The sequence below is a fragment of the Nuphar pumila genome, chromosome 15 (genome assembly GCF_984573655.1).
Source record: "Nuphar pumila chromosome 15, dmNupPumi1.hap1.1, whole genome shotgun sequence".
NCBI classification, from domain to species: Eukaryota; Viridiplantae; Streptophyta; class Magnoliopsida; order Nymphaeales; family Nymphaeaceae; genus Nuphar; species Nuphar pumila.
Genome location: NC_143263.1, coordinates 7,556,014 through 7,628,102, shown reverse-complemented (window position 1 = coordinate 7,628,102; position 72,089 = coordinate 7,556,014). Strand labels below are relative to the sequence as shown.

Sequence of the window (72,089 nt, the reverse complement as noted above, 5' to 3'; positions counted from 1 at the left end):
ATTTGAGATAGTTCGGATCTTGGCATGGGACCCATTTTAAATCTAAAACCCAAGGATCTCTGATCTTTGATCTTAGAACAGTCGACCCCGCCTCCCCCATCCTTGCCTCTCGCTTTTTGTCTTTTAAAATTGGGGATTGCAGATTCTAAAAAATGAAGATCCGAAATCCACCATTTGGATCTTGGTGTAGGCCCGGAATTATATCAGCACCATCTCACTCCACCTCAGACAAGACGGTAGGATCGGATTTTATTCGATATCCAACTGAATCTGACTCCATTAATTTAGTCAAATTTGATAAGCCAAAACAATGCCCATATGGTTTTGATTTTTTGCTACCGAATCCAACAAATATCTAGATTCGATGGATATCGGAATATGTTTACATGTAAAATACCGGATATGGTATGAACTTTTCACCGTCCAAAACCAAATCTCAATTCAATTCCGTCTAGCCAACATCTGATTAGTCGAATCAGGTATTGGCTACATCCGATTCGAATCAGAACCATTTATATCCCTATCAAACGGTCTAAGACCCGAGCTCTAAAACTCCCCATAGGAGTTATTTGTGTTTGGATATTTTGATTCATTAATCTAATAGGGAGCAGGAGGATTGTCTCTAAAGATGTGCTTGCATGGGAGCAGGAGAATTACATTAAAGCATGACTACTTCATGGACTTTGATTCTAGCAACAGTTGAGCTCAACAACTTCAAAAGTGTTTGGACTGCAACTCAATTCTAGGGAGTGTCTACATGCTGGCTAAGGATTCTATGGTCCATATTACTGTCAAAGTATTAAGGCCAGATTAGGTGCAATTCAATTGCACAAAATGAATGTGCTGCTGCACCTGAACGCCACCCATCTTTTCAAATACAGCTTGTGAGCTGTTGGGGGGAAACACCTGACGGGTCATTTTGTGCAATGTGATTGCACCTATGAACGGATCTATAAATTTTGATCCAGATCTAACTTGTGACCCAAATGGTAGTAAGGATAACAAGAAGTTGTTATTGTCATGTCAGCTAACTCTCGCCCCAAGAGGGGTTGGCATAGTGGGGTGGGGCCTTAGCTGCTAGACGGACAGTCAAGGTTCGATTCTCATGGGTGTCGCCCCTCTACACAAGCCAATGTGTAGCATAAGCCTACAGGACAAGGGTCTTAGCCTCGGACTTTTATGCTGTCAACCCGACAACCAACCTTTAGGTATAACAGGCTGAACCAGTGCAACCAGGTCTTTGTGCGTTCTTTGGATTATAAATCCAAAAAAAAAGTCATCTAACCGAGTCTTCTCTTCTTTTTCTTTTTCTTTTTTTAAAGTTAAGCTGGGGTTAGGCTGACCCCACCAGTTACACAACATGCCATTAGGTTTTGAACTTGCAACGTCCCAACACAACACATAGAAAAGTACACTAACAGCTACTACCAAACAAGGGGAACCCCCCGTTGGTACCTGGATCCCCTTTCTTACTCCTTTGACCAGGATGGACTTGGGTTTTACACTCATGGACTCAATGCGCGAGATGGTTTTTATGATTAAATTAAAAAAAAAAAAAGTAGGTGGGGGGGGGGGGGGGGGGGCGGGGGTTGGTCTTTAACATGGATACCAAAACACTTGAAAAAATAAAAAGTATGATGACACAATGTTATCAGTATCAGTGCCTATTGTACTCATACTGATAACATTGTGTCATCATACTTTTTATTTTTTCAAGTGTTTGGTATCTATGTTAAAGATACTGTATCGGTGCGTATAGGCCTGTATCGTATAGGCAGAAAATTGATACGCTGCACGCCTAAATCGGCTATTTTTTAATAAATATAAAAATTACCCCAAATATTTTTTTAATATTATTTAAAAAATATTTTAATGGTTTTAACACATGTTAAGTTATGATTGATACATAATAATTTATTATTATTTTTGGACTGATACAGAACACAGAACTATTCATTTGAGTATCGGCTTCCGAGCCATACAGCTGAATCGGTGACAACACTGTGATGACATACATATCTACAAGATCCCTCAAACCCTAAAATGGCAACCAAAGGCGGGTAGAAATTGATGGTCAAAGTACAGGATATTGATGGCCCACTTGCCAAAAATGAAATTTCCGGAGTGGCCCATGGTTCAAAGAAGTGGGCTTTGACCTAGCCTAACTGGTCCATGATCCTGGTCCATAGTCAACCAGAGACAGTGGACTTGCTAAATTATAAAGGGTGTTAAATTAGCTCATCTAAGTCCCAACCAAGTGAACAACACTCTCTTGCGTCACATATGGGCTTGAACGCTTAATCGGATAGTCAACAGTTACTCAAGAACCGAGCCATCTATTTATCGAGGGAGCTCTGTGATAATACAATACGTAAGTGGGTTTCCAATTTGGACTGACTTTGACCAATTCTCTCTTGACTCAGTCCTCAGCACTAAACTCATTCAAGGTCCCCAACCAAGTGATTAAAGCAGAGCATCGCCAAACACTCAAAGATAGTTTTTGTTGACTCCATCGACTGACCAAGCCTTGCACCAATTTGGCAACTCGGGCAAGTCATGAGGGTTTGATAAGGTCGACAGATCAGAGTCTTCTCTAATTGCAGGCCCTACGTTCAGAATTACTAAAGAGCTCACCACACCTACACACTTGAACCAAGTCAATGTTGACCGGGTGAAGGACCAAAGCTCAAACTGGTTCAACCATGGTTCGTTTCAATAATCTTCAATTGTACCTAACAGTGAGGGTATTTATGTCATTTCAACATAGATAAGTTAACCAACCTATGGAATCTTCGTGGGGAACTGCACCAATCCACTCACACTTGCCTTCGCCTGTCCGCTTTCGCATGACAAATGATCTCTGCCGTCCATTGGAAGCCCTCCTTCCCTGTCTCGATCCTCACCGTCCGTCTGTTTATGTGCCTCCAGCTGTCCTTCGCTTACTTGTCGCTCTTTCGCCGTAGAATCACCGCCCTAGGAAGGAAAAAACCTAACATCCGACGTGGCAGCAGCCTTGCTGGCGTGTCAATAGTGGCGTCCGAGTCAGCTCACCTGTTCGATAGCTACCTGTGCGAAGCAAAGGGCGGAAAAAAGAAAAGAGTAAAAACGCCTAAGAGAGGCATCGTGACCAATGGTTGAGTGACACGTTTACTTTGAAGATCTTTCTTCTACCAAAAGCAAAAAGCAAAAACTTGAGGGGAAAAAGCTGAAGCCGACCATGAATCGGCTTTTTGACTAACGATGAGCCGCCGCTAATAATTGGCGCCAAATTTTGCACCCTAAGCTCCGCCACTCCACCACGTGGCAGCAGTCCAAGGGGGACTTGATCACTAAGCTCGACGCACTTTAAAAGCTGTTTAGTGCTTTTATCTTGAAGTTCAAACTAGAAAAATAAGGCTGGGAAACAAGTCAATCAGCTTGTAGCTCGGTTCATATTCAGCCGGTAAAATAGGCTCGAGAATCAGAACCTAAACAATAGGAATCTTGCTTGACTTGACTCATATGAGTGTGTTTAGTTAATATATATTTGAATTTATTTTATATGTAGAATATATGATTGAACTATTTTGTTGTCCAAAATTTGCTTTAGTAGTGGAGTCATATCTAGCCTTGAAACAATGCACTTTATTGTAATCTTATTTTTTAAAATTTGAAAAATGTGCTTTTTTTAAACAAGTCAGTTAGAACTCAGCTTGTTATGTGCTCAATTTCAGTTTGGCTCGTCACAAGAATGAGCTAAACTTAAACACTTCAAGCTTGGTTCGTTTACGCCCGCTTCAAAAGGCTTAAGGTAAGTTTGTGCTTTTTGAAAAATAAAAATATTATTCAAAAGATATTCATTTTATAAATCAAATAAGTTTCTATGAGAATTGCTTTTGAGATTCTGAAATAAAAAAAATTATGTTTGATTGTTTTTGGGCACTGATTAAATAGGATTCAATTTATAAATCTCATGTCATTTCAAATAACATGATATGCAAACCCCTCAGGGTGGGTGTCTAAGCATCCAAATATGAGGTAAGGCGAGTGGTGAGCTGAGCCGCCACAGCTCGGCTCAAGCCGAGTGAGAGAAGGGGACAAATAAAGGCCCTCGAAAAATGGGGAAGGGTCTGAAAAGGCGGGAAAAGGACAAGCAAGAAAAGAAGGCTGACCCCACGGCGACGTGTAATTAACAACTACCGTCCAGATGGCGCCGGATTCCGGCAGCACACCGGAAGTCCCACTTTTCCGTCGGAGGGCGCCTATAAATAGTGGCCTCAGTCAGGTGGGGTGTACGAACGAGGTTGGTGGAAGCGTGTTGTCCGGGGATTCGAGAGGGCCTGAATTTCTGAGGATATTTTCTCCTTCCCACGATTCCCTTCATCGTCCCCGTATTTCTAGGAGTTACTCTCTCTCTCTCTCTCTCTCTCTCTCTCTCTCCTCTGCTGGAACCGGAGATTCCAGGATTTTCAGTTTGGTTGGAGCGGGAAAATTCTGGATATCGTCGGATTTTGGTGGAAACTCGCCGGAGAGGTGAATTTGAAGGCCGGACCGGTGCGTTTCTGTCCGTTTTCTTTTGAGTGCGGTGACGGCGAGTGTCGTTTTCCGGTTCGGGGTTTTGATCACGATTCGACCGAGACGAGCAAAACATAAGGGATTCTCTGGCTGAGATCGAGTTCCTGTGATTCATCTCGTCTCTTCCGCCTTGAATCTCTCGGTTCCGGCGCCTCTTCAGGGTTGTTTTCCGGTAAAAATGAAGTTTTTCTAGGTTTGCGCCTGAGAAAGAGGGTAAGATTTCGGGATAAAGACTGATTTCCCGCACCGATCTGGGTTTTTTCCTTCCCGGTTCGCCGATTGTGGGCCAGCGGGAAGGATCGGTTGGGTTTCGTTGTATGTTAGAATTAGGGCGAGCGAAGGTCAAGTTCCGAAGGCCGCAGGCTTGGGATTCCGACAGGGATGGAGCAGAAGAGCATTCTCGTGTCCGCATTGAGCGTCGGGCTCGGCGTCGGCGTCGGGCTGGGTCTGGCTTCCAGCCAGACGGTGGGCAAGTGGGCGGCGTCGTCTTCTTTGGCGATCAATTCTGAGCGGATAGAACAAGAGTTGCATCGGCAGATCGTGGACGGGAAGGATAGCAGCGTCACGTTCGATGAGTTCCCCTATTACCTCAAGTGAGCAGAGTTTCTTAGTTGCATTGCTTACTCGACTCTTTCCTTTATTACTGAAACAATATACTGGGTTTCTATATGCTTCCTTTCATTAATGTTTTCTTGGAAGTTATTCTTATGGTCATTGCCATTTCAATAATCTAGATAAAAAGATCAACCGTGGCACTCTAGGATTCCTCTTTTTTCATTAGTTATTGATATTGAAGTTATCTTATCCGTTTTGTTTTCTTTTATCTACCAAGAATCTGCCATGGCACTCTAGGAAATATTTTATGGTTGACTCTGTACTATTTATACTTTCTTTTTTCTTACTATTATATTATTGGTGTGCTCTCTTGGTTCTGTTGATTGGGGGGAATCTGGAACGCATCTGAATGATCTTAGATCAAAGAGACTTCCATTTTTGTCTAGCTTCCTAAATATGGGAATGCTCATGGCAGTTGGGTAATGTGTATGTGCCTTTGGTTTGCTCAGATGTAGAATGCATATTATGTAGAAAAACGAAACCGATCTTTTCCTTTTAGTTGTGAGATCACAGATATGTATATATCCTCTCCTCCCTGCGAAGAGCCTGTTTGGGTATGTTCTGTATCCCGTCATCATGTAATGGGAGGTGCCTTTGTACTCCTGGTGGTCGATTTGAAAAAAAGAAAGTAGCGGGTCTGTATTAGTGCATCCTTGCCAATATGGCCCGGGTAGGCCATAACTTGATGTCCTGATTTGCAACCCACGTTGGGGTGCTGCACAGGTATTCCTGAACCAAGTGGTACTTATAGATGTATAGGTGCTTAAGTGATAAATAGCGTGGTTTTCTGGGAAAAAAGTCACAACAGCAAGAATCAAACGATATATTGAATACACTTTTTAAACAGCAATTTCTCGTGATATTTTCAAACTACCGCAACATTGTTGTGAAAATGTAAAAGTCGCATTTTAACCATGATGTTTACATTTTTAACGACTATTTTTTTGTGAAAAAACATGGAACTTTATTTTTTTATATAGTTTTATTTTATTTCATCATAAAAATTTATTTTTTATTTTTTATTTTATGTATTGTTGCTGATAAGAGCATGAAAAATATAAAAGTTCTCAATTTCACACCAGAATTTGGCTGCTGATATTTGCTGTTTTAAACGTTTTTGTCACTATGATAGGTACATCACCTTTGTGTTGGTTTGGAAGCTAGGCTATAGTGGTGCACGGTAACTCTGCACCAACAGTGTCTGTAGATGTATAGATTACCCCTCTTGCTATCAGTCCAGAGTGCGGATCAGGTCAGGGGTAATCCTGATGGTAAACTTTCAAGCAATGTTGTTAAAATTGGTCTGAATCATTCATGACCATTCAAAACTGGCCAATTCAAATTCATTTTTTTAATAATTTTTAAAGGGGTTAAATTTTTTTATTTTGGAATGATACATGTCATCTGATGTTTAAAAGGGGCCGATTCATGATCGATTCGATTTGATTTTTTCATTTTTTAAGAAACTGATGCACCTAGCGAACCAATTTTAACAACATTGCTTTCAGGGGTCCCTTGGATTCTGTTCATCCATGGCAAAAGCTAGAACATCTCTAGTGAACATTTAAACGGCAGTGGATGGCTGAGAGCAAAAGCTCTAGTCATGGTGGTTGGGTGCCATTCCTCTAGTGGATGCTAGCCATCCAAGGGACCTTGATGCTGATACCATCAGGTGTTCCACTGACCTTATGTTTGCTTGTTAATCAGGGTTTGTCATCCATAACCATATTGATATGTGTGTCAACATCACATAGAGGGCCAAGCATATGACACTGTGATTGTTGGTCACATACTGATAGCATCAGCATATCTTCAGTTGCTTTCTATCTTTAGCACTTTCAAGGCATGACGTTACCGTACTTATCATGATATGTTGTCCACACTCCTTGACTCAATTTACGTGGGCTGTCCTTTTAGTCTTTGAGTGTGCTCAATGTGTAATAATAATTCTATGCTTAACGTATGCCTTTCTTCATAATTACCAAGAGGAGTATATTATGGGAGGTGGACTTCTGTTCAGGGACTGGGCTCCAATACAGAACCATGCTTTGAAATGAGAGTGGTGCAGTCTAGTATAGGTCGTACATGGGGGCACAGTGTTAATTTTATTCCTTTGCACTAAGTGTTGTCTTGTAGGTGGCCTAGTCTATGGGAAAAAATAAATTTCAGCCAGTACAATGTGTGCATGATTTGTTGTTTACTTGTTCACTATGTTAAACATACACTTGCATTAGTTGCAGTGTATCTTGTGGATGGCCTTTGGGTCATAAGGTCAATTAATGGTTCAACATGGACATTCCATTAATATGCATGTCGGATTTGTTGTTGGCTAGTTATCGTTTTTGGTTAGGGCTATTTAAATTATCATTTTAGGCTTGTGTAAATTCTGGTATCTTTCTAAAAAGTATCCTGTAATGTGCCATGAAATTATTCTGACATTTTATTGAAATGATTTTGCATCTTTATATTTTTAAAAGTGTGTTTTATCGCATAAATAAGTGTATCAATTTTGTGTTTTGGTTGAAGAAAAATTGTGACGTGTTCACTTACAATGTAAACAGTGGGCAGACGAGGTTGTTATTGACAAGTGCTGCATATGTACATCTAAAGCAGGCTGATTTTTCAAAATATACAAGAAATCTTTCCCCAGCAAGTCAGGCCATTTTGCTGTCTGGTCCTGCTGGTATGTTATGTGCAATTCCATTACATTCTTTCTGAACTTTTAGTTTCTTTTGGTACTACTCTTCAAGTTCGTTAAATATTTTCCCTGCCCACAGAGCTTTATCAACAAATGCTTGCAAAGGCTTTGGCTCACTATTTTGAGGCCAAGCTCTTACTACTTGATGTAACCGACTTCTCCTTAAAGGTCAGAACCAAGAGCCATGTTTAATCACCTTCATATTTATGACTTGTTTGCAGCTGATAACAGACTGGCTTTTTTCAATTACAGATACAGAGCAAATATGGCAGCAGCAGCAGCAGCAGTAGTGGCATTGATGTAAGTTCTTTTTTGTTTTTTCCTTGATAAATTGCATGGTTTTTTGTCCGTTCATGCAGTTACTTGAGCACGTGATGCAGTTTTTATGGTTTCTCTTAATTTTCACGTCTCATGCTTGCTTGTGTTCTGGCGCATGCACTATGCATGACCACATGATTTCCTCCTGCTTCTTCATTCCTACCTCCTGCATGCATTATGCATTATTGGTAGAAAAGAGAAGTGGGCTTTTAAAGAGTGAACAAGGTTGGATTCCATTTTAATCAAATGTTATTTCGTACTTTTTCATGTAACATTAATCCTCTGCTTGCAGACTTTGAAGCGATCCATCTCTGAGATAACATTGGAGAGAATGTCAAGTTTCTTGAGTTCCTTTTCCATTCTGTCACCACGTGAGGAGCCTAAAGGTATTGAGTTAGATGGTTATATTCTTGCCATAGAAATTATCCTTCATGCTAGTTATTCTTATCTTTTCCACATGAAAGGCATGACAATGCCACTACAAATGGCACAATATCTCTCACTCTTTGGCAGCTGCTCAGCATAATCTTCATAAAAGCAACAGTCACAGACATAGGCTATATTTTGAAAATATAACGATAGTATCTCTATAAATTCATAAAAGGATACTTAAGGCAAAATATCACAAAATTTTGATAATATCATAAATTTATATATTGTGATAATATCACGATATTATCATGCTAAGATCACATTATTGTCAATTACTTTTTTCTATATCTCAGCTACGTTCTTCTTTCTTATGCATTTTATTATCTAAACATGCTATTTTCTTACTTATTTCTGATATTTTTATATTTAAAAAAAATTAGGCCCCATGTTTTTCATGTGATTTATCATCTAAACCTATATTATTTGCAAGAAATTGCCTTTGCTGAGATATAGCTAAGGCTGATATTTGTGACTGGATGCTCTTCTGCTTGGGATTCTGACAGGCATGGAGCAAAAACTGGATGACTGGTTTTAACAAAAGCTGGATGACTGGTTTTAATAACCTCATTTCGCAGCTAACTACTGCAGTCTGTTTTGTAACCCTTCCCCCTCCCACTCCCCCCCCCCTCCACCCACACACACACACACACCCTCCAAAATGAAAAGGAACCAAGAGAAAATGGAACAGGAACATGTTTGAAATTACATGTTGGATCCTTCTGTTCAATGGCTGAATTACTATCTCAGATACTGTGACTGAATAAGCGCATGGTTGTCAATTTTTAAATATGAGAAGTCAAGATGATTTTATAGACCTTTTAAAGATAGTGTTGAATGAGAAAGTATCAATAATTTCCTATCATATATTTATTTTTCTGGCTTCAAACTTATTCATAGGGTCCATTGCAGGGACCTTACGGAGACAAAGTAATGGTTTGGATATGCAGTCAAGGTATATATTTTTTGTGATAATTAAGTTATAATTGTCTTCAGTGCGGCTATATGTATTTTCTCTAAATGTCCTATCAATTTATCTGCAGAGGGTCTGAAGGCACGCAAAATGGTCCAAAGCTTAGAAGAAATGCCTCAGCTGCTTCGGATATCAGTAGCCTTGCATCTCAGGGTGCTCCTGTAAATCCAGGTAACGTTAACCAATGCCAATGCTGGTTTATGCAATTTATGTTGTATATTTATTCTTGTATATCATTTTTTACAGTATATCTTGTCATCCATTTTTGTATGTTGCCTTGCCTGTTCTGAATTGCAGCTCCTTTCAAACGCACTATCAGCTGGTCCTTTGATGAGAAAGTTTTTATACAGTCTCTTTACAAGGTGAAGTCCTACACTTTATACTTTTAGGACCTGGAAACAAAATTGCATTCAGGCTTCTTTTTTTCTCAATCTTTTATTGAGAGTCCTGTACTTTGTTGTTCTGGGGAAGAATTCTTCTTGCCACGAGCTAGCCCTATGCTCAGTTTTGTAAACTATTGGCGTATGACTGATCAAATTTAGTTTTGGTTTTACTGGATAGGTTCTGGTCACAGTCTCAAAAACAAAACCTGTCGTTCTTTACATCAGAGATATTGAGAATGTTCTCTTTAGATCCCAGAGGATTTACTCCTTATTTGAGAAAATGTTGAAGAAACTTTCAGGATCTGTTCTCATCCTTGGCTCAAGAATGTTAGATCCTGAGAACGATTTTAGAGAAGTGGATGAGAAGTTATCTCTGCTGTTCCCTTACAACATTGAGATTAAGCCACCTGAAGATGAGAACCACTTAGTTTGTTGGAAGACGCAATTGGAAGAGGACATGAAAATGATCCAGTTTCAAGATAACAGGAACCACATTACCGAGGTTCTAGCGGCAAATGATCTCGACTGTGATGATCTTGGTTCTATCTGCCTTGCGGACACAATGGTTCTGGGTAATTACATAGAAGAAATAGTGGTATCTGCAGTATCTTATCACCTAATGCACACCAAGGATCCTGAGTACAGGAATGGGAAGCTTGTTATCTCATCCAAGAGGTAAGAAACATTGCCTGTTTTTGTTTTGTTCTTTTAATGCCCCATACCTTTGTCTTTTCACACCATATCTTTATATAACAGTCTGTCACATGGATTGAGCATATTCCAAGAAGGGAATCTTGATGGCAAAGATACTCTGAAACTGGAAGTTAATGCAGATGCCCTCAAGGTATGGCTGTTTTTATTACAGTGTAAGGCCAATGAATTTTCAACCAAAGATTTCTGCCTCCAACAAATTCTGCATCTTCCAGGGGAATGAGGAGAAAGATTCAGCAGCTGAGAACAAGGGTGAGACAGAGAAGCCAGCTTCAGGAGTGAAAAAGGATGGGAATTTGGTGACTCCAGCCAAGGTACCTGTATTTCATGCTGTTACCCTTTTCTCATGAAAAATTGTTTCCTCGTTTTTTTCATATAGTTATCCATCAGTGTTGTAACTCTAATTGAATACCTTTGCGCTTATTTATAATACCTTTAGCCGATTGAAGTTGTGACTATTATTTCTGTCTTCTATTTTTTATAACATGTTCATGTTTCCGTCTCTAATCTTTTATTGTATTGCATTCTTTAACAGGAAGTTCCTCCTGATAATGAGTTTGAGAAGCGCATCAGGCCTGAAGTGATTCCTGCAAATGAAATTGGAGTAACATTTGCAGATATAGGTGCCCTTGATGAGATAAAGGAGTCACTGCAGGAGCTGGTCATGCTTCCACTTCGAAGACCTGACCTCTTCAAGGGAGGGCTACTAAAGCCTTGCAGAGGTATATTACTATTTGGACCACCTGGGACCGGCAAAACTATGCTTGCCAAGGCAATAGCGAATGAAGCTGGAGCCAGTTTCATCAATGTCAATATGTCTACAATCACTTCAAAATGGTTTGGTGAAGATGAGAAAAATGTCAGAGCTCTCTTCACTCTTGCTGCAAAAGTTTCCCCCACAATCATATTCGTGGATGAGGTTGACAGCATGCTTGGGCAGAGGTCTAGAGTTGGTGAGCATGAAGCCATGCGCAAGATCAAGAATGAGTTTATGACCCACTGGGATGGGCTTTTGACAAAATCAGGTGAACGCATCCTTGTCCTTGCTGCTACCAATAGGCCATTTGATCTTGATGAAGCTATCATCAGACGGTTCGAGCGCAGGTATACTGCATGGTATTTGCATGTATGGAGTGCTTACATGTGTATATCTACTTGTGCGTCCAATTTATTTTAATAACCATGAACATGGTGCGCAGAGTTATGGTTGGCTTACCGACATCTGAAAACAGAGAACAAATCTTGAGGACTCTCTTGTCTAAAGAGAATGTGGAAGGAATCGATTATAAGGAACTTGCTGCCATGACTGAAGGATATAACGGGAGTGATCTGAAGGTGAGTTAAGATGCATGCATCTGGTTTTACCTACTACGTCAATATCTCTTTTTCAGACTTTTAATGCTGTCTGTCTTTTGGTACAGAATTTATGTACGACTGCTGCATATAGGCCTGTTAGGGAGCTACTGCAGCAAGAATTGGAGAAGGTAAAGCATTTAGTGAGATCTTTTTATAATAACTTTTATCTTGTTTTCAAGATCAGTCTAAAACCACTGCAACTGATAGGAGCGGAAGAAGAAAGCTGTAGAAGAAGCAGATAAGGCAAGGGAGGAAGCTGAGTCTGCTGAAGGGGATAAGGAAGAACCAGTAATTACTCTTCGGCCTTTAACAATGGAAGACATGAGGTTTGCAAAGAATCAGGTGAGAGCCATTTCCATGTAATAACAAAAGTCAATTCATGGATTGGGCTCCTTACTGAGGTTGGGTTATGTAGCATTTCTGCAACTTAGTACTCTGTATTCAAGTAGAGCTCACGTTGTGAGGGAGGTTGCTCCATTGTTCAAAACTGGTGACTGGTGTTTAGGCTGTAGGATCTTAGACGGATCTACCTTGCTATATCAGGGAAGGCTATTTGCTTCGGGTGTGGAGTTGCACACGCTCATTGAGCTAAGCAAGATAACCTAACACTTGTTAGTATATAGGACAAGCCAACCCTGATTTTGGTCTTTGGAGATGGGAACGACTTATTCTTGCAGTATTGATATCTCCTCTTGGTTTTCTGTCAATGTTCGATATACATAATTGAAACATTTTGTTCATGTAAGTTGAATTATGAAGTTAAATCTTAGTTTTCAAACCTCCATCAGCACAGCATGTGTAGGCTTTGCTACCATTTATTATGAGACAAACTTGGTTAATTGCATCTTCTTAGTTAGATCATGAGACATGATTAACAAGTGGATGAAGCTAGGAAAAGAGAGACCACTGAATATTTTCAAGGAGCCAGTTAGAGGGGACATGAAGGTAAAGTGACTGAAGTTATAGCTCTAGATAGACAAAAACGGAGAAATAGGACTCGCAAAGTCGATCCCATATAGTTGGGATAAGGCTTAATGATGATGATCTTCTTAGTCAGTTCCTAATCTCACATCAAAATTTTGCTCTTTTTTGTCTTTCTGAATGAATTAATATTTTGATTCTGGATTTTACATCCACAGGTGGCAGCAAGCTTTGCATCTGAAGGATCTGTCATGAATGAATTGCAGCAGTGGAATGAGTTATACGGCGAGGGTGGTTCAAGGAAGAAGAAGCAGTTGACATATTTCCTGTAACATGCAAAATATTGGGTCTCATTTTCTGGCTGCTCCCCTCTTGATACAAAGTGTTAAGATGGCCGGAATCTGCTAGCCCTTACCAAACCTGGTTGTTTTGCGGGTTTGTGTCATTTATGAGGGGGTCCTGTTTATTAGTAAGGGAGAGAGCAAAATATCTAAATTCTATAATATAGTGTATTGGTTTCTCTTCTTTTCATTTTTCATCTTTTCTGGTTCCAAAATAGCTTTTGTACTTATTATGCCTCGGATGATGGTTGTGTATGTATTATGTTAGTAATAAGAATGAATATGAAAATGGCCACTGGTTTGTGCCCATGTATTAAAGTAAAACATAATGAGAAATGAAAGCTTGCATGTTTGGTTTTTTTCTCTTCTTACTCATGAGTCGGTCTACAATTTTTTTTTATGGGGGTGTTTGTTACACGACTGATGTGTTGTTCCCTTGAGCGCCCAACCATGGCTTGGAGGTAAGTCAGGGGTGCACACCAGCTGGGTTCAAGCAGAGCTTGAGTTTCAAAAGCTAGACATGAAATTGCATTGATCAAACCCAGCTTGAGCTTGAAGCCGAGGTGGCATTGCACTGTATGAACCTGGTCTTAGCTGAGCTCAAGGCAGGCTCGGCTTGTTGAACTTCAACCAAAAATATGGAGCTTGGCTCGAGTCATCTCATTGGACTTTAATGAGCCTGGCTCGTCTAAAGAGACATAAATGAGCATATTGAACAAGGAAGCTTGATCTCATTAAACAAGGCAAACAATGAAAATAAACCAACACATAAACCCTAAGAATGTTACGAAAATGTGAAAAAAAAATGGGGCTTTGTAGTGACAGCAAAGGTTTAAACACAAAAAAAAACATGTACAGAGGAGATAATCTGCCTGTGACAACAAGAAATTTAAGATATAAACAGATTTTGTAGAGATCAACATGTCTCTTGGAACTTGACTTTGTATCATGGATCTCACAACTATGCTTATGAATTTCAAGCACCATCCATCTTGTTCCAGCTTGCAAAAAGACATCTGACATCTGCCCTAAAGAAGATAAGGCACACTGTACACCTCGGAATCCATTTGAATATAATGTTGTTGGCTGTTGCTTCTGAATCGAAGATTTTGCAAATTGAATAGAATCACAGGATATCTTGTGCCAAAGGAGAGAACCGTGTGGGAGGTCTCCTTTTATGGAGCCTCTTTTTTGGTTTCCTATTTTCAATAGGAAACACCCTCCTCCCCCTTTTCCTATGCCTCATATTAGATTTAGTTTAGGTTAATTCTTTAGATTTTATTAATATAGAAATAACTTGATAGGAGAGAAAGTCAAATATACTATACTTACATGTCATACGCCTTTACCTTAATTTTTCTCAATTACACGAGAGGAAGAAGGTTTTCTAGAGCTAGTCTTTTTATTTGCTTAAACAAAGTTTGTTTATTATAACATGTCTATCTTAGATTAGGTACCATTAGTTAATAAAGATCTATTAATTATCTTAGTTAATTAAGACTCTATTTAACTTAACTAATTTAATTTGTCTTCTAAATTAAATAGTTTAATTTTCAAGTTCATAAAGGAGACTAATTACTTTATTTTATTTTCCTTGTAGGAATTTCAGCCACATAAGGAGGGCCCACTAGGGTAGAACATCCCACCTTAAGGAGTCTCTAAATGGGTTAACAAACTTTCTAACTTTGTTAGTTTAAAAAATCTTTATTTTCTTTTCTTTTTTTCTTTTTAACCTAGGTCTATTTCTGATCTCTTATTCTTCTCTCCCTTTTCTCCCTTGTTTTCTCTTCTTCTTCTTCCTCCATATATTTGGAGTTCTGAGCATTGTGGCGGTGTCGTTGGGCAAAGAGGAACAACCACTGCCAAAGCCAGAGTTTGATTCATACCTATGATTGTGTTGATTTGGTGTTGGCTGTTTCAACGATAGAAGTAGGAGTTCTAAACTGATATGGGTAGACTAGGTTTCATATGCACAAACATACTTTAATTTAAAGTAAAGTATAGTTATTGAGACCTTATATAAGTCTCAATTGGGACTGATATAGGCTTCAAATTGCCAATGATATCGAACCCGAGTACCATTTGGGGTACCATTTGAAATAACCTTATAGCACGGATCTATCATGGGATCAGTCTTGTGCCAGGCTGGGAATAACCATAATCAGTCCCTAACTGGTAACTGGTCTGAGACTGATCGGTTGGTTTAAAAAAAAAAACAAAGAATTATTTTTGATGTACGGACAATTGTTTTGTTGCATACCAAAACTGAAACTTCCAAACCTCTCATCTCATCAGTAGCAAAAAAGCATCAGCCCTTCCAATAATCTCACCATCACCACCACCATCTATCTTACACCCCCACCACTCATCTCACCATCACCACCACCACCACCACCACCACCATCTATCTTACCACCACCCTCTCAAGTTCACTGATTACCGTTGTAGCCCTCTGGCAGGTGACAGTGGAGCAATCATCGTTCGCCCGCCCCCTCCAGATTGGACCCAACCCTGCCGAAGATCACCATTCGCACCTAATCAAAAACCCTATCAATTCGTTTGTCTGAAATTTTGCCCAATCAAAGGTGAGCCCAAAATTTTGCTGAAAAAGAATGCTTTTCACTGTCTTATCATCGCCCTCACTTTAATCATCTATCTTCCCTAACCCGGACAACGGTCATCTTTGAGGCCGATTTTGGGTCAAACTAGTAGCTCGGCCGAGATGATACACCAAAAGCAAGCAGACAAAAAAATGCTTGTCACCCATCGTGTTATCATTGTCGATACACTGCCAATCTGCTCTTTTCCGCAAGATCAAGTCCCCTTCCTTCTCATCTCTCCTCCTCACTTGTCTCCCTCCTCTTCTCTTATCAGTCACTCCCCCTCCTCTTCATGCACACAAACAAGCCAAAAAAAAATTTTATTTTTTAAAAAAAAATACTATATTAAAACTTCAAATAAGCAAAATTTTATCTTTCTACATGAGTATGTTTCTCACTTTCAAACGTGCCCTAAATCTCTCATTAACCTTTTCTTCTCTCTAATCTCAATAACGATAAGAGTTTTTCTAGGCCTTTTTTGAACCATTGATCATTATAAGATCAATGGTTCAAATCCACAAACGAACTATTGTACGCATGAGCTTAAATGAGACAAGAAAGATAACCAGACTCGGCTCATTTGTACGATCGAGCCATGTTAATAAAAATATTTGAATGTTGGAAAGATGAGACTTACTCGGATACTCAAAATTTATTTATTTATTTAAAATGTGAGGATGCCATTTGAAAACTCTGATCATCCTCCGCTTGACAAGAAGGTAAAGATGAGCATGTTTCTCAATCTTCGTAGTTTGAATCGCACTGTCATAGATTTCGATAAGCAAATAAGAATTAAACGTCTATGAAAACCTAATCAAAAGATTAAATAAGATTGAAATAAATGAATTGGGGATCTAAAAAATACTTTTTTTAGACTCGAGGGTTTGTTTTATTGTTCAAGCTTGAATATTCTTCAACAGTGTCAAGACAGCATACCTGCAAGGCTTGATTAGGCTTGTTCTTGCAAGGCTAACACTTTGGTATTTTCCAGACCATCAGGTTATAAGAATGATGTCATATTTATAAAATTCAAAACGGATATTAATCTTTGAATTTTGTAGGTCCAAATCTGATCTCAAATGAATTTTGGTCTATCCTAAATGATGAGAATAAAGCTTATTCAAGAGAGTCCTCTCGAAAAGAAAACTCGTCCAAGAAGATACCTCCTATCCTAAAAAACATATGGATGAGTCATCCACGCATTCGATATAGTGGATGACGAAAGGATTGTGTCGTCCCATAGTAGACGGTGTTATGTTCTGTCGTCCCATAACAAATGACATTTTGCCCTACCATCCAGTAATAGACGATAATCCGTTCTGCTATCCCATAGCGAACAATGCTCCATTTAACCGTTCGAGTATGAAGGGTATTTAATTCTGGTTGGGTACCTGAAAACACTTGTAGTCACCATGTCATAACCTTTTTGAGCTTGCTACCTCTCAATAGCCCATAACTCCTCACACCATGGTCCTTCATTACTTGAAGGAAAGAATATAACATGGGGAAAGAATTATTTTAAAAGGCAGTCACGCATATGAAGAAATGAGTTGACCATTGGCTTTCGATGTTGGTGACCAAAGTTATGGTAAAGCTTAGCACCGATCGGATATATGCCTACGTAAACTTTGTCCGCAAAAGTATGAAGACCCCTTTACTATTACGAAGAAAGTATGCAATCTCACCTACAAACTTGATCTCCCATTGCATTCAGTTTTTCATGTGAGTCGCCTCAATCCCTGAAGATCCCAATAGAAGCCTACCCACACGTCCTTGGAGGAAGGTTGAGAATACCTTTAGAAGTCTTGTAAACTGTCAATAAGCACGGATCGGAATAGGAAGGTTGAGAATACCTTTAGAAGTCATATCATAGGTTTAACCAATTTGGAAGCTGTTCAAAACTTTAAACGATGACTTTTTCGATTAGCCCAGCAAAGTTGGGCCTCTAGTTGATGAAGGGGTCAAGGGTGTGAACGAACCGAGCCATTTCTAAGTTGTGTAGGTTTGGTTTTTCAAAAGAAATATCGAGTTCAGGCCCGAGCGCGTAACTAGGTTGAAGGGTGCTTTCGTAATTGTAGATAAAAGCAAGGGCTATTTGTAACAAGGCTCATCCCGCTTCTGTTTTGGCTTCTTGTTCTTGTTAGGGGGAAGAGGAAGGATGGGAATCTGAATTCTCTAAGAAGAGAATTCCTGTGTTTGGTACGAGTGGAGGAGGAGGATGTTGGAGAGGTATGAGAAGTTGGGGTTGAGGGAGGCGCTGTCGCGGGGTGTCGACTATGCGCGGGCATGCAAGGAGCTGGGCTTCATACTGAGGGCCGCCTTCCCCGATTCCCCCAAGAACCTCCGAGAACTCATCTTCCTGGACACCCTCGCTGCCTTCCGCTTCCTTCCCGAGTACGCTTTCTCTTCTTCTTCCTCTCTCTCTCTCTCTCTCTCTGTTTTGGAACTGCTGAATTTTATCGATTGTTTGTTAGGCGTTTTCTAATTAAAAAAGGGATTGTTTGTTAGGGTTTCCTGTTGTTTTCGATTCCAACCCCCCTTTTATATACAGTTTACTGTACCATATCAATCGCCGTTCTTTTTTCCTTTTCATGTTGGCGGATCAATCGTTACAGCATGATCAACGTCATTTCTTTTAGTGAATGCGTAATCAGGTTTTCTAAGAGCGTCATTGATCGGCATTCCACAATGCACCGAGAATCTTATGTTTGGAAAGAAAATATCGTGTTTTTAGGTTGGAGCCACTTGATCCAAGGCGTGAACGTGCCTAACACATCTCTGGGGTCAGATTGATCATACAAACCTTGCGTTGCGCCTATGGGTGGCCGCTGGAGAGTATGGTACAGTTGAGTGTGGCCCATATTTTACACACGCACACACTTTGTTTGAAAGAAATTCTACAGTTGTATGTCATTTTTATGGGAAAGGATTATGCATCCAACCACGAAAGAAATGTGTAAATTTTTGGGAAAATGAAGAATGAGTGATAAGTTCATTATCTTTGTTTCATGGCATGCATGTTTGCTCGTGCGTTTCCTTTTTCCGTTTCTTTTCCAGCTCTGGTTGGGGTTACTTGGTTAGGAAATTTTGATTGTAAAAAGAGTTTATAATTAAAATGAGTGTGTGTGTGTGTGTGTGAAATTTTGATTGTAAAAAGAGTTTATAATTAAACTGAGTGTGAACAACTGAGGAACGGATCTGTTTGAGAGTACTTTTGCTTAAGGTTGCAGAAAATTGAGGAACCTAACATGAAAAAGATGTCTCAGGTTGACAAGCATTAACTGTTAGTTCTGTTTGATGTAGAAACTTTGTTTTGGCATTTCAGTCCCTTAAAATCTGATTTGTTAGGTCAGGAAAATTGTCACCAATCTGAAGAAAAGAGTATATTCCACTCAATCACTTGTATATCCTAGAGAAAGAATTGAGGAGATAATGAACCAATTCTACTTTTCTTTATCAAAGGCATAAACCTAGATAAGATATCTGAGATCCATTGCTTGCCGTTTTCTGTTGGAAGCTGTGCACAAGTTAAAATCCTAACAGATCCGTTGTTTCCATATATTTGATATTTATCTTTCTTCAACATTCTTAAGTTTGACACACATGCAAGTTCCATATTTGAACATTTTAGCATTGAAGATGGTGCTGAAGGGGATTTCCTTGGTGAAGTAACCACAATTGCACTTTTTTTTTCGATAAAAGACTACCATTACACTTATGACAAAAGGAATTAGATTGGTTGGAAGCTTTAGATACCATCTCCACTTATTGTGGTCATAGTTTGTTGTTGTTCTCATAGCAGTTGAAGAAACACTAAAACAAGTTTTCTACTTCTTGCTACAGAGTACAAACAAGCCAGGGAATCTCTGCAGCTAACGCTCTTCTCCATGCAGCCGAAGCAGTGCTGCCAAAGCAGAAAAGAACATTAGCTGTTACGGAGTTTAAACATGCCATAGTGGCGCGTAAAAGGTGTCCTAAACCTCAGTATGATGAAGAAGGTGACGTTGAGAATCCCTGTTATTTGTCATCTATGACATGTTTGTAATGTTTCATTCAGTTCACGTCTTGTTTATTTTCTTACTGGTTTTATTTATTTTGATTCCATAATCATATTGTAGATGAGTACTTTTTTTTGGTATTTACACGGAGAAACCACCCAAGGATCAGATACCTAGCCATGGCTCTGCCTGCCGTACTTACTATCACTGTCCTGACAGCGTAAAACTCCGTGGGCATACTCCTTGGCCCCATGGAGTCACCGTGCTTTGGCTTGCGGAGGGATGATGCCCATGGGATTTTAGCCTAATCCGCCTGCTTAGCGTCCTAGGCCTCATCCCACTGTGCCAAACCCCTTTGGGGCAATGTAGATGTATACTTGAAACTTGAAAGTAAACGCACCATTTATTTTGTCTAAGGAAATAAAGATATTCTTATCTGCAGAAGTCCTCATTTGTTCAGGAAACTCAGATTGCTCGCATGTTGCTGCCATCAACTCTGAAGAGGAAATAGCATTTCAATAACATATTTAAATGAAAACTATAATTTTAGATGTTCCAGTTTCTCTCCTTTTTTTGTTGCTTCTACAAATTCCATCACAGATCTTTGGATGCATGACTTCAGGCTTTTTCTCTGGATACAAAAGTTCTCCTCCTTTGTAATAATTGGCATGCCAATAGCACAGGCACTGTATCATGTATATATTGCCAGTAAAAAAACCGGCCGATATGAGAACCATTAGCTAAAAAATATGTATCACTATATATCACATTTATTTACAATAATGACTCCCTGAACAGTTTCCATATCCTGTGAATAGTGTGCATAACTGTTGCTTCTAGGCTAGGGTTCTACTGAACTGAAGCATGTGCTTTCCTGTCCTGAATCCTGATTAAGTCTGGGAAACAAGCCGAGCCACTCGTGGTTCGGCTCGGTTCAGCTTTCCATGAATTCGTTTGTGTTCGGTTCATGTAGCTGGCGAGCTGAGCCACAATCTGCTCATTAACAAAATAATGAGCTGAGCACGAACAAAGGGTGCTCTGGTCGGTTGTAAACTCGTATGATTATAATATATAGTTTTTTAGTGCAATATTTGACACAAAGGGTAGTTTTGTGCTGCTGGTAAGGACTTATGGCTTCTAAAAGAGATGTCTGCAGTTCAAATCTCATTGTTTCATTGTAAAATACGTGATTTTTTTTTAATGAACCAGCTCGTGGTTCAGCTCAGCTTACTCAAGCTCAGCTTGTTTAGTTACGAACACGAGCCCAGCTCGAGCTGACTTAAGTGGTAAACGAGCTAAACCTGAAGAGGCTAGGCTCGGCTCCCTAGTCCGGATATGAATGATGAAAAGAGAGCAAATGGGTTATTCTATTGATAATGATGTTTAAACTTAAAGTACTTCATGTTCTTTTTCTTTTTTGTTCTTATATTCATTTTAGCTTCTTTTACCTATTTGGCTTCTACATCATCATTCAAGTGTTCTTCTTATCACGCTTTCTATTTGGATTAGTAACCATTTTGTTGTGGATACCTGTATGCTTCACTTTCTAAAGTTTATTATTTCAAGGCCATTTGTGTTCCTTCCAATGTCAAAGTAAAATATAATGTTACTGATGATGTTTATGAGGTTCATTCTGTATTCTTAGTTTGGACTGGTGCTTTCTTCAGGTTCAATACAACTGCCTCATGATGTTCTTGTCCATGTCTTCAGCTTCCTTGATATACGCTCCTTGGCTACGGTTGGTTTAGTGTGCTGGTAATGCCTTTGTCCTCTCTAATTTTCTTGATGCTGATTCACATTTTGTGGCCTGACATAACTGACCATTATGTTCTTTGAAGGTCTTGGCACTCAGCTGCAGGTGACAATAAATTGTGGAAAGCACAATACAGTCTTCTTTTTGGGAATCCTGAGGGGCTTCCTCAAAGCGTAGGACGGAATGGAAAATGGGTTCATTCATTGGACCAGAAAGATCTTTGGAATCAAGGGAAGGGATTAGTTAGCCAAAGTGTGGATTTTGATTGGAAAGATGCTTTTAAGATGGCATTTGTAGGTATGCTGCTACAGTTTTTTTTTTAATTATAGCACGTGTTTTGGTGATGCTGTACTTTATGAGCTAAATTGAAATACCAATATAGGTCTTAATCTGTCGAGTATTAATCAAATTCATTCTGGTGAAAAACTAAGCTTCATATGTTCAGTGACCGGGCTTCACTAAGATTTGTTAAGCACGTCACTTGTCTCAGCCAAATCATTGGGTCATGTATGTGTGTATTTAGAAAAAAAAGGGATAAGACGGATGCCTGCTTGACCCACCTGCTATTTTTAGATGTAATCTGGTTTAGGGATCTGTAGTTCAGGCACATATATGACCTGTGTAAAGCCCCACTTTTATGCAGCCTGCATGATACTTCATGCTTTAAGTTGTAATACCAGTAATTCGGGGAGCGTAGAGGGCCATTTCTTGGTGCAATGGTAAGTCTCATTGTCTGTCAGCATGGAGACACGGGTTCCCGTCTTTGAGGGTGTTCTCTCTGAAAATAGAAGGTTAGGGCCACCTCAGTGTGCTCATCCCTAGTGCCCTGGAGTATGGACACCAAGTATGGCCCTTTTCTCAGTTAGGGAGCATTATATATATATATATATATATATATATATATATATATATATATATATATATATATATATATATATATATATATATATATATATAGAGAGAGAGAGAGAGAGAGAGAGAGAGAGAGATTGGTTTTTATGTCGAGCTCACAAAGAGTTTGACACTAGCATCCATAAGAAATAATGGATTCCGCCCAGACATTATGCAGTGGTCAAAGACCGCCACTAAATGTATTTTTTTAATACACTTGGACGTGCTGAGGCGCGTCCGATTTCGTCCGTCGAAAGGGGGGCTCGACGATACCCCCTTTTGTATATATGTATATGACATTGCATCATGTAATGGTGTGTTCCTATAGTTTGTCCAAAGCATAGTCACCTGTATCATTAAAGGTAATCTCTCGGAGAAATTTTCAAAGGTTGATAAATCTCAGGAATATCTCGGCAATATATAAAAAAATTAAATAAAAACTCTAAAAAATAAGTTAAAATACAGAAAATAAAACAATGAAAGAAAACTAAAATGAAGACCTTAAAGTAGACAAGATAAATTGATAAATGAGCAACTAAGTTGGCTTTTAAAACCCTTAAAACATGTTTCTACCTTTATTTCCTATTTTACCCTTTAAAACCTTTTAAAATTCCATGTTTTAAGGTTTTGAATAATCCCCGAAATACCCTTTTTCAGAAACAGCCCCTCACAACACTCGATTTGGGGATTTTCTCATATCTCACCCAATACTCGAGATTTTTTTGCAAATCATTCCATTTTTTTTGTTTTTAAACTCCTCTATTTTTCATATTTTTTTAAAACAAGATCTTTTGAAAAAAAAAACACGAAATGTGTAAAACACATTGATTTGATTTGGTTTTTGAACCAAATGAAACTAAAATTTGAGGCAAAGTTCCTTTTTTTTCTTTAAATTATAGTGATTTTTTCAAAATTTTATCTATAATAAATTTGGGGCTTTTAAAAAATCAGAATCTGAAAATCACGCAGTTCCTGTAGCGATATATCTTGCGATATTATTGCGAGATATATAAATTGCTGATATATTGAATAAATCGCGATATATTCTCATTACTAACGTTTGGCTTGAAATTGCCGATATTTTGATATTTTCAATATATCGGTGACTATGGTCCAAAGTGCAAAAGGTAAGCATGGACCTTATATACTATTTGATTTATGGTGTAGAATATGGACATGTATATGAATTTGAGTTTTATTCTATTAAATTAGGACATGAGGACACACACACACATGTCGTCTTAATCTGAACTTACAGTTGCATTCTATAATACATGCTTTAGATGAGGTACTTTTCATGCCTAGATGATTTTTAGAGCGACCAAAAGTTCACGACTCATATTAAACTAAAACTTGATGGTGAAAAAGTTAAATTTTCTTGTCTTCTGGTTAAGTTGATTCGATCTAAAACACATCTTAATAAATAAATAATTGATAAACACATCTGTCAGTTTAGATTATGAAAAATATATCTGTTTTTTAAAGCATTTAGGAGATAAAAACTGTTTTAAAGCTACTAATGTTCCTATATATTATATATCTATATATAGTTCATTTTATATTTACTCAACTTATAACATATTTTAAATTAAAATTTAGTAGTATGTTAATATAATACTTGTACATTTAATGGTTTTTAGACACGAGTTTGCTATGGTGGATTTAGAAGTAGAGAAAGGGTCATTTGGGGTGTGTGTGTGTGTGTGTGTGTGTGTGAGAGAGAGAGAGAGAGAGAGAGGTCATTGATTGTGAGACAGAGGATGGGGAGAGTGGTGGCTTAAATATGTTAATAATGATTAGAATAAGAGTAATCAACACAGCCTTGACTGTTCCATGCAAGTCTAGGCATACTTCAAGTCGAGAGGGTCTTGTATCATCCTTATCCTATGAATGGTGCCTTATATGAAGAAAAAAATACTCCTTTGGTTTGAGTTGCTCTTTTTACTTTTAGCCTTTTCTTTTTTCCCCAGAACTATCAGTGATTCATTGGGTCATGATGCTGTGCTGTTATTTTTACAAATGCAGGCAAATCCTCTCGGAAGTTTGTATCAAATAGGGGATACTGTGGCCATTGCAAGTCTGTAATCTGGCTCAACAACATAACGAGCACTGGTTTACATTCAGAATCAGGCTTTGAAAACCACCAGTGGAAAATCAAACCCATGTCACCTCATCAGGTATGATATATGTCATCTTTGGAGTTCATTGAGATATACATCTCAAAATTCGTTCTCATAGCTCATAGCTTGCTTATATGTTTTTTGAGTAGATCTTTTTTGCTTCTAATTCTACCGTCTTTTCATCATAGTTGGATTTATATGATAATTGTATGTCTGTTGCTGATTGACCAATGGTTACAGAAAGTCTCTCTCTCTCTCTCTCTCTCTCTCTCTCTCTCTCTCTCTCTCTCTCTCTCTCTCTCTGATATGCGCTATGAAATTCATGTTTTTTTCCATGCAATGGTTGTAAATGAACATTGTTGTACCATCTTCCTGATCATGATGATTAGATTTTCCTTTTTTTTATTTTGCCGCATTTTACCTATTCATTTAGCTGTGCTGTTGAACATATCTGAATCGGCAAGATCATAAAGTTTTTTTCTCCTTTGTCAGGTTGTAGATTATGTCCTTGGGGAATCCATGTCTGAAAGCTCATCCTCTGAGAGCGACAGCGATTCAGACCATGTGCTGCTTATGCATGCGAAACTACCTAAATTATGGGCCTACCCAAGGCACATTGCTGAGAGCTGATAACCCTTTTCTTCGGTGCAGCTCATATGTAAAGTTGGTTATAAGATGTTCAATTTTTTTATTTTTTGGATAAATCCAAGGGGAAAACCCCCCATCACCGACTGCATATTGGCTGGCCTCCGGTTGGTAAAACCCTTAATGTCCCCCAGCTCACCACCAGGGAGTATGCTCAGCTTCGACCTTGTGGCAAGGGACAACCCCATGGGTTTCAAACTCATGATGTTCCGTCATCTTGCTGACATTCACAAGTCATCCCTACCAGATGATCTGAGCCCTTGCGGGTGGTTAATAGATGTTCTTGCTCACACTGAATGTTGTGATTATGCTACTGCATCTGTGAGTTTTACAGCTCTGTGTGCTATTTTATGTGTGCATAGTCACCAGAGTATGATGTTGAAATTAGCTATATATGTTAAATATAATAACCATGATTCCTTTCTTTCTTGACTGATCTAGGGTAGGGATGGCAGTGGACCGGGGGGGGGGAGGGGGAAGGAATGGCTCCCTCCCTGCCTCGCCCCGTATGGAGGACATGAAACAGGTAAAAGGTTAAAATCAAAATCCGTGTGGCAATGGAGGCGGGGATGGACTTACGCTTTCCTTCGCCCCATCCCGATCCCCGCCTTGCCCCAACCTGTCTTCACTGCTTCTTTAGGGATGGCAATGGACTGCGGGGAAACAGGGCCCGCCCTACCTTGCCCCCTTTGAACCGGGGATGGAGGTTAAAATCAAAACCTGTGCGGGGATGAAGGCGAGGATGGAGTGCAGGATTTTGAGACAGGGCAGGGGTGGAGATCTTGTCTCCTGCCCCGGGTCCACTGCCATCCCTAATCTAGGACATGTAACGCTAACATCATGATAAGTGATAGGTTACCGCTCATAGGATCTGAAAATGTGTTTCCGGAACTAGCAAAAGGATAAATCTGATTTTTTGAAAAAACCCTTTCCTTTACGGGTGATAGCAAAGTGATTGTGGGTGTTCGACTTCCAATTGAGTGGCGCTTTCAATAATTTTCCACTTTGCAGCTAATGACAAGATGAAGAAATGCAATTGATGTTTACACACGAGATTGCTCATTCTGGTTTGATGGAAATTTGATGCTTTTTTAAAATGCAAAATGGTTTTACGCAATGTTAGAATTGGTTTTCCAAGGAAAAGGAAAAAACAAGCTGGAATCGAGTTAATTTGATGATTCCATTTATTTTTTAAAAAAATACAAAAAACTCAGAATAAAATGTACACGTTCCGATACAGCTGTTTACGCAGCCGGCAGCCAGCCTGAATCGGCCGATTTTGTTGGTAGCCTGAATTGGCACCCAGTATCGAATCGAAAAAGGGCCGATTCTATTCAATTTTGACAACAGTGGTTTTATGGTTGCATAATTATATTTTTCCAATTCAATTATTCAAGGTTCAAAAAGGCATGATTTTTTATTCCGTTAAGGCCATGTTAAGATACCTAACATAATTTGCATTTTTCACATTATCAACACGTTAGACTCGGGTTTCTTTTTTCCTTATATTTTGCATTTCTTTCTTTCTGTTTTTCAGCTTTTTATTTTTTCCCTGATAACTTTTCTAACACCAAATTTTGATGTCATTCCTCCATCCAATTTCCCCTTAAATAATTTACAATGATATACTCTAATCAAGAATTCTGAAGTGTCAAGATTTTCCACTAGCGTTAATCCAATGTTTTTTTTATGACGAGGAATCCTCGCTGAACCGATGGAAAACCCTGGGTGGGGCTCAATGACCACCCTGTCTTACGTGGCCCACCTAAAAGCCATGAACACACCCGTGCATCAGTAGGGTTTGATCTGGTGCTTCATCTCAGCACGCTCCTAACCACCCTTCATCTCAGCACCCACGGTGGTAATCCAATGAACTGGAACTGGAGCGAATGTAGTACAGGCTGGTAAATTAGCTGGAGCGAAGGTTAGGGTGTTCATGCTTATCTTGAGCTGGCTTGTTTACTTAAAAAAGCATCATTTCAAAGTTGAAATTAATAGGATTTGAATTGTAGACCCATCAGCCGAGCTTGAACTGGCTTGTTTACAAAAGGCTACGCTATTTCAAAGCTAAGATTAATAACATTTTGTCTAAAAAACTATTGTTTGAGAGCTGCATATTTATCTTGCATTGCATTACGTGATATAAGGTATTCATAACCTCAATTAGATTATTGCTTGGGTGTGTGGGTGGGGGTTTGGTTTCATTTCTGTTGCTACATTTTTCTTTATGTAAATGCATCGTGAATTACTTAATATATATATATATATAACATAAATTGTTGGAGCAATTCATTAAAAACTCTAAATAAATACATTAAAAAAATCATTCAACAATTCTTAACAAATACACATTTTGAAACAAGAGATACTCAAACGTACTATTATTCATGTTTTTTCCTGTTGTGATTAACTTCACCAAATACACTTCATTTGAATGACACAACACTATTGTGTTATGTTCTTTGTCTCTTCACCTTAGGTCACTATGATTTACGAGTTACTTTTGGTGGATAGACAAGAATAAGAGTCAATAAAGCATTGTGTGAGATATTATCCGTCATCAAAAGAAATAAAAATGTATTATATACATCTCGATACGACTCAACTCTCAAAAACTTGTCGTTGTAATCTTTTGATAGCTTGTCCTTATACAAAATGCATGTGATCACATGTCTACATCAAATCTCACTAACTTATCACTCTTCATAAGAGCATAACTATTTCTCAATATCAACACTGTAATCATGAGATCGATCGCAGGTTTCATACAGATGTCAATGGCAATGCACTACCTGCACACTGCACACGTAGTTGTTATGTATTTCTCTTAAGTGCCTATACTTTTTCTTTTACCTCAGACACCATAATGCCTGATATTTTTTGCTCAATATTCTTTATTTTATCAAAAAGTTTTATTAGTATGAGACAAAGCCTCTTGATAAGAGGTACTAGAGGCTTGTCACGTATGAAAAAAATCTACAAATTGAAGCTTTTTTTATATTATACATTAAGCACCCATATCTTTTTGCTGAAAAGTAATTGTTAGCCTAATGTTTGAAATTCACGTCAGTGACAATATAATGATATACAACTTCATCTTGTTCTTGGACTTTTCAAAGAAAATAATTATATTATTGTCTTGTGGTTGCTTGAGTTGTGCTTCACCAAAGTGCGCTAAGTGGTGAAGCAAATTTTTTAGCAAAATTCTTCGTCAAGTACTTCATGCAATGTCCAACATGACATATAGGTCATGTGTGAGGGACAACATACTTTAACCCTAAAATAACTGTCAATACTTTTTTCTCTATAAATTTATCGAAGTGTATGAGTTCTTCCATTAGACACTTCAAAAACTACACCAATGAATTCTTTAACTCTTTATATACAACTGCAAAAGCTATAAAAAACATTTCATCACAAAGATCAATATTATGGGTCAACAATAATATACCTATATATTTTTCTTTTAAGAATGTGTCATATACCATAAGAACTAGAGGATATTATTTCAAAAACTCATTGATACATGAATGAAATAATAATAACATGTACTTAAATCAAATTTTTTTATTGGTTTGAATGTACCCTATCGCTTTGGTATTAGCTTTCATCAAATGATCCAAATAGGTGAAAAGCATCTTGAAGAATTTTTCGAATGAGCCATATAACTCCTTCATCGTTTGTTCTTGTATGTGCCATGTATGTTTATAAGTAACCTCCATACTTTCCTCGCGACTGATGTTATTCATAATTTCTCTTACAGTCATCATCGAGTTATCGTGCAGGCATTTTTAAATGACACCTAAAAATATATATTATTGCGAAGGTCGTACATTATTTGGGAAAGTAGCACCACATTTGTGATCTTCGTATAAGAGTGTGAAGGTCGGAGACATTCACAAAAATTATATGTGAATGTCATCACATATTTGCAGAGCTCCTTAAATATCCTTTACTTAAAAGAGATTTGCATGTTAACTTATGTCGTAACATATATACCAAGGTAGTAGCTTATTGCGGAGATTGATCAGAGTGCATAGATCGAGAACATTCATAACATTAACACGAGAATGTCGCCATACATTTATAGACCTTCTTGAGAATCGGTTAATGTAGTTTATATATGAAAATTTGTATGGTATTTTACAAAGCTATGTAGATTTCAGTTACAGGAGATTCACAAATTTTGTTACGTGAACTTCGTCGAGTTTGCGAATGTTCTTTTTAGTAAGAGGTTGTTAGATTGGACGACATACTTATATACCGTACAAACCTTAAGAGCTTCACCCGTGTGAAAGGTAAAAATGTCCTAAAAAGGTCTAGCATTTACAAATTTAAACATGGCACAGATTTTAGAAAATTATGAGGCATTTCAAAAAATGTGTTATTTTTGGTTGTACAATACCATTATTTTTAGTAAAACATATTTATTAATATATACTTATCGGTTTATAGCAGCAGGGCTGAGTTTGAACACAACGCAAATGAGTGCATTGCAGGTAGAGGCATTTGTCTTGGCCTTCACTGCGGATTTTTGCTTGTTCAACTTCCCAGACTTATCTTACAATTTCAAAACAAGCTTTTTACAAAAAAAGATACTTGGTTCCGATTTCCAACATTTGAGTTATTACATCCAAGTTAAGAGTTTGAAATTTTATTGTTTTTACCTTTGAAATAATGTATTTTTTGGCAATTTAAGCTCAGCTAAAATGTTTAGAGTTTAAAATCTTGTTACTAGGGATGCAAATGGTTCCAATCAGGAACTGCTTAAATACATGAGAGATCCAGATCCGGTCCAATCAAGAACAACCAAAAATTGCAAAACCTCAATCCAGCACATTTGTTTCTACTTGTTACTTTTGAGCATTTGAGTTGCCCCCCACAAAACGTGATCAACAGGGATTTTCACGTCAATAAGCACTCTAAAGTCAACTAACTGATGCCGGAGTAGCTCATTCCCGTCAACGATGTAAAGAAACAGGTGCATTTTGGTAATTCATCAAGGCCGACTTCAACGTCGGTCACCCGTCCCGAAAGGAGCATCGTTGTTAAAGTAACGGAAGCTTAACGCCGTCTAAGATTCCTCATCCTGAGTACTATCAGTCAGATTCCTTACCGACTAAGGCGACATGTCGCCGTCAACAACTAACGTCTCCGTTAAGCCTCGGGCTGAACAAAACAAAACGGATTTAATGAGAAACCCGAGCCATAGCTTCGGCCTTGAGGCCCGGAAGATCGGACGGACGAAAAGGCACGATAGAGTCTCGGGATCAATCCTTGCCGTTAGCTCCGTTCCTGAGTCTATATAACCAGCAGAGCGCGGCTCTCTTGGTGTTTTCACTTTTCATGTTCTTGTGAGGTTCGCTCAGTGGGACGTTAGGTCTTTTTCCTTGTTTCCGCCGGAGCCATGTCGGAGCACGCAGAGGGCGCCGGTTCGGTGATCGACAGCGTCATGGAGAAGATAGAGGAGAAGCTGCACCACCACGACGGTTCGTCGTCGTCGGATTCCGACGACGACAAGCCGAAGCCGTCCATCTCGTCGTCGATCAACCGGCTCTTCGGTAGGAAGCAACCCATACACAAGGTCCTCGGAGGAGGCAATCGTGAGTGTCGACGACACTTTCCTTATTTCTTGTTCGATCTGGATCTTTTTTCTTCCCTTTTTTGATTTTTCGATTCCGGAAATCGAGATGCGAAGTTGCGAATCTTTGATTTTTTTTAGGGTTTTAGCGAGCTCTGATCGGTCTGATGAAATTAGGGTTTTAGACGGAGTAGTTTTTTTTTTTTTTTTGCGTTTCTGTTATGCTATGTGTGTGTTGTGTGTTTATATATTTAGTTGCTGATCTTGCTTTTGATTTTTCGTTTTTTTTTATTTTTACGGTTGTGAAATGATCGTGGTTTGGTTTTGGAGATCTATTGCGTAAATCTGAATTTGTTTAAATGGATCTTATGGAATCAGTGCTTTAGATCGAGGCGGGATTGGGTTCGATTTTACGGTTGTCTGCGAGAGGATGATTTGTAGTTGGGAGATCGGATTTAGGGTTTTCATGGTTTACAGCGGATCGGAAAATGGTGAGGTTCAAATGTGATGGTCCGACTCGGGGTTTCAAGCGAAGTGCTTGTTTTTACTAGAGAATTTGTGGGTGGGTGACCTACTTAGCCTGCATTGATCTGGTTGTGATGGAGTTATAGATTTGGATGCGGGGTTTGGGTGTGATGACTTGTGATTTGAGGCTGGAAGGTTGTTTGAGATGTGGCTTTTGGATGGATCTTCGGCTGATATCCTCCTCCCCACCTCAATCCAGCCCCCCCTGACACTGGAGCCTCCACCACCACCAACTAGAAAGTGGTTGCTGGTTATGTTTCTTAGGCAATGAGATTAAGGAGTCCTCTGGGGTTCATATTGAATGAAGATAATGGGAATATTAAGACCGGGTTATTTAAACCATCTATTTGAGCCTGTAATGATGGGATCACGGAGGGGAGATATTAAAGATCAGCTGTGCTGATCCCCCAATTGAAAGAGATGTATTGAAAGGGTCCTTGTTGGGTTGAATGTAACTGCTGTATCGGTAGAGTCATTGTGTTACGCTTGCATTTGATCCCTGTTAGGGTCTAAATGCCCCAGCTTTCTTACCAATGTAAGAAAAAGTATTTTCTTTTTCATCACCTGATGGGACTTAGTGTTCGATTACGGCTTGCTAAGTCTGTTTCTGTATGTTTCATTGTGAAGTCTATGTAAATTCTGTCTTTTTTCATCTCATAATACACAAAAAAGTTTATAATAGATGAGAAATAAACCAAATACTTAGTGTTTTTCGCAAACCTAACCTTTGGTCCAGTACTTGCAGACGTTTAGGTTGTGGTCGCTATGAAATAGATGAAATTTTTCTCATTGTTTGCTTTTAAGATTCGGCATTCTTTTTTGTCTTGAATGTTGAGAAATGTGGGCTTCGAATGAAGTTTGCCTCCTTTACTTTGAGGTCTTTCCAATAAAAGTTTTGTTGGTTTGATGTGCAGCTGCCGATATTTTTCTATGGAGAAATAAGAAGATCTCGGCTGGTATACTGGGTGGAGTGACCATGGTCTGGCTTCTCTTTGAGTGGTTCGGATATCATCTGCTTACGCTTGTCTGCCATGGCCTCATGCTCACATTGGCAATCCTATTTCTCTGGTCCAATGCTAGTTCATTCGTCAACAAGTATGTTTGTTTCTCTTCTTGCTGGACCCTTCTATGAAAAGAGAGGAATTGAATTACAATTATCATCACAGCTACACAATGACGAGTGTCCTGTCAGCCTCTTTTATGTTTTCGTGTTTTGAAATATTTGACGAGTTTTATGGTTTTGAATGGTTCTAGGTCCCCGCCGCGCATTCCAGATGTTAAGATTCCAGAGGATGTTGTTGTGAACATTGCCCTTGGCCTGAGGTTTGAAATAAATCGGGCATTTGCTCTTCTACGTGAAGTGGCTTTAAGCCATGATCTTAAGAAATTTCTTGGTGTAAGATTATTTCCCTAACAATTCTTTATGATGCTTTGTTCTACACATGTCCTTTTTTTGACAGAGAGAACTTGTTCTCGTTGCATTCAGGTGATTGCTGGACTGTGGGTTCTGTCTATTGTTGGGAGTTGGTTCAACTTCCTTACCTTGTTCTACATAGGTGAGGTTCAGTTTTTCTCTTCTTTTTTCACCATGTACTCTCTCTCTCTCTCTCTCTCTCTCTCTCTCTCTCAAAACTGACGCCATTTTGACCTTAACAGCTTTTGTGACACTGCATACGGTGCCAGTATTGTATGAGAAATATGAGGATCAGATCGATTCTGCTGCAGAGAAGGCAATGATCGAGATCAAGAAGCAGTATGCTGTGTTTGACGCCAAGGTGCTAAGTAAGATTCCCAAGAGGCCATTGAAAGAAAAGAAATTCTAAGACTTGATTGTGGGGCGCTTAGCTTTAGGTATGGGACGTGGGTTTTTGCACTTTTCAAGAGTTCCATTAGTTGTTTATTATCCATTGTGGACAGTATAATCCTTTTGCAAAGTATGTGGGAAGCTGGGCTGGCCAGAAATGGTATATAATCGGATTGTTGTTTGTTGTTTATCAGTTGATTCACTGCCTGGCTTTATTTTCAGATTGGTGTAACCATGGTGGTATTATGGTATAAATTCCTGCATAGTGTTTTTCGTGGTGATGCTTTCAAGTTTCATGACTATTTCTGTTCATACTTTTATTCACCAGCTTATATAGAATGTATTGTCCTCTCTATCTGAATGGGGATGGCGTGACATTCATATTTGGTTTCAAATTGAGTGTGACCAGCTGAGTTATCTAAAAACAGATGATCCATTGTTGCGAGGCTGGGAAACAAGATGAGCTGCTCTTAGCTAAGCTCGTGTTTGGCTCAAAAGGAGCTCATCCGAACTTGTGAAATAAGCTCTCAAGCCGAACAAATTCCTAGTAATCTGCACGAACGAGTTTTAGATGTTGAAGTGTTTGGCTTGCAAACAATAAGTTTGAAGAGAAAACCTTGTTGCTTTTGGAGCATTGAAACCAAACGGTCTTTATTTTGTAAACGTGCCCGTTTGATCTGGCTCGGTAGGTTTAAAGGCCAAGTTTTATTATTTCAATTTAAAAAAAAATGTATATTTTCTTTCTGTAAACAAGTCAACTGGAAATCAGCTCGTTTAACTGTGCTTGCCATGAACTCCGAGCTTGGCTCGCCTCCCACAGAAATGAGCTGCGCTTGAACACCCTCTGTTCTGGGCTTGCCATGAACTCTCCGAACTTGGCTCGACTCTCACAGAAATGAGCTGTGCTTGAACACCTTCTGTTCAGTCAGTTCGTTCGGCTCGTTCACCAGCGCCACTTGTGCCATGTGTGTGGATGGCTGGTTTCTCTCTCTCCCCAAAAACGCCTTTTCATCTTTACGTTCATTCCAACTGCTCTTCCTGTTTGAAATGAGTGTATTTTATTGGCCATCACACCCGCACATCTTGCAATAAAAACGTTTGTGTAGCTCTATATGCTCTGCTGTTTTTTTGGTGGGGAAATTTGAAAAAGCTTTGGGTGTACGTTGAGCCACTTTCTGTGGGGTTTGTAGACGCCGACTTTTGCGTTGGTGTCTCAGTTTGGTTCACTGCCTTTCGGCCTTTACCTCTGCTTTTATCAACCGAGCCTGTGAGTCTGATAGAGACTTTTTTGCCTTTCGTTCTTTGTTCCATCATCCATGTGTGGGGTGGCGGAAAGTCTATGACACTTTGTTGCCTTGCTGAATTTAGGTATTGACTCTTGCCTTTTGTTCTTTGTTCCATCATCCATGTGTGGGGGGTGGCGGAAAGTCTTTGACACTTTGTTGCCTTGCTGAATTTAGGTATTGACTCTTGACTGTTTGTTCCTTAGATGATGATCATGCCCTTGGTCGGACCATTGTTATCAATATCGGTTTCGGATCTTCAGACTCGAACCTAATTGAACTGAATTGGTCTCTTTTTTTTAATTATAAAAAATTCATTAAAAATTTTTATTTTAAAAAGGGCGAACCAACCCCAATTCGGGATGATGAATGGTCTGATTCTATAAAGGGGCAGAATCAACCATTTTATATAGGCTTGGTTTTGGGCCGATTCGATACTGATAACATCGGCCGGATGCATACCAAGCTGCTACGGCTGCATCTTGTGTTGCAAGCCGGCGTAGTTTCAGATGTTGTATATTGCCATTTGCTGAGTCTGCACATGCGTGCAAATTCAAAGGCAAGTGAATTGGGGCTTTCTCGAACATGGTTTAGTATGCAGTGGATTTGAAAAGTTCGATGGGGCTGCAGGTTCCTCTCCCAATAGCTCTCTAACTTTTCTTTTATTCGGTCCCATAAGGGGTAGTACAATTCATAGGTGCACTTATTTTAGATTGTCTACCTTTTGACTTTTTAGCTTTTGGCATCCCAAGATGCAATATAGGTTGTGAGATGGTGGTGAGTCAGAATGGAGCATTAGAACCAGTGCCTCGCTCCTACTTGAATGAAAAAAGAAAAACAGGATGCTCTGGACCTGGTGGAGGAGATAAGATAAAGTTTAAAACTTTAAATCAATTCTCATGCAAAGAATTCTGCCTCATCTCTGTGGTTAGTGAGTTGCAACAGTTGGTCTTCGATATTTTTAATTGCTAAGCGGGTTCTTTACCATTTACCAATGAAATATTTGGGTTTGCCTTTTTCTTTGGGTGTGTCAAGAGAGCTGCATTGAAATAGGGTGGAGGATAGGACCATAAAAATGATTCATACGTGTGCGGCCCATACGCTATCGAGGGCAGTATTAAACTAGTCAAATTTAACATTATTCTTGTGGTACTGCATTTCTTGCAACTTTTCAGGTTACCGAAGGAGGAAAAGTGCTTGATCCAGAGATTCATTTGGTCTAGTAAGGCAAAGGGCACATCCAACTCTTTGATAAGCTGGTCACTCATCCCACGACCCCTTGATCATGGGGTCTGGGTCTTCACATCTTCAACAAGGCACTTTTAGCTAAATGATTATGGAAAATTTGTAGAAAGGATGGCCGAATTATTGTTATCTTTTGGAAAGTATGATCTAGTATATTGTCATTGCAATTTGTCCAAAAATAAAAAATGTAAGAGGGGCTCAAGGATTTGGAAAGGGTGGGCTATGGTTCCTAATGACTTGCGCCAGGCTATTCGTCTGGTGGTTGGGGATTGGGGGCACCACATATTTTTGGCAGGATTGTTTGTGGGGGTGATCAGAGGCTTAGAGATGAATTCCCTAACCTTTATGAGGCAGCAAGAGAAAAAATCTCACAAGTCCAGCAGGTCTAGTTGGAATCGAAGGGGACTTGAGATATAGTGTTGTGCAGGGATCAGACGGATCTGCTATTTCAACAGTGGTCTACCCTTACGAGGGAACTATCGGCCCTCGCATTCATGCAGCATGAAGATGATGTCAAGTGTGTGTTAACCAATGATAGATGTTTCACAACCTCCACATTATATAGGGCGTTGAGTTGTTATTTGATGCAGTGGCTCCCATTTTGGGGCGTTAAGGGGTGAGGGCTCCTATTTTGGGGCTCTCTCACGGGTTGGCAAGTTTTGCTCGGAAAGGTTAACACAAAAATCAAATTGAAACTGAGGTTACAGCTAGCTAGTAGAGTAGATGTGCTCCCTGTCGGTGCAACGAAGAATCACTCTTCCACCTTTTCTGGGATTATGACTACATGCACATCATGCTGGATCATGAGTGAGGGAACCTTGATCTTGACTGGAACAGCTTTGTCTTCTCCAGAGAGGTGCTGATCGCAGTGCATCTAAACCCCAAAGGTAAACGCTGAAAATTTATTTGGAGAGTTTGGTCTCTAACAGAGTGGAAGCTCCTTTAAAATGAGAGAAACAATTGTATATTCAGGGGTCGGAAACAGGGCTGCTATCCTTGAGATGATACGATGGAGGTGACGGAAAGAGCTCGAAAGAAGTGGTCTCGCTACTCAGTGAAGTGGATAGGAAGATGCAGAGCAGTCTGCTATTGAGTGAAAACACCACTGTCTACTGCTATTTTATTCTTGTTGCTCTACTCTGATCTGATTTTTCGGGTCACTGTTTTTCTGTACACGGGTGAAGCCTATTTGCTGAGGCTGGAGAAGGTTTTGACGGTTGGTGGACCAGTGAGGATGACAAGGCTGTTTCAACCTGCTGCTGCCAATATCTGTTTTCTGTTTTTCATCTTCGCCTCTTACATCTGTATTTTCTTTTTTCTGTTCTCTGAATTTTGGTGACGGATTGTCAATGGTTCCCACCTACTGTTACTGTTTCCTTTATTAATGTTATCACTCTCAAAAAAAGAGCTGGTATAGGCTTATAGGCACAAATCTTGTCATCAGGATTTTCTATCAGAAAAAGACTTGCGATAATTATAAAAAATCAGAAACATTTTTGAAAAAAAATTAATATTGCATTATTGATGAAATAATATCAGTATAGTAACGTGATATTTTCAAAGCAAGTTCTCATTTTTTTGGGGCTGTATCAGTCTTTGAAAATCTCGTGATAAAAATGGTGGGATTGAAGAAAAAAAGGTGATATACTATGGTATAGCCAACTGTGGGACATTGTCCAAATTGGTTAGTCCATCGGTATAATCTGCTTAGACCTCAGATTTCTGTACGATCTTGTGCTTGATTATATGGATAATAGTCTGAAGCTGGTCCTGTGGAAATGCAAGCCTCCATGTAAATGTTACAGATTACATAAGACATACGAGGGAGGGCCTTAATCTCAGGACTTGCAAACCTTATGGTTGGAATATTGGGGATGCACATGTTAAAGATCGCTATTTCTGCAAGATAAAGGAGAGGGCCTTAATCTCAGGAAGAAAAGGGCTGGATAGATTTGCTTTCAAGTCCAGAACAGGCTTGTCGTGCCAGAACTATTCATTCATACCCGAGGTTCCAATATGAAACAGGTTTCAAAATATGGTTAAATGTATATTAGTATCCAGGAATAACAAAAGCAACTGTACTCACTGTTGCTGTTTCTGTTTGCTGCATTTTAAAGTTGATCAGTGCTGGAAACCTATAGGCGAAGCGCTTAGGCCCATCTGTTCCACAAAAAAATAGCCCATTTTTGTATGAAAATGAATTTTCCCTTGTCAAATGAAACACCATCATCACCAGGCGGTTTATACAAAAAGGAGGTTTCTGCACAAAAATGCAGTTGCATCTCTCGGCTGGAAAGCATTTTAGCATAATCTTTTTGGTCTTCACACGAAATCTAGGAGTGAAATATATGGCCCTTAGTTGTGTGATCTCTGACAGGAATCTTTTTTGTCATCATATATCTTCCCATATCAATCCTTACCATGAGCACAAAACATTCATTGGGTGAACAAGGGCTGGTCATCATTTACCTTTTAGAAGTACCTAAAACAAGCAGGACAGACCCAATGGTATAGTTGTATAACTGGTAGGGGTCGGTCTAATCCCAGCTGGGCTTTGGAAAAAAAAACATTGGAATCTAACCTGCAGGATTCAAGCCCAATAACCCTTGGGTTACAATAGAGCGACCAACTATCCGGTTATCTCATTTGACACCAACCCCCGGGATATGAGCTTCTTTGTGGTCTGGACTAACATTAGGCTGATAGACTATTCTTTCTTTTATTGTCTAAACACTGGTGCCAAAATCATTGCAGTTTAAAATATGAGCATCACCGCAGATTCAAATATGGTGTCAGTGAATTTTCTTACAAATGTGAGCATCACAGAAGCTTCAAAATTGAATTTTATATCCACTGAGAATGATTAAACCAATGTTATGTGTCGTAAGATACGCTAAATCATTACTATGGGTATTTCGATACAATACATACCCGCATCGTACAATACGCCCATGTATCTTGCGATACACTATGATAAGAGGCATAAGACACACTATAAATGTAGTTTAAATGCACTTATTTTAATTTTTTTTCCGAAAACTTACAAGGCAACTTGGGGCTAGTTCATATTCACCCTAAAGAGCTTAAGAGTGATCTAGGAGATTTGTTTTCAATAAAAAAAAGATGATGATGATTAACATTATCCAATTCATTTTTGCTTGAAATTTAAAAAAAAAATAGTTATGTAAAAAAATTTAGCATTAACAAAACATATTTTTTTGTTTATGTAAACACACATTATTATGAATCTTGTGACTTATTAAATTAGATTTGTTATTTAATATGCAAATTATTTCATAGTTTGTATTTTTTTTTGTGAGATTTATTCATAGCATATTATCTTGATTATTTAATGTTCAATGTCTTATGCATGGCATTCATAGCCATAAATGTTTTGATGTAATATTCTTAGTTTTATCTTATGAAATTCATCATTATTTGATGATGTCTTATGCAGCATAAAGGCTTGACATGTGATTTTGTGGTTGTATATTGTAAAATTCATCCTTTTTTCATGCATTGTGATTTTTTTAGAATTTTTTCAAGTTTTTTTTTTTTTGCTTTTTCTTGATTTTTTAAAAAATTTGAAAAAAAAATTAATAAAATTTTACAATGTTTTAAGATACGATAAGTATCTAATTTTGAGCCCGACCAATACGGATTACCATACCATAATTACAACCTTGGATTAAACATATTAACATGGTAAAGAAATCATGTTGAGCACAATTGTCAGTTTAGGTGGTTGGATCAGTGCAAACAAGAGTGTGCACCAGCATATGTCAACATGGTTCAATATATTTTCTCATATAGGGCGTCTATTCTGGTACCAAATTACCATAACGTATGATGGTAACTCCAAAAACTAAAAAGTAATCACTGGATCGTGTTTAGCATTATTTGCTTGATGTTTTCATGTGTTACATTTTAGGAGGGTTAGGTAGAATATAAACACACAAGTACTTTGGTTTAGGTCAAGCCCAAATTTACCAGAAGCACCATAAAGAGTGGGGAAGCGTGCTTCCCTGAAATGCGTTTCTGAAGCATCGCGCTTCCCCTTTTTTTACATTTTTTTGTATTTTTTTCTAGTTTTTCACTTCCCTTTCGCTTCGGGTTCGCTTTTGAAACGATTCCGTGTTCGCTTCTAAGTTGTCCCACGCTTTCCTCTTCTTAAATTTTTGGAAGTGCCTCGTTTACCGCTTTCGCTTCCGGAATCGCTTCCCACTCCCGCTTCCTCGAGTGGCAATTCTAGTCAAGCCTATATAATCAAACCACATTCTCCTGTCGGCCATTTCATCACCTTTTGATTACAGAAAATTTATATTTATCAGGGCACTTGTAAGCTATGTAGTCAAAGGAGCCGATTAGGCGCCTAGTAGGGCTAGTCATCAGAAAAACTAAGAATCAATATAATTCCTAGTTTACCCCAATAGGGGCACCAACTTTCAAGACTAAGCACCTAGTGGGCGCTTAAACTGCCCTCGTTTAGGTGAAAGGCCAGTTACATTTATTGTTTTTTTTTCATTTTACGATAAAAGGGCAGGTTATAAACTCTCTCTCTCTCTCTCTCTCCATGTCTGGCTTTGTTTAATCAATTGTTATTATTTGGGCTGATTTAGTAATATAGCAGGATTATTATGCTTGATGATAGCGATATCTTAAGCATTTGCTGATTAATTTTATTTTAAGAATTCAGATTATGTCTAAATTGCATAGCTTTTGTTGATATTGGCAATTGTTGATTTTTTTTAAAGGCAAACTCGTATTAGACAGACCCCTACCAGTTATACAACTATACCATTGGGTTTTCGACCTGCAACATCCCAACACAAGATGACATGCACTAGCTGCACCTACAAGACAAGTGGAGCCCCCATTGGTAATTGTTGGATTATTTATTCAATTCTTCTTAATTTTTGGGCAGGTTTTGTAATATAACAGGTTTACTATGCTTCACGATAGTGGTATTTTGTATTTTGTGCATGTTAGTCTTAATAATATTTGAACAGGTTTTGTAATATAACATGTTTACTATGCTTAACTATAGCAATATCTTATGCTTCATGCATTTGTTGTTAATTAATTTGATGTTGGATACATGTTTGCTATTAGTTTTAGCATTTTATTTTAATAATTTAAATTAATTTTAAATTATTTGGCACTTGTTGATATTAGTAATTGTTTGCTTTGTTTATTCAATTATTTTTAATATTTGGGCAGGTTTTGTAAAGTTACATTGCTTATTGTTGATTGATTTTATATAGCATACATGTTTGTTACTAATTTTAGCAGTTCATTTCATATTTTTTATATTTTTATATTTTTATAATTTTTTAATTAAGGTACCGACTACTCCGCCTAGTCTTTTTAGAGGTCCACCGACTTGGCACAGCCTATCGCTTTTGACTATATAGTCTGTAAGTAAATCTGATATGCAAATGAATCAAGTTATTCAGAATATGAATTACTTTCTTATGTTTGTTCCCGTGATATGAGACAACACTATTTAATGTCATGTTTGTCTGAAATTATGGAATATTAGATTCAATTAATTCTAATCCTTCCATAAATTTGATTTACTTTTAAATCCTATCCCACATATGTTGGGACCCAGTTTCATTTTTTATAACTTAAGACTACATTACTGGTAAATAAAACCCAGTATATGCCTGGCACAAATTGGTGGCAAGGAAAACTTTCATAAGAATTGAAGTCACATGAAGGTGCGACGTGAAATCCCATGAAAATCTTTAATTGGGGATTTATCTTGACATGACAAGAAAACAGATCCTATGTTTAACGTGCAGTTTATTTATTTACTTCTAATTACTTATGATTTTCAGTAGAGATTCGATCTTATACTCAGTATATAGAACTGCATACATGATACATACTCTAATGGTTTCTCGTGATGGTGATACTAGAAACTGGCGGTCTCCAGGGCGTTGCCCTGTATACCAATACCTAGCATTGCTATAGTAAGAAACACTGACTAATGTGCTTTTATGTGAATTTCCTTCCGAACTACCAGATGAGACAATTTTAGATATATTTGAGCAAAAGAAAAATACCTTCTTTTTTAACAGCACCGTTTCAACGTTTAATTGATTGGGAACAGGTAGAGTGTATCACAGATGTGATATACTCAAAATATAGACAAACAATTTCCTTTGACTTAGTTTTTTCAAGCCTGTAGAAATGTATCTTACAAACCCAAACAGCAGATGATGTCTACCAATATACCCTGGAGTGTGAAATCAGTTTAAACCTCTTTTTGAGGGTTCTACGGTAAAGATTTCATGATGACATTGGAGTTCAAAAAGTTAGGTCCAATCTTTGATCCCAAAGTGTTTTGTCCCCTGCCCGTTTTGCTCAAGCAGCAGCAAGTAGAATGTGGACTTGATATTGGGAACTCTAATTGCTCACCTGAGGGCATCGTTTTCCCAAAAAGATCACTTTTATAAAGGTTCCATGCAGGTCAGATATGGGTCAGTAATTCTAGGCCTGCATCTGAGCACATCTATATTAGGTTGTAAGGTGTGAAACCATTCCGGATTCATGTCAGAACCAAATTGGATCCAGATATGGACGGATCTGGATTAGATCTGACTTAAAATAAGGCTCTAATGAAGTGATAAAGCTGCAAAATTTATTGACTTGATGCTAGATTTAGCAATCAAAGCAAATTAAAAACAAACAATGAGCACTAACAACTGGATAATTAAAATAAGCAATCCACACCAACGACTCCAAGCTTCATCAATCCAAGTTTGCAAAGATGGTATACCACGCCAAGATAGAGAAGACAAATAATTTCTTCAAACTTTATTATTGCTGTAATAGAGAACCCAATAAGCAATAAACTCAAAAACAAACAATTCATGACAAGTTTTAGAATGTGGGTACAGAGAATATCCAAGATCACATCATAAGGGCAACATAGCCGAGTTTCTTGGGTGGGCACAATGTTAATTTTTGCTAATAATTTCATGAATTTTGCATATGTGGGGTTGTTGGTCAATATACTTGAACACTGCTGGCAGAGGAGATGCAGGGGCTGGGGCTGGGGCAGGAGTAGGTGAAAGATTACAATACTCTACAATAATAGGGAGATGTGATGACAATGTGGAATCCAAGCATGAGGTGAAACTTTTATGTATAACCAAGGGATTGGAACTTCCTCTCACCTCAATGTCAGATGCATAGTTCTCAACAGGCATTATTCTCACAATCTGGTCCATTATAGTCGAATACGCAGGATAAGAACACAATAAGTTGACAAGCGCCACGTGAGATGAAGCCTGTTGTCATAAAGATATGATAGGAACCCATATGTATAACCGAAGACCAGCACATACTTGGAGGCAATAAAAATAAACAGAGAGTTCAAATAAAAAAACAAAAAAAAAACATGTAGGCATAACAATAACGAGTTAAACTTTAGTATTCATAAATACCATGAGTTCGAAATTCAATAGTTGACAAGATTATTAACTTTACAAAGGCAATAAAAATAAACAGAGAGTTCAAATAAAAAAACAAAAAAAACATGTAGGCATAACAATAACGAGTTAAACTTTAGTATTCATAAATACTATGAGTTTGAAATTCAATAGTTGACAAGATTATTAACTTTACAAAATAAAGTACTTGAATGGATGCACTAGACCATAAACCTCAAATTCCCTACACCCTAGCACCATACAGCCCTAAAAGGCAAAAATTCTAAAACCTGAACCCAACACAACAAACCTTAAAACCCTAAAATCGCTACCCAAAACCCAACACCGCACACACTAAACCCCTAGATACTAAATCCAAAACACTAAATCTTACATCCTAAACCATAAACACTAGACTCTAAAAGTTCAACCCTAAACTTTAAAACATAAAACCCTAAACCCCGAACCACATACCTGAAACCCTAAGACCCTAAACTTTAAAACTTTGAACCCTAAACCTCAAACCTTAATACTATAAAACCCAACTCTCAATCTCTAAAGTCAAACACCTAGAACCGAAAAACCTAAACCTCAAGCTCTAAAACCCAAACCCCAAACCCTAATACCAAACACTAAACTCCAAACCCCCTCATCAATATCTCTGAACCCGAGAACCCTAAACCATGTGCCTTAAACCATAAGGCCCAATACCAAAAGACCTTGCCCCTGGAACCCTAATTGCTGAACCCTCAATGCTAAACTAAATCGTAATCCCAAACCCTTACTCTCTAAACCCAGACAATTTGGAGGCCACTACATAAAGTTATTGTTGTAGACACTATTGGTAAGTATTGCTATATAAATAATGTCAACAAAAAGAATGTCATAGTAGATTTAAACAATAAAAATAAATAATAAGCACCGTTGTGACTCAGAGCATGCACTTTCTCTAGCACTTATATTTGAAAAATCCCATAAGCATGAACAAAGCAGAATTAACATGTATTTATATGTCATGTATACAGGAAATTGAGATCCTTAAAGGACAGACTGATTATCCACTATGTGTGTTGCAACTGAGCCCCCTTAGGCGCCTGCTGCCATGTGTAACAATATGACATTCTTTTCCAAAACCCTCACTTGTATTCTTCTTAATTGAACAGAGAAATAACTGTGTTCATTCTAGTGCCCACTAGAAGGCAGCCACCTTTTCTCCTACTACTGTATCAAGGTTGTATGCTTGCAGTTTTCAAATGCCAACCAAAAAAGATTCAAGCTCTCTACAAACCAGTCATATTTAACAAATGACACAGCAACTTCAAAGACATGCAACAAATCAACAATGCAAAAGAATTTTCATAAATAAAAAGGAACATACCTAAGCTTTGTCTTATGTCAGTCCTTCACTGCCCAATTTTTTCTGGATGTTTTTATCGTACATTGCCAGAGTTAGGGAGCTTGCTGCATGGGTAATGAAACAACATTCTTTCGCAAACTCATCATTTATATTTGTTAATACAAAGGAAAAGAACTAGTTATCATGCACATGCCCAATAAAAAACAACCGTCTGCTTTCATCAGTGTAACCAAATTTTATATTTTCACTTCCAAAATGCAGAGAGAAAATATATACACATTGCCTAGAAATTCATCAAATTTGATGATTATTCAGCAACTTGAAAAGACTAGACACAAACTCACGATGCAACAGAATTTTCATCAGCAAAAAAAAAATGATACAACATGAGATATAATCTTATATTTCTACCTGAGTGAAAACTGGATGCCTTTGTCTTATGTTGACAGAAGCAGGTCTGATTGTCTCATCCCCACTGTTAGCATCTCTGCAAGAGGCTGAACCAAATTAGGAGTGATAGAACCATAAGAGTTGGTCATCTTCCTTGGTTATCAATTCTGATATGTAGAGAATAATTGAATCAGAAATTCATAGTTACATAATAAGCTGTTGGTTTTCCCATCCCTTAACAACAACTTAATTACATCTTCAACACAATGAAAAATGTTATCTACAGGGATTCTGGTTTCATGGAAATCTCATCATCTGAAGTGAAGACTGAACTTCAGCTGTTGTTCCTCCAGAATGAAAGTCCAGGCAACTGGGAGAGAGAAGATTTTCTCAACGGAGCACTTTTTCTTGGTGATGAGGCTTCTGGGACAGCTTCAGTATCCCGCCAGAATTTCAAAACATGAAGTCTCTCTTCCTCTGTTGACCTCTGAACCACAATCCGAGAAGCATATCCTTTGTCCCTCATCATGCGGCAGATCTGTGATGGATTGTTTGCACTAAGTGTCACCATATAGAACCAACCCCTTGATGAAAGAAGCTCATCAATAACTGGAAGGAATCGGTCGATTACAGTTCGCCCATTTTCACCACCAGCCCATGCAGCTGTTAGCCCTTCACTGCCCACTTCGTCTTCTGGAGTGGGGACGTAAGGGGGATTCACCACAATCACATCGACTGATCTCGCTAGTCTCCTACTCAGCCCACAAGCTATGTCAGTTGAAACGACCTCAGCATGAACCCCATGAGCTTCTAATGTCTCCATAGTTACACGAGTGGCATCTTCATTCATGTCAGTCGCAAAATAATGGGTCCCACATGCCTCCTGCCCAAGCATCAGTGCCAAAGACGTAATCACATAACCACTCCCACAACCCAACTCCAAGCAGAGCATAGGTCTAAGTTCTAACAAATTGGATCGATCGGCAAGGAGTGCATCAACCAGTGCAAATGAATCATCACATGGTTCATAAACGTCTGGATGCCGACCGACTAAGTGGATTCGGGCAGTTCTGTGGAAACTTTTGCGTGGAGTCTGTGGAAAACAAAATCAGTATGATAAGAATCATAAGACTCTGCAACCAATCAGCCAAAAATAAGCATAAAGCCATAGATTCATGATGTTTCTCAACATGTTCTGGTTAGTAGAAGATGTGGTCTTGTACCAGCTAGTTAGAAAGATGGCATCAACAAGAATCACTGATACCCAGCAACAACAGCATAAATTGGAACCAGCCACAAGCTTTAGAAGTCCAAATGAGGTAAGATATTATGGTAAATGAAATAGCACAAATTTCCTGCCCAAGGTTTGCTGACCAAGAAGCAATAAATCAAACAATAGCCCATTACTCTTTCCCCTTAGTATTTTTTACTTTATGAAGAGCACGATACTCACTGTTTCAACTTCTACACTGTGTGCCATGCCGATTTGAATTCTCTGAAAAAAAGGGGAACAATTAGAAGTAGACCAATATGTTGCACATGGTAACAGCACAACAGGGGCAACAAATAGTGTCTGAAAACAAGCTGTGGTGCATATATCTTGCAGAATCCGCAGTGGTAAAGCCATGAAAACACACAAACACACACACACACATCATGTTCATATGATTCCATCATGTTCATACCAATTTTCAAATATGAAATTAATAATACAATAAAATCTTAAGAATGTGTTTAGATGCAAATACAGACGTTACTTTTCTGGTTTTGAATCCTTTTCTGCTTTCAGGAACCTTAGTTTCATTAATTTCAGAAAATTTGTGGTGGTTGGATGCACCTCAAAATAGGGAACTCCCTACCCCCCTTGCATTTGTGAGAAGTTTCCTTCAGCCATAAACCTTACTATTATATGATATCGAGGACCTTTTACCAGCAACATATCAAACCCAGTGCATGAATGTGGGTGCATTTGTGAGAAGTTTGCATATGGCAGTGCTCAGGCATGTGGGTGCATTTCTGAGAAGTTTGTGTACTGCTGCAGCCATAAACCTTACTATTTCCTGATATCGAGGGCCTTTTACCAACATGTCAATCCCAGTCCGTGCATCTAGGTGCATTTGTGAGAAGTTTGTGTATGGCTTCAGCCACAAACCTGCTATTTTCTGATATCGAGGACCTTTTTCCAACAACATATCAAACCTAGGGGTGTACTTGAATCGGGCATACGACCCAACTTGATGTCCTGAACAGATTATACCCAACCCAAACCGATAATGGTGGACCAGTGGGTTTGGGTCAGGTCCAACATATAGACCCGTAAAATGAGTCAGGTCTTGGGTATTGTAAATGAAGACCTGAACGTGAATGGACCCAACCCGATTATGTACCCAGACCCAAATGGTTCTCCATATTTTAAAAGCGAACCAACCCGAACCCGCTTTGTACCTGAACCAAACCATACCCGAACCCGCTTCATGCCCTACGTTTTTTTGAAAGTTTCTAATCAGTAAATATAACTTCAATTAAACATTTAAAGATGTTGACAACTTACAATTAATATGCATTGCATTTCAGTAATCTAAATCAAGATTGTAAAATGTGTATCATAACTCGTATCAGCCAGCCCAAAATAAAATATGCATCGTAAAAATCATATTTTAATTAAAATCCCAAAAATTCTGAACATATAGGAAAATATATGAAAAAGTCATAATGCTTTCTTCTTCTTCTTAATGATATGAAAAAAACTTCAACTCTACCACTTCAACAGTCTTGGTTGACTTGATCAGGTTTTTGTTGTGTCAAGACACGTCAGCTTTGGCATACGATAATGTTAAATCTGTAGAAGACAATTAAGGTTATATAACTTGTAGATTAGACACAAGATTAAATCCCAAGGATCACTACAGATGTACGCTAGAGCAACCCTGAGTCTCTAATGATTTAGAGCAAAGTTTGATCAAAAGCCACTAGTTATGTGGGTTATTATAAACCATATCATGTTTTCCAAACTGAGTCAAATGTTTTGTTTGGTTGAACAAATGAAAACAACAGTGATCATAACAATCCCTGGAGATTGAAACCTCCAGTGCCAATCAATTAGGGATGGTGTCAATAGATTATGTCTGCTCTAAAATCCAACTAAGTGATTAACTATTCATCTGGATGTGGTAAGCTCTTCCATACCAGTTAGCCAAAGAGGGTGCAGATCTTGTTTTTCCCTTTCACATACTCATCCTATAGAGAAAATCCAAGTTCAGTTACCATCCAAAAAACAACTAACTCAAAACTGCATCCTATAAACCGAAATAGCTAAAGGATTTTCCTATCATATTTGAATCCAATAACAAATCCAACTATGTCACATAAATATAAGCAGGAGTCAGTATGGCCATATCCAGCCCAAATCCTACCGCTCCCGCACTTACATCTGATGATAAATTCAAAATTGCACGTGAGACAGAGTCTCAATTTTAGCTTTAAGGGCATCCGTTAAGTCCTTCATCTATTCATACAGAAGAACAATTGCCGAAACCAAGTGGAAATGACATGTGAATAGATCAGAGTCTTAATTGGATTCACGTAGCACAAACTAATCGGTTATGAATTAACATATGCTGATTTCTACCAACACTAAAATTGGAAGTCCTTTCTTAAGTATCGTACAGCTGAATCTTCATCCTATGGAAATCTAAGGCTCCAATTCATTTTTGAGAAGCCCACCTAGATCCAACCAAGAGCACATACTAGGGCTACACACATATACATCAATCAAATTTTCAACATGAAATGATCATCAACAAGTGGTTTCAAGCATCAGACCGCAATTATTTCAGTCTGCCAATCAAATTTCAAACACGTTTTGAACAGATTGAGATCCAAAGCCAGACTGATCTACACAAACCAGGGCTAATATGAAGGTCTCATCAGAAGAAGTCCCTCAAGTTGAGACTACTTGTTTTATAATAGAAAAAAAAAGGATGAAGTAAAACAGTTTTCTTCTTAATTCCTTTGAATTCGAGATGATCACAAAACCCTAAAGATAGACGAGTTGACCCGAAGTGCCAAGGTGTTCGAATGTCAACCAACGTGATGCATCGCGATGCATCAGGAAAGCAAAATTAAATCAAACATAAGATGGCGAGGAAAATAGCAATCAAGCATAGTGATATCTGAACACAAACACGACAAAGCAAGAGATTCACAATGAGATTCAGAGTACAACAAAAAGAAGTTACGTCCAATTTCACCGGAGGCCCAACAGCAGAATGCCTTCAATAGGGCATCCATGGACACCATAACTGACGGTTGTACAGTTGATGATTTCCCATCATCCACATAAGCTGAGGAATCTAATCTACATCACTCTTGAAGTTTTTTTATAGATTTACTACAGAACTAGACAAAAAAACTTGAAGACAAAAAAAATGGCAAGATAAAGAAATGGCAACAAAGAAGACCCAGGTTACAAGAAAGAAAACATAACTAGAAATCAAATTGGCATGCACTTCCACTGGAACCATAATCAAGGAAATAGGAATTCCCCAACAGAGAAAATAAGCAACACAATCACTAACATAAAATTGTGCCATGTTTCAATCAGTAACTTCTAAACTTCATCAGAACTGCAAGTAAAAACATCCATTGGGTAGATTTTCATTTCCCTATAAAAGATGACCAATTCATTAGCTGCTGAAAAAACAGGTTTTCACTTTTTAGTTATTACATCGGTCTGCCCAATTAGCATATATTGGCAAAAACATGTTTTAGTTTTCTTTCATCACATTCAACTGCTTGTGTGTTTTCACGTTTGATCCTTAATCAAATGACGACAATGCTTTCAATACAGGAACAGAAAGGTGATATAGATGTGAATGATTTTCGTTTTGGTTGGATACCAAATCCAAGTCTCTTGTGTTAGATTCTCTAAATAAAACTGTATCCATAATCGATCTCAGATTTGGTTGTAGCACTTTTACATCTGAATCTGAATCCTAATGAGTCTGAATAGGAATCTGACAAAATCCAACCCGTATAAAGGTAAATACATATCAAAACTAGGGATGCAAATGGTTTGGATCATAAACAGCTAAATACATGTGGATTCAGATCGGAATTGGATCCGGAACAACCAAAATTTGCAAAACCTTCATCCTGGATACGACTCATTTGCATCCTTAAACAAAACAAAGCACATAGAACACAAACAATCCAAACAGCCAAAGAACAGGGAAAACCCTACACATCCACGCTAAAACACAAAAAAGAACAGCTACTTTCCTTAAAACAACACAGACGGAAAAAAACACAGAAAAAATGAGAAATCAGAAACCTTACCTGGGAAATATGATGCCCTCGAGCTCTCTTTGTACCACCCGAAGGAAGACAGGCGGGGGATCTGCAATCACCGGCGGGCAGGCTGGTGGGCCGGAGAGAGAAGGGCGCAGAGAGAGGGGATACACCAGATCGCAAACCACAGAAAATTTTGAGAAATTGGAAACCTAACGGTCTTCGGAGGGAGGCGCAGCCGTGCCGTGCCGTCGTCGGAGGGAGGCGCAGGCGTCGGAGAGAGAGAGAGAGAGAGAGAGACGCGTCGGAGGGAGGGACGGGGGGAGAGGAGCGTGAAAGAGGGATCAGATTAGGTTATTTTCAAAGTATATAAAGGGTTACTCTGACCGTCCGATCATGAAATGATCGAATGGTCCAGATTCGGTGGGAATGTTCGGTATATTTTTTGTTTGTTATCTCAGAAATAACCCAAACCTGCCCACAAGCTGGACAGTCGGTCCAAAAGGACCTTATATAAGGTCCACCCTAACCCCCTTTTCACGAAAAATTATGTGCTTTGAGGTCGAAAAATGGCAATTTTTGCAAGGATGTGACATAAAATAATTATGAAAATTAATAAATATTTGAAGAACGAAGAGGATCATAAAAATAATTTGTGAAGAATTGAAAAATAATTTATTAATTCATCGTAAACTTTCTTAATAAATAGTTGTAATTATTCTATGGAGACTTCATCATCCTTGCAAATATTGTTATTTTTCACATTTTATTTATGTAGACTTTATCATCTTCATAAATATTTGTTATTTTTCTAATATATTTTATGCATACTTTCTCGTAACAATACAATTTTATCATTTTTTATATTGTTTTATGCGAACTTTCTCATTCCGAAAGAATTTGTCATTTTTTTATTCAAATTAAACTTGCTCACATAATCATTCATACATTTATTCAAAATGAACTTGCAAATGCATACATTCATTCATTCCAAAATAACATATTCATATGTTCATTCATTCATTTTCAAGAACTGATCTAAACCTTACAAACAATTAAAGAAATGCAATTCATATGTTATTTCTCAAAGAACCTGAACTCCTTCTCATTCATGTTCATTATCAAAAACTTAGTGCACGTTGTCCCAGTTAAAAGTAATTAAGAGTTGCAACATCAATTAAGTTTAAGGTCATTGTGGATGCGTAAATTCAAGTTTTGTAAGTATGAAAAGTTTTGTTAGTGCTACCTTATCAGCTTCAAAGAAAGTATACGGATTCTAATTAAACCAAATGAAATTGAGATTAAAATTACAAGGACCCTTAGATCCAAATGGGGTCCATATAAGTCATCCCATATGAGGGTCCAATCCATTAGTATTGGATTCAATTAACATTTTAAATTAGACCCAATCCATTTTATTAAATCAAATTCATATTTGATTTGAATGATAAGATTAAGATCCAAATCCAATATCCAAATTCTAAAAGTATTCAAATCGTTTAACTTCTTGTTTAATTTACATACTTTGAATTTTATAATTATTCTTGCAATGTTGTTCGTAACTTGAGATTGAATTTCATAATTAGTCAAAATCAAGAAAGTCAAGAAATTTAAGAATTTCTGAAATCAAAAATTTGCACTCAAGTTATAGATATACATAAAAATTTATCATTTATTTAATTCAATTGTCAAAGAAAAATCTTGGGTTTTACATGTGGCGTTTGGGAGGGCATCTTTTCTTCCTTTTAAGTATCACTCACATGTGATATTAAGTGAATCTGGTCTAGGTTTTCACCTTAACTGGTAGGTGGTGAACCGTTCCATGGGGAGGAAGAACGTGCATGTCCTCATCGTGAACGTTTATATATTGACATCTTTTAATTTTATATAAATAATATTAGATTAGACTATACTGTACAAAATCAAATCATACAAGAATATTCAATATTATATAATAACAATATTAAATTTGATATATATTATGAAGAACCGCTATATATTTTTTAGTTTATTTTCAATTGGAAAAAAGAATACAAAGGCATAAGACAGAGCAATAACATATGTACTTACAATATACTTTCTTTGTGAGCCTAGATGATTTGCCAACACTTTAATAGGTAGATGTTCAACTACATTTATATCAAAAATTCAGTCTAGCCATGAGTCCACCAACCAACATTAAGACATCTTTTACGGTATTTTTCAAACACAACCTGCATAAATTTAAATTCAAATCTTCTCCAATACATGTGTCTATGTTCATGGTTCAATAAGATGTCTTAATGTTGATAATATGCAGGACATAAAAGAAAATTAATGAAACAACAAAATCAAAACATGTTACTGCCTAAACACATATACAAGTCATCAGGAAAATTCATATCCTTAATAACCTGATTTTGCAAAATCTACCAAAAGTTGTAGAGCACTTATATAACCTTCATATTTTTATTGAGGTTGCCCTCACCTGTTACAAATACAACCCAATAAACCGATCTTTAAAATCATGAGTATAAAAAATCCTCTATTGAACCCTATTTTGACAGAGTTATAAACAAGATTCTATAAACTGAAGAATTTTGTTCATATTGAAGAATTTTTTGAGATTTATAGATTTTTTATTTTACAAAACCTTTTTTATACAGTCTTGTATTATCTGTTGCACTTCGCTCAATTTTTTCATAATTTATTTGGAGTGATTCTGCTTAGACTTCTATGTTTTTCAAAAGGCAGGCCAAAACAGTCATTTAACCAAAGCTTAAAATCGGAGCTCTGTTAAGATGAACATTTCTCCATCAAAACTTATCCAAATAGGGAAAACAAGATGGTAAAATTAAGTCATAGACGTGTAGACTGCCCTTGTAGTTCTACTTAACTTTTTTGGATTGATATTCTCAGAGATACAGAATTATTTTTGAAACTAGTCAGAAAAATATAACGGACATCTTAAACAAAAGTTTCTTAGAAAATGTTTTTATTAAAAACTATCATGACCCTACAAAACCTTTAAAACCTCAATATCTTGGTTTCAACCAGATTACATAATGACCAACCTACGGACAACACTAAAAAGAAATTTGTTATGGCTAATATGATTTAATAATTAAACCTTATTTAGATGTGGGGGAGAGAGATTTAGTCATGTTGAAACACTAGTTAATGGAGGAATTTAAGAGGGAGAGAGGGCTATGAAAACCCCTTCTTTCCATAATTTTTCTTCTTCTTTCTCTTTCCTCTTCTTCTTCTTGTTTTCTCAGTTGCCCCACCTCGCTACCCTTTAATTGCGACTATTTGTTGTGAACAAACAATGTTTACTAGTTAGTTTTTATTAATTGTTAGAAAAACAATAGAAACATCATTTTCGGACTCATTGAAAAATATGAGATAGTAAATGGTTTTTTGGCTTTTTCTTTCCTTTATTCCTATCCTCGTTGTGGGTCTTTTGAGTATATTTATGAATCATGCTAGATGCTCCATAATCAAAATATATGATACATTCATGTTATATTCAAATGAGTATATATGCAAATGTAACAAAAGAATAAACAAACGAACATGCAACCTAACACTACTCTTTTATCTCGTTTGTGTTCTGTTGCATAATTTTTTTCTTCCTCATTAACCTATTCTCATCACCAATTGGAATTGTATATAAATAATACATTTACAGTAAGACAATTTGATGCAGAGCATCCTGAAGATCCGAGTTTTAAAGATGAATTGGATCCAAATCCAATTCTCAAGATCCGATCCAGGATGCAATCCATGACAGATCCAATATTTGGGTCCAATTGGATCTCTGTCAACGCAAATTCATGTTGAATATCACATTTCAAATTCTAAGATATTTTGCATTTATCTTCTGAGAGATTATAATTTTGTTTTTTGATTTCATTTTATCATATTAAGAAATCATATTAAATATTTTCTTTAGGTGTCAGATTTTATGGATCCGAATAGTTCTAGTGTCCTGTAAGATCTTTTTGTGGCACTAGAGGGTGTACAGGGTAATTGAGTAGTTTTATTTTTATTTTTTATAATTTTGATGTTGAATCCAATGTAATGTGTATATAAAGATCTGGTTTGAGTATTGGATCTTATAACAAGATCCAATACCACCACCTAGATCCATATTGGTACCCTAAATCTGAACCTTGGTTAATGATATTCAAGCTTTCTTTGACCAGCCACATCAGTCAATCCTCATTGGATGTAATTGAGGTGCCACCCAGCTGGTCCAATCAATTCAAAAGTGTGTTGTGTAATTAGGCCAACTTGAGGTGCAATGAGTGGCAAGGCTTGTTTGAAAAGAGCTCCCTCATTGGCCTCAAGGGAGGCTGCCTCTCACGTGGCCAATGAGGAGTCTTGCTCCTTAAACTCCAGCAGAAAAATGGTGAAAGGCTCTTTGGATAATTTTGGTAAAAAAAAATTGAAATGGTGATGAGAGATGGAAAGAGGTTGTTTGAAGAGTGAACACAGTTTTTGTATTTTGACTGTATCTTCCTAGATACTGATCCAAATTGCAAGATCTTTAACTTGCTGAAAAGATAAGATCATTCTCTATAAGTTTGTTTTTTATCGTTTGGCTTGATTTGGCTTGGTTAAGCTGCTAAAGTCTCGAATAAGTTGCTTGTTGACGACATCAAGGAAGAAGATGATGCAAAACCTTGTGCGGCTATGAGTGTGAGGGTGTTGCTAGTCATGTGATCAAGGTTTGGAAACCTTAGTGTTGGTGTTTGAGATGTTGTAGACGTCAGGCTGATCGTGGTCTACCATTAAAGCCAAGTCTATGTTTGTTTTGTGGCTGCAAAGGAGATAAACAAACTCTACTCTTGTTTTTCTCATGTGCAACATTCTTTTTAATTCTATTGTCTTTGTGTGGTTCTATTACTGTTCTTGATGATTGTAATCTATAAAAAACTTGTTTATGATTGATTGAATGAATGTTCTGAGATTTTTATGTTATTGGACATTCTCAAAGTTTGTTTTATAATCCTGCTCGTTGTGGGTTGCTTACACTTGATTTCTTTCAAGAAACACGTTTTCTTCCTTACTCAGATTGTCCGATACGACTCCAGTAAATCGATCATATCAGACGAGATACTGGTTAGATTCAACAGTTCTTTAGCTTGTTGGAAAGCAAAGACTGAGACCTACAATATTTCTGTTAAAGCCTTTGCATGATTCGTCCACATAAGGCCTCAAAAGTCATTGTTAAGTCTCAGATAGACAGAACCTATCTGTATCTTGTCCTGCATAGAACACTTCTGGATAGTGTTCCGTATTTATTAAATATTTTCTTACTCTACATGAAATCGTGAGTGGTTTGTTTTTTTAGAAAGTTAAGACATGGGTCTATAATTTTTATGTTTATGGGTTTTGTTGAATCATCTTGTAAGTTACTCAAAAAATATAGTTATTTATGAGTCTTCATAACATCGTTATTTAAAATTCCTGTTATAATTTTCTGAATAGGTTTATGTATTTTCTGAATACCCTGATATTTCCTGTGTCATTTATAAATCCGAAACCTGATTTGGTTAGAAAACATCCTATTAGTTCTTATTATTGTTCTGAGTTTTACATGATTCATTCATCTGAATGCCTGAAATCCATGTTAGTTTGACTGCATGATTAGAACTTTAGTTCATATTTTACAATGGATAAAACCTATTGTACCAGAAATTCAAAATTTCATAGAGACCCATAAGAATCTCCAAAAAATCCAAACTTTAGTTCTTTAGAAAGGTCTTAAGTCAAACTCTAAATCTTCTGTTTGGAGTTTTCTGAAACTTCATCGTCAGAGGGTTCAAAATTCCTCTCGAACTCACTACCTGCCGAATCCAGATAGTTTGTCAAAGGTCAGTCTAACTAGTCCAGTCCCGTGTCCGTGAATCGGACAACTCAGGTCTGATTCCTGTGGTTTTAAATTCGTTGGAAATGTGTGTGTGTCACGCAACCTTCTCCTTTGGGCTGCCTTGTTGAAACAAAGCGCTCGGGTCCAAAAAATTCCTTTTTTTAGAGTCTGGTTCAAACCCGTATTCGTGATAATAGCTTATGCGCGTATTGAGATCCATTTGGATCTTGGATCTTGGATCGTGGATTGGTTCTTGTATCGAGTTCATATCATTTAGTATCAAAACCGGTTGTCGGGTTTCTTAATCTGACATGATTGTGGGTCTGGAATTTATGGCAAGTTTGTCAGATTTCTTAATTCGACACAATTTCTAGTGTTGTGGGAGGTCATTTTTTTATGATCCATGTGCCATGTCTGGTCTAACAGGCTATACGAGTCAAAGCAAGTATAGCCCTGAAAATGAAAACCGCGACCTTAGGTCTGAAAATAGAAATTTGTGGTGCCAATTCGAAGATCTGAGTCGTAGAATAAAGGATTTTACCAATGAGTGAAAGAGGCCATCCGACCGAAGTTAGTGTGGTTCTCGAGGAATGCATAAGACATATTATTATGACTTTGATAAAGAATTTGAGTTGAAATGGGATAAGAAAACTCAGAATCTATAAAGTCAACTTCGTGTTGAGCAAATGCGAATTGTAGGGATAAGATCGAAGCTTTGTGAACTGTAATTATAGAAAAAACTTTGTCACAAATCGGATCTGCTTCGATCCATGAGGGCGTATGGGTAGTCCGACTCCATTTGTGGGTCGGACCCACATCAGTATTATTATTCAGGTAGACTGATGAATCCGTCTAGAAGATCCAATTAGGAGTCTCGTACTCCAAATCTGAAGTCCAATTATGCAAATTCTTCGCATAGGGAATAGAGGCAGAGCTCTTATACGCCTGTCTCATTTTTTATTCCCTGACCCAACCCCACCTTATTCAAGCATATTAATGATAGGGTCAGGTTAGAGAAGACCTCGTATATGAGTTGCGAGAATCAAGAGATCTATGTTTTTTATGATTTAGAACCTCAAAAAATCCAAGAAGTCATAGGCGAGGATTTTAAAATTGATTCGGTTAGCGAAAAGGTGTCCCAGGGCGATGAAATTAATCGTACTCATGTCATTTTCACAAAGGATCCTCCTGAGGAGCATTTTCATGAAATTATTGGTGACCCAATATTTGATGAGAAGACTTTTTGTAAAATCTTTGAAGATCCAATATTCAATGAGGTTGATGAGGCAAATGAAGAGGAACCCTCACCTGAAATTGAGGATGTTCCTAAGTGTAAAATTCTTGAAGAACCAGTTTTTGAGAAGTTGTATGAAGAGATGCCCCACATCTCATCATTTTGGGAAATGGAACCTCTAGAAGACCTGCCCTATGTCAGTCTTGACGATCTGGTCTACGAAAAAATTTATGAGCCTATAGAAGATACGATTTTGCCTCGAGATGCGTTTGGCATGATTGTGAACATTGATCCGTCAAGTCTCATTAGTGCAATCATTTTTTAGGCTGATGTCGAAATTGAAAAGACTAATCAAAGTATTAGAAATTTTAAGGAAATGCATGTCAATGAGCACTTAGATATTGAAAATTCTCTTAGTGCACCATTAGAAAATTATGAGCCTCAAGTAAACCCTAAATGTGATTCAGGTAAAGCTGAAATGACAATTGTGCATACCCCTAATTTATGTTGGAAACCTCAGGATTTAGTTGATAATATAGATTTTGTATCCTTAATAAATCCTCATAGTAAGTTTGAATTATTGCTACATTGTCTTGCTTGTGAATTGCCTTATAATTGCCAAAATTTTAGTAAAAATTTTAAAATATTGAAAAGCATGATGCATAGGCAAATTTTAGCGGTGGTTGACCCAAATTTTGTTACTATCTTCAGAGCGTTAATGCAAGGTGAGGTTGTTAAATTCAATGTCTTAAATGCTTTTGTGCTTCAGTCATATTTTTTAGAATTTCATTTTGCTCAGCATATTGACTCACATTGCATCAAATATTATTGTCAATCGTCCATAGAATTTTCTGCCCTGTTTAGTTCTACTCTTATTGCTTTGGACAATGTCTACATTGATTATATTTTGAACTTGTGCAGGAATTATGACATAACACTCGAGAAGAACTAGGCTCCGAGGATAAAGCCTTTTGACCCAGAGGGAATGATGCAGAGCATCCTAAAGATCCAAACTTTGAAGACAAATTGCATCCGAATCCAATTCCAAATATTCGATCCAGGATGTGATCCATGACAGATCCAATCATGCAGGACTATTTGGGTCTAATTGGATCTCTGGCAACGCAAATCCATGTTGAATATCATATTTCAAATTCTACGATATTTTGCATTTATCTTCTTAGAGATTATAATTTTGTTTTTCGATTCTATTTTGTCATATTAAGGAATCATATTAAATATGTTTTTTTTAGATACCAAATTCTACGAATCTGGATAGTTCTAGTGCCCTATAGGATCTTTTTGTGGCACTAGAGGGTGTACGAGATAATTTGGTAGCTTTATTTTTATTTTTTATAATTTTGATGTTGGATCCAATGTAATATATGTATAAAGATCTAGTTTGAGTATTGGATCTTGACCCAGTTTAAGTATTGAATCTTATAACAAAATCCAATACCACCACCTGAATCCATATTTGTGCCCTAGAGCTAGACCAATATAGACCTGGGTCTATGATATTTGAGCTTTCCTTGACCAACTACATCATCCCATCCTCATTGGGCGTAATTGAGGTGTCACTCAGCTGGTTCAATCAATTCAAAAGTGTGTTGTGTCATTGGGCCAACTTGAGGTGCAATGAGTGGTGATGCTTATTCGAAAAGAGCTCCCTCATTGGCCTCAAGAGTGGCAACCTCTCACATGGACAATGAGGAGTCTTGCTCCTTTTGAGCCCCTTAAATCTCAGTAGAAAAATGGTGAATAGGTCTTTGACTAATTTTGGTGAAAAAAATTGAAATGGTGATGAGAGATGATAAAAGGTTGTTTGAAGGGTGAATACAGTCCCTGTATTTTGACAGTATCTCTCTAGATACTGGTCCAAATTACATGATCTTTAGCTTGCTGAAAAGCTAAGATTCTGCTTTGCAAATTTACTGTTTATCATTTAGCATTATTCAGCCTGGTTAAGCTGCTAAAGTCCTGAACAAGTTGCCTATTGATGGCATCAAGGAAGATAATGCAAAACCTTGTGCGACTATGCGTGTGAGGGTGCTGATGGTGGTGTGATCAAGGTTTGGAAACCTTGGTGCTGGTGTTTGAGACGTTGGAGACGTCAAGATAACACCAAAAAGAAAAATGTTATGGCTAACATGATTTAATAATTAACCTTATTTAGATGTGCCTTTCAAAATTTTTTTTATGAAAAACCCATGATTTATGGTCAAAATAAGAAGAGTCCTAATTAACTAAGAGTTTTAAAGAATATATACATATAATAAACAAATAAGACAAGAAAGCTAAAGAGAGAGTTGGTAGTTGCTCTAGGCTAAGACTCTTCTCCTCTCATACATTTTTTGGAGGAGAGAGTTTTAGGCATGTTGGAACACTAGTAAATGGAGGAATTTAAGAGAGAGAGAGGGCTATGTAAACACCATATTTCCATAATTTTTTTCTTCTTTCTCTTTCCTCTATTCTTCTTGTTTTCTTAGTTGTCCCACCTTGTTGTCCTTTAATTACGACTATTCGTTGTAAACAAATAATGTTTACTAGTTAGTTTTTATTAATTGTTAGAAAAATAATAGAAACATCATTTTTCGAACTCATTGAGAAATATGGGATAGTAAATATTTTTTTGGCATTTTCTTTCCTTTATTCTTATCCTCGTTGTGGGCCTTTTTGAGTCTATTTATGAATCATGCTAGATGCTGCATAGTTAAAATAGATGATACATTCATGTTATATTCAAATGAGTATACATGTAAACGTAACAAAAGAATGAACAAATGAACATGCAACCTAACACTTATGTCACTTGTAAACAAAGTTTCTTTTTCAATTTCATACTCTTTTATTTCATTTGTGTTTTGCTGCATAATTTTTTCTTTCTCATTGACCTATTCTCATCACCAATTGAAATTGTATATAAATACATACATTTATACTATGACAAATATATACACATGACTCGAGATATTAATTATACCTAAGCCACCATAATTGGTTCCTTGCTTGAAAAGTCTTGCAGAAGTTTGGTTCTCTTTCTACCATATATATATATATATATATATATATATATATATATATATATATATATATATATATATATATATATATATTATGTTTATACATCTCAAACTACCTAAGATATACATAAAAGACATAAGACATTCGAGTAATTCATTAAAAAATAGTAGATATGCACACAAAGAAGTAATTCATTAAAAAATAGTAGATATGCACACAAAGAAATAATTCATTAAAAGCTCTTAACAAATCCTATATTTTGCAAAGCATATCTACTCTAACATGCCCCAAGGGGGGGTTGGCCTAGTGGGGTGGGGCCTTATCTACTAGACGAGCAGTCAAGGTTTGATTCTCATGTGTGTCACTACCTAATGCATAGCATAGGCCCCAGAGGTAGAGGTCCTAACCTCAGAGATTTATGTAGCCGACACGACGACCATATGTATGGCAAGTTGAGCAAGCACGACAAAGTCTTCATGTCGGGTGTGGTTTATTTGGGTTATAAATTCAAAAAATATATATATTGTAACATAATGTTATTCATGCTTTCGCTTATTGTAGTCAACCTTGCCACATACACTACACTTATATGACACAACATTCTTGTGATTTTGTAATGTCTAACATTTTTCGATAATTTTATAATTTAATTAATGATAATTTTAATATTAATTTATTTAATAAATAATAAATTAATAGTATTTAAATAATTAAATAGAGTAGGGTATCACGAGTGGATCAAGGAGCCCAATTAGGAAACTAAGGTAGGACGCCTCAAACGACATCATTACTGTTTCAACAAAAAATTTAGCTGATTGATGGCTTACTAATTAAATCAGAGTTGACCTTAATTTTCATCATCTCGAGTGCGTATGCCTAAATTGAATGTGATTTGAGTGTTTTCTCATTGACCTAAGTTCAAAACCAATTGCAGGCTAAAAATCAACATTTTTTGGTATTGATTATTTTTCTTGGCTGATCCATACACATACGATTAAATCAAAGACCACCACGATGATCTATATTTTAAGGGCTATCAAATAAACTAACATCGAATTCGATTGAGTCTTCGTATCCGTAAACTTTTAAGAAGGTCACCCTGTCACTTAGAGGAATACTCTAGACGATAGGTGGTGGGTTCCAATGGAAAACCTAATGTTCTCTATAAAAGGTGTAGCCCCCTTGTTGAATACAATCCATGTTTTTGGTGAAGAGTAAAAAATAGTAGAGAGAAAAGAAAGAGAGAGAAATAGGAAAACATGATTTTGGAAAAAGAGAGTTAAGAAGAATAAGACTAGGCAAACCTCAAGTGAGTTTTTTTGTTGTTTTTCTGTGACATATCGTAGGGACCGATCATGTTCATTTTTTTTAGTGTAGGATCTGATACATGGTTTGTATCTTGACTTTGGACAACATTCACTTGAATTGGAAAAAAGATCTACCGCTTCTTTTTAGGTTTATAAGGTGTTTCATTTTCTTTTTTATTTTTGTCATTTTTTTTTCTGTGCTCCTTTTTACTTTAATCTTTTTCCTTGCAGAGAGATGAAATCCCCACATAAACACTTTTTTGCTTTTTATGGGAGTGTGATTGTTATAGTTGACGAATGAATTAAGATTTAGGGGCTTTATTCCTCTCGACAGGACGAGTCCACCTAGAATCAATTCTTTTTTAACTCCAAACCCTATGACGAGCTAACGACTTTGAGGAATCAATGGCCGATTATGTCCTCAATATGCAAATGCTTCTTGGGCAAAACTTGGGCGTCACTATTATCAGCCACGCCTTATGTCACAAAGATACGATTAGGACTCGAATCCAATTCACTTCTTCTTGAAGAGTAGGATGTGATATCATGGTTTTTCTAAATTTCTTCATAATAAAAAACCATGTTTTTTTACATTTTTAACGTGTGCCGTCACACAACATAGGCCATGCAAATTGAAATAACCCATTGAGCCGGCCCTTCATAAGGGCGGATCAGGTGATAAGCTTTATTACCATCAATTGGTGATAAAGAATCATCACCGTCCATTGTATCCTTTAAGTGGGCTAGGAGGAACCATGACTTTGAGTCGTGCTACTTGCAATGAGCCCCATTGGTTGGCAAAAAATCAAAAGATGATCGTGGTGCTTTAATTATCACGAGTGGGTGGTGATAGGACTTATCACAAAGTTAAGGACTCGCTCTTCTCAAAATTTGGTCAGGTTGGACTGACCTGTTAAAATACATAATTTATATAAAATTTTAAGAAATCTATCATAACGTGTCAGGATGGCCGAGTGGTCTAAGGCGCCAGACTCAAGTTCTGGTCTTCGAGAGAGGGCGTGGGTTCAAATCCCACTTCTGACAGCTCTTTTTTTCGCTTTTATTTCTTTTTCGTTTCCTAATTTTTGTCAGTTCCATCCCATGTTGCTTCCGTGGCGTTAAACCCATTAAATAATAATAAAATTTTTATTTTTAGTAATTTTTGCGTTTATTTTAAAAACAATCGATTAAAGGTGAAGCGTATCAATTTTCTGCCAATACGATGTGTATCGGCCGATACTGATAACATTGGTTCCATCTACGGAACTCTCACTACATATCTATATAATAGTAATGGGTAGGTGTGAAAATGATAGGTGCTAAATGATTCGTGTTAAATGAGTTTTTCAGGATTTTTTCATTTTATTTTTAAATTCTGACTGTACAAATGTGATCTATGCACTTAATTTTATAGGAATCAGTTCTTGAAGTGTCCATTCTGGGTGGTGTTTATAAGGATCTAGAAATCAATGGTCTAAAATCTTTATAAATTTTCGAGATTTCAAATATCATTTTTTTAATCGAAAACACATGATCCATGCCCAACACCGAAAGCGCAGAAATACCCATTTAACACCTATCAATTTCGCACCTACCCATCTCTCTCTCTCTCTCTCTATATATATATATATCTATCTATCTCTCTCTCTCTCTCTCTCTCTCTCTCTCTCTCTCTATCTATCTATCTCTCTCTCTCTCTCTCTCTCTCTCTCTCTCTCTCTCTCTCTCTCTATATATATATATATATATATATATATATAAGCATTATTTGTTTACTTCGAATCACACTCTATCAAATTTTTTTAACATGAAATTTCAGCACATTGTATGCTGGTGATTTTCTAATCGTTTGAAAAATTTTCTTACATATTGTAAAGACATTGATCCAAAACCTATATTCTACTAAATAAACCATCTAGAACACATTTATGGGGTTAAATTCATAAAAAAAATTAAGAAAAATGTGATTAAATTGGCTTTTCTACTATATACTCTATATTGCATGCAAAATTGACTACAATACACATCATATTGGCAGGTGTGTGCCTGTGCTGCAGTGCACACGCTCACTCTAGACCATCCGATCGATGGTTGTGATATAGATGGTTTATTTATAAAAAGTAGTTTTTAGATCATGCAATTTTGATGTGTAAGAAGGATTTTCAAGAGCTTCAAAAATCAGCGACACAATCTTTTGAACTCTTTTTTTTTCTTTATAGTCAAGCTGGGTTTTCCAGTTCAACGAATGTAGTAAGTAAGCAGGATGTCTATACAAAGTAAAAATTGCTATTTTACTTTGGGAAAACATGATTTAAGGTGCGACCTACCTACCACATTCAGCATAGTTTTTTTTTTTGAAAGGCAAGCTGGGGTTAGGCAGACCCCTACCAGATATCTCTTAAGCCCCATGTGGCAGAGGGATTCGAACCTGGGCCTTCAGCTTGGCACAGGACACCGCTTACCACATGGGATACCAACTCGGTGGTCGCCGTTAGTCGACTGAGAATCACGCTTTAAATCATATTTTTGGGAGGTAAAATTGCAATCTTTTGAGTTTTAAAATTTTGGTACAACGTTGTGAGTCATTAATTTTAGGCCCTTGAGTATCCTCTTATATACCACTATTATACGATCTGTATTTGCAGAAAAGAGAGGCATCTTGAACCAAGAAACATAGTCACAGATGTTGTTTTCAGCAATTTCTCGACGGAATTTCGCGAGAGATTTTGTTTTTTTATCGGGAAAATCTCGGCCTCCTAAAAATATTGTAAATAAGTATATAAAATTTTATAAATGGATTATAAGATTTTCAAAAACTTGGCGATATGTGTGAGAAAAGTATGAAGTGGCCCATCATGTTTATTTTGTAAACTTCGAACCAGAGGCCAGCCAATGTGCTGTTGGTGATGGGGGGTGTTTTTCCTTGGATTATAAAAATAAAATAAAATATGGATCCCCACAGAAAAGGCAGATTCTGCAATCAAGGCAAAACACATTATATGTGTTCTGCCCCAATTACTGTGCGACACGTAATGCCTGCCCCTCCATTGAGTGGGGTCCCACACCTTTCTCCTTCTCCAGTGCCAAAGGGCCCTACCACACAACGTCCAGAAGAGGGTTCATTCTGTGGCCCCTAAATTATTCAAGTTACCACGGGTGTTTGAACCTGCAACATCCCACCACAAGGACACGTGCACTGACAGCTCCTACCAATCACGCGGAGCCCCCTAAATGGGTAATGCAGTATGAGCCAACAAGGACTACGAGCAGCTGCAGGACCAAAACATCAACTTAAGGCTCATCCAGGATTAATGAAAACTTTGTGGTGCTCAAAGAAATTTAGAAAATACTGATCAAAATGAAAAAAAAAGGAATGATTCACAAAAAGGCACCTAACTCATCAGCTATTTACAATAAGGGGCACAATGTTTATGTTATGACATTCAATTGCCTACTTTATGTGATTGCGTTTCAAAAATACCCGTATAAATTGGCATTCTTATCCTCTTTTAAACATCACTTTTTGTCATCTTATTATAATTTTTTGCTAAACAAATCAACAGAGGGCATTTTAGTCACTTAATTTGACTAAAAAAAGTTCGGCCAAAGCACTTAAGAGGCTCAGTGCCATCGCGAGAGAGCAAAGAACCCAATCAGTGCCAAAGCACTTAAGAGGCTCAACGAGATGTGAGACTGGTGAGCGAAGCAACAACGATGGTTCTTGGGAGGGATGACCACACACGTTACTACAAAGGCAAAGCGGTGTGATGGGCAATCACCAACTAGCGATAACGAGTTGTGAGCAACCTGCAAGGAAGATAAGCAAAAGCATATGTAACACCTGAGATTTTTTTTATAATTTTTTGAGAAATAAAAATAAAATTTATGTGGCAAATTTGGTTTAAATATTAATTTGGGGTTGGATAATTATAATTCTAATATTTGGATCTTGAATTATATACTTGCGTTTTAGTATTTGGATCCAGAAAAGGACCCTAGATTGAAAATAGAATTCATAGGGTGGGACACCCCTTTGAGGTGAGTGCTCTTGGATCTTGGAGTACAAAATAGAAGGACTCAACTAAGTCCAAGTCAATCCAAGGGGGGAGGGGGGACGTTCCCACATACTTTCCTATTCCTTCCTACTTAGCTAGGTTAACTTTTAGTTAATTAGAAATCTTAATAGTTTTTTATTTCGTTAAGAGACCTAGTTAGCTATTTTTTTAATGGTTTTCTTAATTGTTTAAGAATCCTAATAAGCTAGGATTCATAAATTGATTTTTTATTTAATTAAAATTGAAATTAACTAAGATTGGTATTGAGTTTCCTTTTTAAATTGGGAGTCTTACGAGGAAAGGCTATAAAAGTAGCATCTTCCCTTCCTATATCACACACCCCTCATTTTTCTTTATCTCCCTCCCTCTTTCTTATTCCTCTCTCATGCCTCTCTTTGGAAGAGAAGGAAGCTGGTATAGCTACATCTTCATTGTGTGCAGCTATGAGAAGAAGTTAATCAAAAGATTTAACATTTTTGAGGTAGGTACATTATAACTTTTTACATGTGTATGGTGCCAAGATACACGAGCATATTGTTGGATGAGCCTCAAATGTGTATAAGCACACATATCAGCCTAAATTCATGCATGAACTGATATTATATTGTGCATAATAGTTTTAAAACCCAAAATTCATTTTTGAAAACTGATCTTATGATGTACATAGAGAAAACATGTTCTCTTAGAAAATTAGTAGATTTTTGTGTTAGATTTATGTTATGTGTTGTATTTTTGTATTTACAACATGATTAAATATTTGTATTCATGAATCTAATGTGTTCTTGATGGATATCAAATTATTGGATAATTTTTCTTGATGATCTTGTTAAGAAACATAAAGTTCTTGGTAGATTCTTGAAAAAATCTATTTTGTTTTGTGTATTTTGATTCAACTAGTCAAAATGATAAGTTCAATTCTTCAAAATCGTAAACTAATAAATTTTAAAAATTTGTAGGGATGTTTCATACATATGAAAGTAATCACAGTGCAAACTTAGACTTAGATGAGTTGTGGATTAGGAGATATGCCCTATGCAAGTCAAGTTGGTTTAGAATATGTAATTTTCTGAAACATGCTGTCAAATAACAAAATAATAGATGTTACAAGATTTTTAGATGTCTACTTAAATCGAATTAAATTTTGGATTTTTGTGAGCTTGAATTAGACATATCAAGCTACCCACAATAAAAATATCAGCATATAATTTGTTCGGTATGATTTAGAATTGATTTTTTATTGGAGAGACAAAATTGAACAAGATTATTTTGTGAACAAAAAAAGTCTGGGTTACAGAAATTTTAATTCCTGATCTGTAATGAGTTAAGGTCTAGGTTTTTACCTTCATATGTAAGAACACTCTGTTAAAATCTCAGAGCCTAAATCATTCTGTATGATTTATGACAAAATTTCTAATGATAGATAAATTATGTGTTATCAATCCTGAATTAAGAGATTGTGTTTGAACACATGAGATAATTCATAAGTTCATTAGATGAACATGACATAGTTCCAGAAGTGAACCATATGGATATGTGACATACTGATGTACAATATGTGAGCCTATTGAGACATGATATTTATTTAATATGTTATAAAAATATTTTTAAATGTAAAACTTTAAATTCTATTATGATGTAATGATATGCAACATGATGTGATGATACTGTGTTATTATAAAACATAAAAAAACATGCATGCACATGAATGAGCAAGTGATTTAAAATAACTAATGTGGAGTCTTAAGTTCACAAATATAATACATGTCATACGATTATGATGTGCAATAAGTCATGATAAACATGCATGTACAGGTAAATGCTCATGAATGAGTAAATGGTTGGAAAGAACCAATGTGGTGTAAAAAGTGCACTAAATTATGAAAAATATAGATGCACACATAATTACCTTAGATAAAATGTGGGGGTATAAATGCTCGACTGGTTTAAAGGTACCAAGGGCATGTTAAATGTGTTATCAACATAAACAAACTAATAAATTGTGTAACTACCATAAATGGGTAGTATAATGCTCTTGCTAAAAAGATAATTTTGGCAAGTTACCTTTGATTCAATGACTTATCCTATGTGAGCCTGCAGGAGTAGTAAAAAAAAAACAAAGCTTTACACTGGAACAAATTCATTTTGTATTAAAGTTGTCCAGTTGAATGCCTTATGACCATTATGTTGCATTATATATGTTCTGAAAGAATGTATGATTTCATGTATGTTTGGTTCTGCATGTACATGCATGATTATTGTGTTCCTACTGAGACTTGATGAGTCTAACTCCTATATCATAAACATTCAAGTAATGCATAAACGAGATGAAATATTGGTAAGATGCTACAAGTGGTGCCAAGAACTAACTATTTTAGATCTGAGATTTATTTTAAATACAAAGACTTGTTAATTTGTTTTAACAAATGTTTACAAATAATTCATTTAATTGATGATTGGTTTAACTTAGTTCACAAATTGCATATCTCTTCTATCTCGAATTCAAATTCTTGAGTTGAAACCAATTCACAATTTGGACCTAGACCCAAGCCCTATACAGGGAATGACTCTAACCCTACGATGAGTTAAAATACATGTAACTTGCCATATATTCTAATCAGAACCAAAATGAATGTTTTCACTGTATTTAAAAAAATTGACTATATTTTTGAATTAAAATTTTGAGACAACAAGCAATAACAACACAATCAGGATGAAGGCACAATGTCTAAGAAGCATATTGTATTGAGAGGCAATCCAAGTGGCACTTATAGGAGGTGGCAACATGGGATGATCTTGGAGAGGGGACTCATTGGTAAGTAGAACTCCTCCTGAAGGCTCACTTTCCAAGATTGTCCCATCCTTGCCACCTCCTGTAAGTGTTGCTTAACTTGCCTCTCAATACAATTTGCTTCTTGTACATTGTGCCATATTGCATTGCTATTGTTTGTAGGTATTTTGTGATAATGCATGAAAATGCATTCATTATTATTAATAAATTCATACATTTATGTATTTTTTATTGTGTTAAATCCCATGTTTATGATGTTTCAGATGTCACGAAGCTACGATTCAAATTTCGTTCATTTTGGAGTTAAAACGACCAAGTTATAGCCGTTTTACGTTTTTGGAGCGAAATTCGAGAAAAATCGATTCCCGATCCGGTCCGAATAGCATCTGGTGGATCTTGGATCGATTCCACATGTGATTAGCAATCAAATCCACTCAAATCCATTACAGAAATCTATAAAGTCCCCCTCTTATTTGGCGTCACACCTTTTTGCAAAATAGAGTAGGCTTAAGTAGTATTTCGAAATAGCTTTTATTTTTCAGATCTTTTTTGTAATTCTTGTAAAACCTAAAATTTAATATAAAAATTCAATTTGAGGAAGGCGTGAAGCAATCCCCAGCCCTCTTTTACAGCATGCCTTTCTCTCCTAGACCTCCTCTTCTCCATTTAATGCACACCTCTTCTTCTTCTTTCTCTTATATCGATTTTTCTTCTTTTTCTTGCATGTCTCTCATTCTTTTTCTTCTTCTTGTTTTTTTATTTATTCTTAGTTTTTTTCTGCATGATCAACATGGGATCCACTACGAAAGCATTGCTACATGCAGTACGAGGCAAAGACTCGCTCTTTTCTCAACCCATGCCATCGAGAAACGTCGGATCTACGATTCAATATTTCTTTCTTCTCTCTTTTTCGATTGTAGATTACATTTTTTTTATTTCTGTTTTAATTAGCATGAATTATTTTTATGAATTAGGTTAGATTAGATTACGTTTATGAATCTGTATTTAATCTGCAGTTTGCATTAGTTTTTCTATTGAAAATAAAAATAAACAGCAAGATCAATCGACCCTCGTTCAATCCAAACCACTGACGATTTAGATTAGAGTTTTTCCTCTTTTCTGCATTTTTTATTTTAACAACTCTTTTTTTTTTTTTGTCTTTCTGATTAAGTAGAATGTTGCGGTAATTTTTCTGATCTGCATTTTCTTTTCGTTATTTTTATTGAGAACAGAAAAAAAAAGTTTAGATAGATTGATGGCTCAGATTGGACCATCGTCCAAATCAAGCCATAATCTAGATCAAGATTGGTGTTCTTTATTATTTTAATTTTCTGATTTAATTTTTATTAGTTTATTTTGTTTGATTAATTAGGATCTGAATTTGTTTAGTGTTCTATTTTGTTGATTAGTTATAATTATTTTTTTTAGAAATCGTTAACTAGAGTATTAGTTTAGTTTAAAAAAATCAATAGTTAATTTTTTGGGTTTTTATTTTGATTTTCTTGTTTTTGTTTTAAGCGTATCTAGAGTTCCTAGATTCATTTTTCGAACCCGTAAATTGGATTCAGCTTCTGAACGAGTCTATTTGCATTCTGCAAATTTTTGTCAGGTTTTGACACCGAATGATGGACTATTACATCATTTTACACAAATTTGTCCAAAAAATGCATGCTTTTCTGTTTTTCTATGATTTTTCTGTTAGCGTAATTGTTTTGGGAGTTTTGTGAGGATTTTTTTAACTCCGTAAACTGCATTGAATTCCTGATCATGTCAAAAACAACTCTGTAAATTTTTAGTAGGACATAATTGATGTTTTTGCATTATTTTATTATCGTTTTATGAATTTTTGTGGTAGTGTCGTGTCCTGGAACAAAGGACACTCTGTTCTAGACCAGATTCCAGTGAAATCATTTTGGGATCTGTGTTTAGAAATTTGCTTCTTTTTATTTATTTTTAATTGTTTTTCTGCGATTTTTGTGAACTAACCTAGTTGTGTGAAGTTTGTGTTTGTGTTTGTGCTTTTGTTTGTTTTTGCAGATGACTGCCACGGGCTGGAGGTGTGGTGTCTAACTGAACGCACGAGGATCAACACCCACGGATTCAGATCTTAGTGCATGAGTAAAGACAACTCTTTTGTTTTCTTTCTTTTTATTTTTAAATTTTATTTCTTAGTTAAATAGGGCCTTAACCCACATTTGATGTTGTAATTAATTTTCTTTCTGCTCGCGACTTTGTAATAGGTTTTTACTCGCTTGTTTGTTGCACTCTCTTTTATTTTTTTTATTATTAAGGCTATAAAGGCCTGCTTTGTTTGAAATACAATTTTTTTCATCCCATTCTCTGAGTTTGACCCAGATATCACCATAGTGTAAAGCAGTTTTTATTATTTGGTGTTTGGTTTACACAAAACGTTTTCTTAAAAATAACTTTTAACATATCTTTTAAAATATCTTTTATAAAACTTACAACATTTTGTACGTGCTTTTGGTTGTCTTCCTATCATGTTTCTCACACCTTGTTGCCACTCATTAGTGATTGCCCATTACACTCTTTGCCTTTGTAGCTTCGTGTATGATCGTCCTTCCCGAGTACAATCATTGTTTCTTTACCCGTGAGTCTCACATCTCGTTGGGCCTCTCAAGTTCTTTGACATTGATTGGGCTCTCCTTTCCCATGCAGTGACCTTTGATTGTTGCTTCCTCAAGTCAGTTTTGTTCAACGGTGTCAGTGCACTGCCTTGCATCACTCCTAAGACTTTTTTGGTGTTCACTCCTCTTTAGGGCTTCTCTAGCACTCACCCTAGACATTGCATGAACTTTTGATTCAACTCGTGTCAACAAATATCAGAGCGAGATACCACTGTGGGTTTCGACTACTACGTCTTCTCTCATTTCATAGTCACCATGTCAAGTGATGAAGGATTCTAACCTGCTAGCAAAAAGAAGAAGGGTCCCTATATAGGTGTTATGAGATCTGACTCTCCGCTACTAGGAGGAACCCAAAAAATACACAGGAAACCATACATTTTTACTTGGTTAAATTCTCGAAAGTACGTCCTAACAAATTTCGCCAAACCAATCACCATGGTCTTTTTCATATATGATGTGTTGACGGATTTTTGATCTCGGGTAGTAAATTCTCAATGTGTATGAAGGAAAGCGAGCCTGAAGTTTGAGGTGGGCCTATGCGGGCACCGATGAGACACCTTCGAATGAAGTTGCTCCTTTTCGTGTTTTGACTTCTTAGGCGTGTTCACCATATGTGATTGAGTAAGAAGATACCAAACACTGTGTAGTGATTTTTTCAAGGAAGGCCTCCAATTGTGGATGTGAAGTTCAGTTGGGCCGCGGGTGGCCTAAGACATCCCGAAGCTTTGCACGAGGCCATGGTGGTCGAAGATGCCCCGAGTCATTAAGCATGGGGATGAGCAGATGCACCTAAGATAGAAGATGCACACCAACACTTGCTTGTCAAAGCACTATTGAGCGTATTGAATTGTCTCGTGCCGCCACCGCATGCCACTGCCATCAACATGAGCTTTCCACTTAGCAACACGTGCATCACTATAGGCACCATCATGATGCACACACATCTTTCCGGTG

At 37.2% G+C, this 72,089-nt stretch overlaps 4 protein-coding genes and 1 non-coding gene across 6 annotated transcripts; 4 read left to right on the top strand and 1 right to left on the bottom strand.

Annotated features, from left to right (window-relative positions):
- The first annotated feature begins 4,275 nt into the window (after positions 1-4,275).
- Positions 4,276-13,623, top strand: LOC149814348 (uncharacterized). Of its 2 annotated transcripts, XM_089988679.1 has the most exons (17): positions 4,607-4,726; positions 4,845-5,147; positions 7,731-7,852; positions 7,947-8,035; positions 8,120-8,167; positions 8,478-8,571; positions 9,527-9,569; positions 9,658-9,758; positions 9,885-9,949; positions 10,149-10,645; positions 10,727-10,814; positions 10,897-10,995; positions 11,217-11,785; positions 11,881-12,016; positions 12,103-12,165; positions 12,245-12,379; positions 13,177-13,623. In XM_089988679.1, exons 2-17 carry the CDS (start codon positions 4,936-4,938, stop codon positions 13,288-13,290), a joined length of 2,475 nt encoding a protein of 824 aa, XP_089844805.1. In that variant the 5' UTR covers positions 4,607-4,726; positions 4,845-4,935; the 3' UTR covers positions 13,291-13,623. The 2 variants fall into 2 exon arrangements, with proteins under 2 accessions (XP_089844806.1, XP_089844805.1); XM_089988680.1 differs by having other exon boundaries at positions 4,276-5,147; positions 10,260-10,645.
- A 4,442-nt stretch (positions 13,624-18,065) lies between these two features.
- LOC149814347 (F-box family protein) lies at positions 18,066-25,728 on the top strand. Its single transcript, XM_089989013.1, has 6 exons — positions 18,066-18,293; positions 19,743-19,897; positions 21,565-21,652; positions 21,736-21,947; positions 24,567-24,718; positions 25,154-25,728. The coding sequence occupies exons 1-6, from the start codon at positions 18,118-18,120 to the stop codon at positions 25,289-25,291; spliced, it is 921 nt and encodes a 306-aa protein (XP_089845139.1). The 5' UTR covers positions 18,066-18,117; the 3' UTR covers positions 25,292-25,728.
- A 4,878-nt stretch (positions 25,729-30,606) lies between these two features.
- LOC149814346 (reticulon-like protein B2) lies at positions 30,607-33,530 on the top strand. The gene is made up of 5 exons (XM_089988330.1): positions 30,607-30,909; positions 32,327-32,507; positions 32,667-32,808; positions 32,899-32,968; positions 33,069-33,530. Exons 1-5 carry the CDS (start codon positions 30,714-30,716, stop codon positions 33,233-33,235), a joined length of 756 nt encoding a protein of 251 aa, XP_089844456.1. The 5' UTR covers positions 30,607-30,713; the 3' UTR covers positions 33,236-33,530.
- Positions 33,531-45,087: 11,557 nt separating this feature from the next.
- Positions 45,088-50,422, bottom strand: LOC149814345 (uncharacterized). Its single transcript, XM_089988329.1, has 3 exons — positions 50,271-50,422; positions 46,387-46,428; positions 45,088-46,026 (listed from the first exon to the last, which is right to left on the bottom strand). The coding sequence occupies exons 2-3, from the start codon at positions 46,411-46,413 to the stop codon at positions 45,268-45,270; spliced, it is 786 nt and encodes a 261-aa protein (XP_089844455.1). The 5' UTR covers positions 46,414-46,428; positions 50,271-50,422; the 3' UTR covers positions 45,088-45,267.
- A 12,182-nt stretch (positions 50,423-62,604) lies between these two features.
- Positions 62,605-62,688, top strand: TRNAL-CAA (transfer RNA leucine (anticodon CAA)). The gene has a single exon. It is a non-coding gene; the product is annotated as a tRNA-Leu (tRNA).
- Positions 62,689-72,089: the final 9,401 nt, after the last annotated feature.

Coding starts and splice junctions, on each gene's coding strand:
- LOC149814348 (XM_089988679.1), top strand. CDS start 4,936: ATGGAGCAGAAGAGCATTCTCGTGTCCGCATTGAGCGTCGGGCTCGGC. Junction 9,950..10,148: donor TTATACAGTCTCTTTACAAG/GTGAAGTCCTAC, acceptor TTTACTGGATAG/GTTCTGGTCACAGTCTCAAA. Junction 12,380..13,176: donor TGAGGTTTGCAAAGAATCAG/GTGAGAGCCATT, acceptor TTACATCCACAG/GTGGCAGCAAGCTTTGCATC.
- LOC149814347 (XM_089989013.1), top strand. CDS start 18,118: ATGTTGGAGAGGTATGAGAAGTTGGGGTTGAGGGAGGCGCTGTCGCGG. Junction 18,294..19,742: donor GCCTTCCGCTTCCTTCCCGA/GTACGCTTTCTC, acceptor TTCTTGCTACAG/AGTACAAACAAGCCAGGGAA. Junction 19,898..21,564: donor ACCTCAGTATGATGAAGAAG/GTGACGTTGAGA, acceptor TGCTTTCTTCAG/GTTCAATACAACTGCCTCAT.
- LOC149814346 (XM_089988330.1), top strand. CDS start 30,714: ATGTCGGAGCACGCAGAGGGCGCCGGTTCGGTGATCGACAGCGTCATG. Junction 30,910..32,326: donor GGTCCTCGGAGGAGGCAATC/GTGAGTGTCGAC, acceptor TTTGATGTGCAG/CTGCCGATATTTTTCTATGG. Junction 32,969..33,068: donor CCTTACCTTGTTCTACATAG/GTGAGGTTCAGT, acceptor TGACCTTAACAG/CTTTTGTGACACTGCATACG.
- LOC149814345 (XM_089988329.1), bottom strand. CDS start 46,413: ATGGCACACAGTGTAGAAGTTGAAACA. Junction 46,027..46,386: donor ACAGTGTAGAAGTTGAAACA/GTGAGTATCGTG, acceptor TGTTTTCCACAG/ACTCCACGCAAAAGTTTCCA.